At 53.6% G+C, this 70102-nt stretch overlaps 1 protein-coding gene and 1 long non-coding RNA gene across 4 annotated transcripts; one reads left to right on the top strand and one right to left on the bottom strand.

Moving 5' to 3' along the window:
- The first annotated feature begins 25711 nt into the window (after positions 1-25711).
- On the top strand, positions 25712-27192 carry LOC132081024 (uncharacterized). 2 transcript variants are annotated; one of them, XR_009419632.1, is made up of 4 exons: positions 25712-25892; positions 25979-26121; positions 26251-26533; positions 27020-27192. It is a non-coding gene; the product is annotated as an uncharacterized LOC132081024 (long non-coding RNA). The 2 variants fall into 2 exon arrangements; XR_009419631.1 differs by having other exon boundaries at positions 27000-27184.
- Positions 27193-36911: 9719 nt separating this feature from the next.
- Positions 36912-67401, bottom strand: MAP2K3 (mitogen-activated protein kinase kinase 3). 2 transcript variants are annotated; one of them, XM_059484553.1, is made up of 13 exons: positions 67354-67401; positions 50159-50191; positions 49709-49778; positions 47929-47977; positions 45544-45657; positions 44761-44880; positions 44486-44602; positions 44301-44352; positions 43355-43482; positions 42734-42811; positions 40691-40830; positions 39977-40022; positions 36912-39558 (listed from the first exon to the last, which is right to left on the bottom strand). In XM_059484553.1, exons 1-13 carry the CDS (start codon positions 67367-67369, stop codon positions 39475-39477), a joined length of 1047 nt encoding a protein of 348 aa, XP_059340536.1. In that variant the 5' UTR covers positions 67370-67401; the 3' UTR covers positions 36912-39474. The 2 variants fall into 2 exon arrangements, with proteins under 2 accessions (XP_059340536.1, XP_059340535.1); XM_059484552.1 differs by lacking the exon at positions 67354-67401 and adding an exon at positions 54621-54834.
- Positions 67402-70102: the final 2701 nt, after the last annotated feature.

Raw genomic sequence — 70102 nt, 5'->3', positions numbered from 1 at the left:
ACATCCACTCGGCTTTCTCCCGGGACCGACGTTCGGCTGCTGCTTCTTAGGCACAGACCCAACCCCTCCATTCCAACCACAGGGGGAAAAAAATATCTTCTTCCAAAAGAAAAAAAAAAAAAAATTAAAAAAAAAAAAAAAGGAGGGAGATTAAAAAAAAAAAAAAAAAAAAAAAAAAGAGCAAACTCGCTTTTTTTCTTGGTTCGGTTTCCCCGTGGAGAAAAAAAGAAAAACAGATAAATCCCAGCGACCAAGAGATCCAGACTCAGGTGAATTTAGCTTCAAACTCCCTCTGCGCTTTCGGAGCCTTCACCCTCAAATGGGCTCTGGAAGATGCTGGGGGACCCATCGTAGCCAAAGTGTCATCAAATATCCTTCGGGCTCAACTCCGCTCCTGCCCGGGGAGGGTGGATTTCTTCCCTTCTTCCCTGCTTGCTGCGTGCTGTGGAGTTGGCAGGGACCTGCCTGTTCCAGCCTCAGCGTGGAGGGTGGGTGGGTTGGTTGGTTGATGTGGGTTGGTTTTCTCTTTTTTTTTTTTTTTTTTTTTTTCTCGCCGCTATTGGTTTCCCTGCTATCTGATCCTGAGCGAGCGCTGCAGCTCGCCGCTGCTTCCCTGCTTTTTTCCCCCCACCAGCTCCCAGGCTTTTTGACAGGGAATGAAACACAGACACCCAGTGAGACAGGCTCCGGCTTCTACAAAGCTCCACTCCCTCCTGCTGCCTTTGTCCGCGAACAGCAACTCCTCCAACTCTGCCCGTAGACACGAGGGAACCTCTGCATCAGCACTTTCCTAATGGCTGCTTCGCCCCAGCCCTTCGGCCCTTCTGCTGCTGCTTCTTCTTCCTCTTCTTCTTCTTCTTCTTCTTCCTCTCCTCTACCTTGATGGCTTCCGCTGGCTTTTCCTAGCCCGGCAGGCACAGAGCCGGGAAGCAACAGCCCCTTCCCGATGGATGCATCTCAGCTCCCCCGCGCTGCTCGGGGGGCAGCAGCCCTGCAGCCCATCATCATCCTCGCTGGGCACCTTCCATGGAAAATCGATGGTGGGGCAGCGTCCCTGAAGGCTTCACTTTGGGCTGGTTTAGGGGCAGGGGGTTGTGTGTGTGTGGGGAGGGGAGATGGGGGGAGAGAGGGGGCTGAGAAGTGGAGCCACTTATTGCAGGCGGGGATTATTTTTATTTTCTTTTCGAAAGGTTGAGTGGAGTCCAAGTTTGTTTTGTTGGGGGTGAGCATTATTTTAAACCGTTTGGGAGGCTTTGGGTGCCTCCAGGTCACACTATCCTTATAACAGCGAGGCCTTTTTGGAGGGGGTCACAGTGAAACCTTCCCCTGTGGAGGGGAGCAGAGGCTCAGGGATGCTGCAGTGGGCTCACAACCCCGGCTGGCTCCTGGCCAGAGGGAGATGCAAACCAGCCACCGTCTGTAATTTTTGCTACACTTCCTCCACACTCGGTCACCCGCGAGATCCCAGGGCTGCTGCCTGCTCCTTTTTTGGGGATTCACAGGCTTTGTTCACAAAAAAAAAAAAAAAGAAAAAGAAATCACAGCCAGGAGACCTCCAGCCTCGCCAGCGATGCTCGGCGCTGCTCAGCGTGGCTGTCACGAGCTGGCAGGTCACAGAGAAAACATGAAACCCCACAGAACACGGCACATGAAGAGGCTGCCTCCTCCCCTGCTCTTTGGCAGCCTCTCCCTCACTTTTCCGTGGCTCCCACCACAAGTTTGGGACGAGCAATTCCTCCCTCTCTCCTTTGACAGCATCCTGGAGCAGTGACTCTCCTGGTGCTCAACTCCCATCCTCTCCTGAGATGGAGATTGTTCCTTCACTGCTCCCAAATACCCCAGAGCACCTCAGGGCAATGCTTCCAGTGCTGCCTCCACTCCCCTCTCCACCTTGGCTTGTCCCATCTCACTCCATTCCACAAACCTCAGAAACACTGAATTTTAACCAACACCAAAATCCCAGGATGAAAAGTACTGCAGGGCCTTGCCCCAGCCCTGATGGATACTCAGTTAACATCAGGGATTTGGGATTTGCAGGTCAGAGGGGACACCAGCTCACACACTGGGCATGGTGGTCCTGTAAAGACCACTCAGGGACATCCTGACCCCAAAACACTGCTCCTTTCTGTCTGTCAGGCAGCCCCTCACACGCCAGCTCTCCTGCCACCCCAGCATGGCCATGGAAAGATTCCCAAATACCTCCCTGCCCCAGTGCCCAGCCAGAGGTGCCAGACCAAAGTTCCTGACACTCCTTCAAAAATAGATTAAAAGATTGGCTGCAGAGCTGGGGTGGGAGACCGGCCATGGGCCAGGGGCACGCACTGGGGTGAGGGGAGCAGCTTCAGGGTCCCCAGTCCAAGAGTGGGGCTGGGTGAAGCTGGGCAGCCACAACTGGCCAGGCTGGTGTTCCCATCACCTGCCCATGCTGGTGGCTTATCCCTCCCTCCCAAGTTTGCTACAGGAAATGCAAATGAATAGCCTGGGACTTCCATCCCTGTAACCCCAGTTTCCCTCTGCTTTTGGGGAGAAGTTCCCCACGTTTTCCCACCAGGGCTGGGGAGAAGCTCATTGTCCCCTTCTGTCGGCGCAGGACCGCAGCCCTGGGGACCCCCATGTTCCGGGCTCCCATCCGGGGAACAGCTCCAGCCAGGATCCAACCTCCCCTGCCCCAAACCACTCTTTTGGGAATTGTCCAAGTGAGGGGAGGAAGATGAGGGGCTGGAATGGGGGTGCTCCAATCGAGCCCTGGCGAGCGAGCGCGGCTGCGCGGGGCCGTGAGCTCGCGAGTCAGCGCTGAGCCATTAGGGCTAATTTAATCAGGATGGATGGCCCGATTGGAGGGCTGCCGTCCATAAATCCCCCCCTCCCGCTGCATTAATGTCAGGGCTCCCACAGGAGGAGGAGGCCGAGGGGGAGGCGGGGATGGGGAAACGTGCTAAGTCACCCATCCTCCTGGTGGCTGCTCGGATTGGTGCCACCAGCCCGTCCTGCACACCCTGGGGACACAGCCCACTGTCCTCCAGCCCTTCTGAAAACCTAGCAGCTGGATTGCAAGCAAACTGGGTTTGCTGAGCCCCAAAAGGTGAAGGGTAGTTCACAAATCCCACAGGGCAGGGGTGTGCTCCCATGGGCATCTCGCCCATCTGCTCCAATGGGGTTTGCAGCAGGAGGAAGGTGGGGTGCTGGGGGAAATAGGCTTGGAGCCCCATCGAAGGCTCCTGTGTGATAACTGGGACTTGGAAATACAAGCTGAGAAAGCCCCAAGGCTGATGGATGCAGCGCCCAGCCCAGAGCCCAGAAAAATGTTCAGAATTCAAGCCACACCAGACCACGACACCACTGCAGGACATCCCTACGGGATACCAGCTCCTCTCTCCCAGCACGCCACTCCCTTCCCACTTCTGCTCCAAAAAAGGCCATTTGCAGGCTTTTGATGACCAAAAACATGTCCCTCCATCCACTGGGCGGTGAGAGCCACACGTGCCAGCTCAGGAAACAAACCCTCATCCATCCAGGTCAAAAATATCCATGAGCTTTGCCACGGCCACGCCTCGCCCTGGCACTGCTGCCCCATCTGAGCTGGCTCCATCCCTCCCGCCCAGGCAGACCCCCAGCTCCCAGCCTGGGCCATCTGCTCACGGGCACGGGGTGCCCACCCTGCCAGGCCACAGTCTTGGCCAGCAAAGGGAGGCAGAGGGCCAAGTCCTGGTGGGATTTGGGAAGAGAGCGGGCCAGGGGATGCGGCAGACGGAGGGGAGGAGGGATAGCACGGGTCTGTGGGCACTGCTCTCGCCCCTGGAGCCCTCACAGCAGAGGAGAAAGCAAGGGGTGATGGCCCAGGGGAGAAGAGATGTTTGTGTTACCAGGGGATCTCAGCTTGGGAGAGCAGCAAGGATGTCCAGGAGCAGTTGGGTGATGGAGAGAGGGATGCTCAGCCATGGTATCCACGTCCAGAGCATCTCAAGGGCTGTGTCAGCACAGAGGAGACACAAAAGAGCTCAGGGAGGCTGACCCCAGGGCGTGAGGAGCAGTGAGCTGTGGCACTGCCGTGGATTTCTCTGGAAATAGAGGAATGCACATCCCTGTGCTTCAGTGAGACCAGGAGGGAGAGAGGGCAGGGAAGGAGCCCAGCTGCAGCAGGAGGAGCACAGCAGCTGAGGGCTTTTGATTGTGGTGCTTTTTTGGCACTATGAGTGAGGTCTTGGGGACCAGAAACTGCTGATGGGGGCAAGAATTGGCCATTGCCATGCAGGGATGTGGAGCAGCTCTCCATAGGTTGGTCACACCATGCCCAGCAGGTCTTGCTCTCTTGGCTCAGCACCTTTGTCTCCACTCACCCAGGAAAGAGCAGCAAAAGCAGGATTGGGCCTGAGGAACCATCAGCCAGGAGCAATAATCTGCTCCATGAAAAGCTATGGAGCAGGTGAGCCATTTCTCCCCGGAATGGCTAGCACAGGGGGGAAAAAAAAGACATTTGTATTTCTGCCAGTTGACAAAATGAAATGCCACTTGTAGCCAGTGAAACTCTGCAGATTTTGCTAATGAAGGACTGCTCCATCCAGCTTCCAGCTGGATCCCAGCCCCAGCCACAACACGGACCCTGGCAGCATCCCCGTCGCATCCCAGCACTGGTGCCACAGCTCAGGCTCCTGCACACCCAGGCTCTGCCCCACAGCAGGGACACAGATCCCACTGCCAGCTTTGCTCCCCTGTGTTTGCCCTGGGGACTGTGCTGCTGGGGCAGCACCGTGTCCCTCGGGAGGCTCTAACACATCTTAGGAAATTTTCCCATTCTACTCAGTTTAATTTCACCCATTAGAGCTTGTTTCAGCAGGGTCCCCAGGGAATGGCACTCCCCAGCATCCTCCTCTGGCTCTTCCTCTGCTTCTCTTCTCCCTGTGCACACAGCTCAGCTCAGCATGGCTCAGCCTTGCTCATCCATGAGCAGTGCTGGTCCAAACAAGCACATCCTCCATAAAATTTGCACCTCCCTGCACAGTCCCAGAGGATTTCCCAGCTGGTCATGATGTTTTTTGGGAGTTGAAAGGTGCTGACCCTGCCCTGCTGCACACAGAGAGGACAAACACTTGAGGAGACCTTGGCCACTGCATTTCATCATGGCCAGAGGTGGGAGCCTCCTTATCCACAACTGAGAGCAAAAATTGAGCCAGTTTGGGAAAATCATGCACCCTCAGCATGCCACCACTCCAAGACCAGGCCAGAATCTCCATCACTTTGGGATCCTGGCTGGAAAAACATGAAAAAGCGGGTGGAAAGAAGCTTATCTGCTGCTGTCATGGCCTGCAGTGTTTGGGGTGAGGATTTGGGGCAGCAGATGGGAATTCCTAGACTTTGTGCACAATCCCAGTGCCAGCTCCATGGGCCAGTTGTGATGAGCACAGCTTTAGCATTTTACCATGTCATGCTCAAGCAAAGAGCAGCTCCCCTGGGGGCTCACAGCACCCAGGAGAAACCATGGAGCCCTTTCAGCTTTCCTCACTCCACAACCAATGCTCAGCTCCCCTTCCCCTCATCCAAAGGGTGAATTATTTCAGGAAAGGAGGAAGAAAAAGCAGTAGTGATGAGCTGCTCACACTGTGGGTGGACACACTGTGGGTCAGACAGGCACGTCACACAACCCAGAGGTTTGGCTGCAGCCACAGAGCCCAACTGGCTGCTTACATAAAGGAGCAGAGGGCAGGGCCTGCAGGACCACCAGCACAGGCAGCAGATGCTCCCAGGGCAAATCCACCCACCCGGGCAGACGTCACCTAATCAGCACGCTGGCTTCCTCCCAAGGCACTCCTGGGCACTCTGTAAATATCTTATGTAAGCACCCCTGGCCTGGCTGGAGCCCCTGCAGCCATGTCACAGCCATTCCCTCCTGGACACAGGCACAGAGGAGGTCTGGGGGGTCTCAAGGGGCTTTCCCCATCATGGACCTGTCAGGTCCCCTTGGTGACACAGAGGAGGCTCCAGGGAAATTCTGGTGTGTGGAGAAGAATTGTCCATCCCCAGAGGCAAAAAAAAAACCAGAAGAAGGGGTCAAAATGACAAATCACTTCTGCCCCCAAGCTATTTGTCCTCCAGGATTTGGCAGCTGGGTGCAGGGCTGGGGAAGAGCCCAACAGGCCTTCCTACAAGGGCAGCACCTCCAGCCCAGCCACAGCTGAAGTCCCCTCAGTAATGGAGACACCACACCAAGCCAGGAGACTCTGCCAGTGCTCAGCTCCCACCACGTGGGGAATTTCTCATCTCATCTCCCCAAATTTCTCAGCACTGCCAGAAATATGAGAGACACAGAGAGATTCCTCTTTGTCCTGAGCAGCCTTCTGGAGATAGCTGGAGTTGTGAGGCTGGAGAGAGCCCATGGATGGACACAGCAGGGTAGAACCAGCTACCAGGGCTGGGGCATGAGCAGGGTGCAGAGGATGGATAACCTGGGAGCATCTTCAGCACTTCAGGCTGCTCAGTGAGATGAAAGCTCAGGTGAGGGCTGTGCTGTCAGACACTATTTCCTCCCTCCCTCCCTCCAGGCTCGCATCTACAAATGATTTACCCACAGTGGTTTTGGCCAAAGGAAACACCAAATGAGTGGGATTTTGCCTTTACCTGTCAGCACCAGCCTTGGGGGACCTGCCCATGCATGGGGCATCCCCTCCTGTGCCAAACCAGGTCACAGCGAGCTCGGTGGGCTCAGACATCAGCTGAGGATGCTCGGGGGCACAGACAGCAGCAGGCCGAGGGATCAGACAGGACACGACCCGCCCCAGCCTCCTGCTCTATTTGACTGTCATTTAAACACTACAAACCCGCCCTGTCTTTTACAAGAGGCATTTCACACCCGCCCCCGCTGCTAAATAAAGCATCCCCAGCCCTGCTGCACCTCCCGGGGCAGCGCTGGGCACGGAGCAAGGTTAAATTATCCCTGCACAATCAGCACCAGCGGCTCCTCCGTCAGCCCTGCAGCTCCAGGCTGAGCTGGCCGTGCCACCAGGAGGGGACAAGAGAGGCAGACAGAGAATTTGGGTCTGTAGCTGGCAGGGGGGAATATACACACAAATTTCTGTGCTGTCCTGCTCTTGGCAAGGCCTCTGTGCCCGCTGCTGGCAGCTCTCAGGGGTTGGGAGAGGGAAAAGGGGTGCAGGCAGCAGCTGGATCTGGGTATGGCAATAAAGGTAAAACTTCAGGGATTGCTCAAGTCCTGTCCTCAATCACACAGCACCAAGTGGCACTGGGCAGCTGCAGGCACCAGAGCCAAGCGGAATTGGAATTTGTAGAGTGGAGAAACATCAAAACTGGCACAAACCCCCCAGTTTTCACCCTCTGCTCAAAGCCTCGAGCAGGACTCACAGCACACACCAGCGCTGTGGCAGGGAAGCCAAGAGGCCAGGCTGAAACTGAGCTGCATTTTGGGATCACCTGCCTGTGATGGTTTCTGGAGGGTGGAGTCCTACAAAACAGAAGTTCAGTAGTGCCCAGGGCCAGGGAGATGAAAGGCTGAGGTATTCTTTGGGTTGTGGAGCAAAATAAAACTGTACATTCATATGGAAACAAATTATTTTTAAGTGAAAGACTAAATTATAAAGGTTTTGTTCCATGAGCCTCAAAGCAGTTTGTTCAATCCAAAAGGCACCAGCTCCCCACCAGGTTGTTGCACTCATTTGTAAATCACAGTTCTCTTCTAGATAATTTAAAAGACATTTTCCAAAGCAGAAGAGGCAATTAAAAAAAAAAAAAATTAACTCTAAACAGAGCATTCTGACTCTCCCTGAAAACTTCACGTTTCCAAAAAGCAAAGGTAAAGCACCGTGGTGTTCCCAGTTGTTTCTCTCCCCCATTTTGAGCAGTCACATGTAATTCCTGAGCTCTGCATGAGTTTGGGATGGGTGCCAGGCTCTGCAGTGCCAGTGCTGAACACACACAGTTGCCAGCACACCCCAGCAAAGCCCAGGGCAGGGAGCTCCTAAAGGGGTGAGGATTCCCCTTTCCCTTTTTTGGGGTGTTTATCCCTGTGGGGTGAGCCAGGGAATTCCATTTGGGATGCAGGGGTGGCACAGCAGATCCCATCAGGTGATACCTGCTGCTCTGGGGTGCTCCAATGCTCACAGAGATGACACAGAAGGGCTGATTCCCTCATGGAGCTGCTGTGGAACATCCTAAAGGTCTCATTTTCAGCGGGGAGCTGACCCCTCTGCAATGCCCAGGTGGCACACGCACCTCACGTGGGGAGGCCAAAGCAAGGTGAGGTGGAACACCCAGGCAAGGTGTGATCCAGCTCTCTGGGAGCCCAGGAAACTCCTCCTGGCAGCCCCTGCCTCAAATCCAGCACCACTGGGATGGGAATTTGGCTGTCACCAGCTGTAAATGCCCATGGCAGGGCAGAAATTATTGATGTTCTTCTCTGAGGCCTGCAGCCAGCAGGAGGGCACGGCCTACCAGGCCTGCACTTTGTGCTTCCCAACAAAGATGCTTCTTAAGAATTCCTTTTATTCTTCCTCTCTCCCTCTCCTTTCTGGATGGTGGATGATAAAAAACAAAGCAGCAAAACCTTCCCAGAGCCCAGTCCTGAGTGACCCCCAAGCCCCCACACCTCCCTGCATGTCAGCAAGGCTCCAGTGTGAATTTTTGGCTTGGTTTATCAGGGATCAAACTGTGCCTCTCCCCAGGGGACCTTCCACTTCTTCTCCATTAAGATAAAAAGGAGAAAAGTTTTAAAAGCCCACTGTTTAACAAGGCAGCTGCAGGGAGGCTGCTCCACTGATTGAGTTTTTACCTGGTCCTTACAGGCAAGCTCAAGTACTTAACATAGAAATGAGGTTTAGTCACAGCGAGGCATTTGGGATTAGAGCTGGCTGGAGGAACTCTGATGAAACTACGTTCCTTCAGAATATGCACTCTTGTCAAAATTGAAATGTTTTGTGAGATTGAATAGGTTTAGCCAGAAGTTCATTTCCCAAAGAAAATCAGGGAGAGGTTGCAGGAAAATTTGTTGAATGAAAAAAGATGTTCTTTTTCTTTTGAGCCATGCTGAGGTGCAGGTTGTTGAAGAGGTTGAATTTTTCTTTTTTTTTTTTCTTTTTTTTTTTTGTTGTTGTTGTTTTGAGGGTTTATTTTAAGTCGTGTATTGCTCAGGGAGGAACCTGAAGAACTATTTTCTCTCTAATGACAAGTTTACCCAAACTCAGCAATTCCCTGCTCCCTGCTGGCTCACATACTGGTGGCCCTGAAGACATTTCTGCCTCTGCAAGAAATCCTTGCTACCAGACTCCAAGGACAGCACGACTCAGTAAAGATAAGCTATCAAATCCCACCTGGAGTGATCCTGGGGAGGCAGGGGAAGCCAGGCAGGACCAGGGCGGGCAGCACAACTGCAAACAGCATCAGTGACCTTCACTAAGGTGAGTCCCTAGCAGCAATTGGGAATTTCTCACCCCAGCTCCACTGAAAACAAAAGAAAGGATGGGGGACCCCTCAGCATGGAAAGAATGGGTGAGTGACTTCCATATGGAATGACAGACCATGGGGGTTTCTGCAAACCTGTTGGTTTCAGTTTCTAACTGTTCTTCTGCCAAAATCTGGCATTGCTGCTGTTGGATAAACCTGTTACTGGAGTCTCTTGGTAAAGGTTCACACTCTTGGGTCCAACAGGTAAAACCTCAGGGTCAGGTTTCATTGGGAAATGAGGATCCACTCAGGTTTTGGGCTCTGTTTTGAGCATGAGCTGGGCTCAGCAATGGCCTGGGCTCCTCCTGCTCTGAGGCAGCCTCCTGGAGCACCTGCTCAGCAGGAAGGGGAAGGAGCATTGGGATTTCCCAGTGTTAGAGGCAGCAGCAACTCCCAGAGCAGCCACACGGATTTTGCACAACCCTTCCCTGTGATCACACCCAAGGGGCTGCAATCTCCTCCAGGTTTATTTAGCATATGCCAACAGCCTCCTCTGCTCAGCCTCAGGAGGCAGGAACTCCAATTCCCTTAGACTGGCAGCGGGTTGGTGTCTCAGCAGCCCTGCCTGGAGCAGGCAGGCTCAGAGCAGACACTTTCCCAAGGGCAGGAGTAACAGGCAGAGCTGTTGGACCCAGTCACAACAAGGGATCCCTGTTACAACTCAAACCACAGCACAAAACATCCTCCCCAGCTTGTTGGGGGGGGGATGCCAGCTATACAAGTGGATTTTGGAGAAACAATCAACAGCCCACAGTCCCAAGCAGCAAATTCCCAGTTTTCCTCCAGCCCTGTCACTGCCACTCATCACCACCCAAACCCAAGGGGGGTTTGTGCCTGACCTCAGCCTGGGGGTGTCCAGGAACCCTCTGACTACTGTCCCTGTAGCCCCAGCTGTGAGCAAAGCATCCAAAGCCAGCAGTACTGGGGGGGCTTTGTTTTTGGGGTGAGAGGAGCTTTATAAAAGACTTCCTCTCCCTCTCCCTGCCAAGCGGACATCGCTGGTCCTGCCGTCACATCGTGCTCTGCACACACACAGAGATTTCTGCCCTGGCTTAAAAAGAGCATTGTTTGCAGAACAGAGAGAACAACACGTGAAAAGGAGAAGAGGAAAAAATTATTAAGGAAAAAAAAAAAAAAGAAATCTGTGATGTTTGCTGGAAGAAAAACCCACTCATTTGTTTGGACAAGGATTCTCAGCACGTACAATCTCAGGAACAAAAGGAGATGCTTGCTCTCTGCTGTGTTTGTGGGAAGACTCCTGTAAATATTATGGGGTGTTTGTGCTGTGGAGATGATCTCCAACCCGCCCTCAGAATCTCCCAGCACCCCCAAAATCCCTGCTGGGGGGTCCAGCCCTCACACAGCCCCACAGATCCAGACCCTGAGCCCTTCCCTTTATATTCAGTAGCAGCCTGTTCCAACAGAAGTAACAGCAGCACTGAAATTCCTTCGGGAAGAAGTTTTGGGAAGAAGCACAGCTCCATCTGACCTTGCTGGTACTCAACAAGATGTAGGTCAAATATTTTAATTGCCAAGTCACTAATCCCCCACGCACAGCTCTCCAATATTTGCACATTGCTGCGGACTTACAGCCTTTGGAAGCCTCGTGGGGGGAAAGAAACAGCAGCTGGATTGATGGGGAAGCAATTCCTGCTGAAGCACAGGGCTGGATACAACTGCTTGGGATGAATGGCTGTGACTGCAGGGAGAAGGGAGAGGAGCAGGGGGGAGTTGCTGCTCCACCAGCTGCATTTCCAGTTGGATTCAAAGCTAAGGCAGCATCCCTCAGCATCGGAGCACAGCTGTCCCAGCTGCACAGGCAGCACATGAATGCACCCCTGGAGCCTCCCCCCTCCCAGTGCTGCTGGGGAACTCGGAGGAAGGCAGGAATTTCTTTTGGATAAGGAATCAGAGAGTGAAGCAGCGCAGCGCTGCAATGCAGCCACCTCCAGGCTGCAGCTCCTGACACCTGAGACTCCTCGGACAGGCACAGCACCAGCAAATGCCTCCCTGCTCCCCAAGGAATTTGAAGAGACTGAGGGTAATTGCCTGTGATGGAATTTAATTCACACACACACACACACAAAATACTCTAGCAGGAATCACAGCCCCTGGGTCGTGCAGGGACAAGAAGAGGACCCTGAAGTGCCAAGTTCAGACCCTGCCATGCTGCATAATCAAGTTCAGGAATCTATCATGGGAACCTTTAAATTAGCTCAATTTTTTACCCCTCTCTGCTGCTGGCATCCTGTTCTGGATTTCCTTCCTGAGGATGCTCCACTCCAGGTGTGCTCACCTCAGGGTGGGCTCCCCACATGCTGGGACACACAAAGCCTCACCTTGGGGCTGGTTTCCAGTTAGGGTCCACCAGCATCAGCTCAGTGACAGCATCTCCAGAGAGGAAAGGGAGTGGGGACGGGGGTTTGGGATATGTGGCGTGGAAAACCTCCCATTTTCAGGTCAGAATTAAAAAGGCCAATTACATTATCATCTCTCAGGTACAGGAATAGTCTCACTCACTCAAACAGCAAGACACTGCCCTGGCCCAGAGCAGTGACATTGCTGCAGCCCTGAGCACAAATGGGAAATTCTGATGAGGACATGAAGCGAGGTGGATTCTGCCTGTATATCTACCCCTGCAAATCTCAGAGAAAAGATTTTCCAGATGACGTATTCACATTCCTTTCCCTGCTGTCCCATTAGAGAACACACAGTGCCCCTTTCCCAGAGCATCACCCCAGGCATGCAAGAGGCAGGTTTAAAGCTTTGGGGCCCAGGGCTATCCAGGGAAGGAGATTCCCTGCAGAAGGAAAAGACTGTGGGGCTTTTTCCCCCATTTTTCCCCATTTTTCAGAGACAAAACCTTTGTTTTTATGTGGCAGAGGGAGAGCTCAGGGTGGGACAGCAGCAGCCCATTGGATTTGATGCACAGCAAAAGGAGTTGGGTGTTTTTACTTGGCTGCTCCAGGTACTTGAGACATGACCCTGTCTGCTGGGGCATCACATGGACACATTTCATATTCAGTCTCACTTTCACAAATAAGAAAAAAACCTTGATTTTCACTATTCATCTTCCTTAGAATGTGTCACACAGGAGAGTTATTCCCAGTTTTGGGATCCAGGAGTATGGAAGAAGCTGTGGATGCTGGGGCACAAGGCTCATCCCCCTGCTTTGCTCCATTCCCCCCACATCTGGCCACTGCAAGGGAATTGTTTGTGCAACTACTGCCCAAAGCACATCCCATGGAAAGCAGGGAACAGGTTACAGGAGATCCTGGCCTCTGGAGCAGTGCATAAAACTTCAGTGTGTCCCACAGGGACAATTATCAAGTGGGAGAGTCAGTCTTCCCAACCCACAGCCATTAATTACAAAACAGGGAAGAGGGCTTAAAGCTCTTATGTTTGAAGTTGTTAGCTCAGCCCTTTAGGGAACTCCTGATGTGCTAGAGCATCTAATCTCTGCAAATCACTTTTATTCAGTCTTGCTCTGGGTTTTCCTTTTTTAATCAACTTAATCTTTATTCATGAGGTGTGTTACTGCATCACGGAAACGCCCAGATTCTGAGCATCAGGCTCGGGGAACGGAAATTGAGGAAACTTGGTGTTTGCTCCAGTCAGGGCTTAAGGTCTGGAGCAATTTATCTGGACTCGTGGCAGGCCCTAGAACTCCTCCATGTCCCAGCAGGGAGGAGGAGGAGGAGGAGGAGGGAAACAGCCCAAGTTCTGGGAGGACAAGCACTACACCCCAGGGCTGGCACGCAGTGAGCAGCACGTCTCGTTGCTATATTTAATCAGAGAGGTCCCCTCTCACCCAGCCTCAATGACAGAGCCTTTTTCTTATATATATATATATATATATAAATTATAATAAAAGATTCTGTGAAATAAAAGTAATAAATTAAAGGGATCAAAGAACCGAGTGAGCGGAGAGTGACAGCAAAGCGAGGCGAAGAATAAAGGGAGCGTTAATGGGATTTCAAGGGGAGAAGGAGGGCAGGAGGGATGATTTGCTCCAGAGAAAGCAGAGAGCTGTGGTGCCAGGACCCCATGACCTGTCCCACATGGGGGTCAGATACTTATCCTGATCCATCCCTCCTCAGGCAGAGTCTCATGAGCCATCTCTAAATGGGGATGTGGGCAGAGCACGGCCAGACAGAGCAGAGTTTGACAGCCAGGACAAGATCCTGGGAGCAGACTGGGATTTTGGGAAGGCAGGAGCAATTTCAATGTCTGCTTCCCTGGAAGCACAGGGCCATCATTTGGGGGTGGTCTGAGCAGGACCCCATCCCCACAAACCAGAGCACCCCCAGTTTCCCCAGTGCAGCTCTCAGCAGCCTGGAGTGCCCTCAGTCTCATCCTCTGAGGATCAGCTCCCCCCCATCATGATCCAAAGGAGCTAATGGGATTGTAATTCTTCTAATGAGCTGTAATTAATTAATTGCCCTGTTAGCACAAGAGCTTTACATTTTTTGGCAAGCACGGTGCAGTTTTGTAGCTAGAGGGAGGCTCTTCCCCAGCACCATCACGCTCCCATCGTGGCTGCAGACGAGCTCGTTCCCCTCCACTTCAATCTGACACACTTCCCTTTGGGAAAGAGCCTTGGAAGCAGGCACACAGCTCACAGTTCTCTCCCAAATTACAGACAACCAAGGCACAGACATTCATTCAGAGGGATCACAAACATCTCCTCTGTCAGTCCTTCGAGAACATCCATCCCCTCTGGCAAACTTAACCAGACAAACACACCACGGGCAGAGAGCAGGAGATACTGAGACCCTCCGTGGTCCCTGCAGAGCAGGAATATAATGTGGGGAATTCCAAAAAGCACTCAGAACGAAGCCAGAGCAGTGTCTGATCTGTGTTGCTCAGCACAGCAGCCCTGGGATGCTCAGATCCACGCTGCAGCCTCCTGCATGCCCGGATGCAGGATTGGATCCCTGCACAGCAGCCACCTCTTCCAGCTTGGCTTCTCCATTACCTCCACGTTTAATAATTAAAGCATCAGTGTAAAAGCATTAAAGTTTCAGGCACTGACACGTTCAGAGCAAGATGAAGGGCTCAGGGATAAGGCAAGTGCTGCTGTTATTACCCCTGAACAGCTCAGACCATGAGGAGCAGCTCCCTGCCCCTCTGCCCCCACAACGTGTCCTTTTCCCCTCACAAACCCTTTCCTCCCAGATCTGCTTTCCAAGAGCCTGCACTCCAGTCTGTAGGGGAGATTTGCTCATCATCGGGTGTCTCTATAAAAATCCTAATAGAGGGGGGCTCTTCCCAGGGAGCCTGGCTTTTTATAGAGCACAGAGCTTTGTGCGGAGCCAGCTCCGAGCAAGGGTTACCAGGTACCTTTGGCTGGCTGTGGGGGCGGAACAGGAGGGAACAGGAGGGCTTTCTGCAGGAGCAGATGGAGCTGCCATGCCTGGGAGCCAGCCCAGCCCTGCTGCGGTGACAGACTGTCCCACGCCACCTCCCCCAGAGATGCTGCACCAGGACCCCCTTGAGGGAATTGGGGGAGGCACCGAGGGGCTGAGCACAGCACAGCTCATCCCACCACCACCACCAGAGCCCACACCAGGCAAGCCTTGCCCAGCATCCAACCCACCCCTCTTGTTTGCTCCTATTTATAACCAGCAGGCTGGGGAGGAGGATGGCTCTCCTCTCATTAGGTTGAGCTGGGCAAGAGTACACCATCTACCCTCTAATTCTCACACCAGTTAAGCTAATTGCATCCCCCTGAGTAGCTGCTGCTGGTTCAAAGGGTTCTGGGTCCCTCTGCATCTTGGGGGATATGAGCCCCTTCTGTGTAGGATGGAATCCCCCAGACAAAACTCTTTAGACACATTATTTGCTCCTAAAAAAAACACTGAATCCAACCAGACCCTTAAGATGGGGAATAGAGTTCATGCCCCCATGGAGCAGCAGAGATTTGGGGTTGGTGGAGCCCTGCCCATGGGATATCAGGGCCAGGAAAGGTTTGGAACTGAGAATGCAGGCAGGAGTGCTCAGCCAGCCCTTCCCTTCCTGCCTCTCCTGCAGAAATGAAATGCAGTTTGCATTTGGAAGCAAGGATGAGCGGGGCCATCTGAGCCCGGGCTGCCACTGGGGCTGGGTGTGCCAGGCCATCAATCCTCGGTGACAGCGCCCGGGCCTGGACACAACTGAGCATTTCCTTGATTAAAAGAGATGGGGGAATGCAGCACTGGGTCCCAGCAGAGCCAGGCAGGACTGTGCCCCACCATCAGCTCCCCCAGTCACAGGTGACAGCAGGAACCAGCCAGGTCCCACCTGCCATCCCACACCCGCAGGGATGGTCCCTCCTTGCCAGGCAGACAGAGGCTGTTCCTCTCATTAATCCAGCATCTGCTCCTCTGAGGATGCTTTCACAGCTTCTCCTGGTTTGTCCCCTGCCTTTTCAGGCACTGCAGACACAAAAGACCCTGTTCTTTGTGCAGTGCCACCAACCAGGTGCACCAGCAGCCCTGGGTGCAGCCCTCGACTGGATCTAACAATGCCACAGGTCACCCTCTTCTTTACCCCCAGGTTGTTGTCCCAGTTTCCAGCCTTGCTTCACCACTTTTGTATTTCAAAGAGATTTTTGGAGAAGTTTCTTTCATGGCAATATTTTCATAGTATCCCAGAATGGTTTGGGTTGGAAGGGACCTTAAAGCTCACCTCATTCCCACCCCTGCCATGGGCAGGGACACCTTCCACTATCCCAGGTTGCTCCAAACCCCATCCAGCCTGGCCTTGGACACTTCCAGGGGTATAAATGTGATGCACAGGGATGTCCTGCTGCAAGGTCACCTTTCTCCCACACTGGCCCCATTTGTGCTGGTCCCTCTCCTTCACATCTCTGCAAGCTGCAGCCAACTCCCACAGGGACCCTTCCCAGGTCCCTTCTCCCACTTGTGCTGTTCTTGCACCTGCTTTAGCTTGCTGAACACTAAATATTTTATTTATTACCTCTCTGGAAAGTTACTGGGGAGATTTCCCAGAATAGGAAATCATCAGAGCTGCGAGCTGCTCCTGGGGGGTGCACCAAGCCCGGGGATGGTTCCAACCAGCGCTTTAGTTGTGCTTTGAATGCGCTTCTTTATATCATCATCATCTCTTTTGATTTGGTTCTTTGACCAAGCCATGACTTCAGTGGCACTGCCAAGATCTTCCCAGCCATAGGGAAGGTGGTGATGCCTCCCTATGGGGCTGTTTGTCCATCCTCTGCTCTTTGGGGAATGTGGTGCTCCAAGCAGAGCAGGGGTGGCAGGACCCTCTGGAAGGCTGAGGACAAGGATGGCTGCAGGGAGGAGAAGCAGGGCTCATGTCCCTGAGTGTGGTGGCCCCAGAGGTTGCCCCAGTTCCCTGTTCCAGGTGTCAGGATGATAAAGCCCAGCCCAGCTCCCCGGAGCAGGCGCAGCTCCCATAATTAATGGCACCGCCAGCACTTCCCTGCCGGGCCATGAATAAAACATCGCTGCTGAGCACCCAAATTTTGAAAAATCTCTCCTTTTCTTCCTGTTAATTATATTTGTCGGGACACTGTGATTTTTTTTATTGTCCCCTACTGCTTAATCTGGGGGGTGGAAGTGAGTTTGGGGCCCATTCTTTCACCCTGTATCCTAAAGGGATGGCAGAACTGCCAGGGAGATTTCCCACCCCCAAATTCCCTTCCCTCCCTTTGGAAGGGTTCACCTCTGCATCTTCAGACCTGCTGGATCTCTAGGTTTGCTACAGCCTTTGGATATTTTTTGCTTTTCTGGGTTTTTCAGCATCCAAGAGCCCCTCCTGGAAACCAGAATCTGCAGATCCTTTCCATCTTGCAAATGTTTTTGCTGCATATCCAGTCTATGGACAGGGAGCTCTCCATTTTCCTCATGAAGATGGGACTGCACTTTTTCCCTGACCCTTTTAGTCCAGAGAAGGAGGGACAAAAGAGAGGGACATGTAAGCCAAGGGAGCCCAAGCACTTCAGATGAATTCTTGGCATGAGTTTCAGCACATCTCCCTGTCTCAGTTTCCCCGTTTCTCTATAAAATCCTCAAAAGGCAGTGCAGGTAGAGAAAAACCTCACAGGGCTGGGATCAGCTCAGGGGGAGAAAGGAGGTTCCAAAGCTTACAGCTCTCAAACCAGACCCTGAACATTTTCCTCTGCCTGCCCACCCTGCCATGGCTCAGATATTTCCTCCATCCCCACTAAAACTTCATGATACCCATCCATGCTGTGCCTGCAGCAGGCAGAGATTTGCACTCCTGAGTGGTTTTGGGAGGCTGAGCCCAAGTTTGTGCCACAAGGCAATCCCACCCCAGAGAGCAGCTCCATCACTGCCTGGCTGGGAATGGGAGCAGTGTCTGAGCAGGAGAGAGATGTTGCCTGCACATATCCAAGTCTGAGCATCTCCCTGTGTGGAGAAAGGTGAAATTCCACCCTGGCTCTGCTGGCCCTGATCCAGGAGCTGCATTAGCAGGGTTCTGTCGGGTCAGAATCAGACTCAAAGCCAGTTACTGCTGTTGCAGAAGTGTCTCAGCCACTCAAAGTGCTGCAAGTGAGGATGATTCCCTGCCCTGGAGCCTGGGCAGGGGCAGCAGCAGCTGAGCTCAGGACTGTGCCATGCTGGGACACTGCAGCACTGTCCCCTTGCAGGTGACAACAGCCTGGCCTTGCATTTCCACCATTCCCAGCTGGATTTTACCTGTGGGCCTGCAGGTCCTGCCAGGCTGGGTGCCACAGCTCTGCCCATACCAGCCCCAGACAAGGGCTATGGGGAAGATGAAACAGGAAAGCCTTATAAATACGACTGTCTGGCAAAATATTTTGAGAATATGGAAACTATAAATGAGATTGAAATGAAAGCAAGCTTTGAGATTAGTTACTGAACAACTGGAAAACAATGGTGTGGCCAGACTGAAGATAATCTCAACACCCTCTGCTTGCAGACAGGCCCAAGGGTCAGAGCAGACCCTGCCAGCTTGGCAGAAGGGGCCCAAAGAGGAGTTTTTAGGGTTTAAAATGTAACACAGTATGATAATGTAATGATTCTTACAGGCTGTATGTAAATGCTATAGGATTTGTATATTGTACTAGATTGGTTAGTGAGAATTAAAATATTCAACACAGAAGAAGATTTATTGTATTGGAACGGGAAACTCTCTCTCTCTCTTACCCTTTTACTCTCTTACCTTTTTTACTCCCATACCCTCTCACCCTCTCATCCTCTCTCCCCCTCTCTTCTTTCAGTCCTGCTCTGAGCTGTGGCTGCAGATCCCAGCAGGGCCCTGCACCCAGGCCCTTTGCAATAAACCCCAAATTCCTGACCTGGCTGCAGAGATCTCTGCTCTCCATCCATCCCCACCATCCTCCTACAAAGGGGCAGCAAAGGCTCTGGGACCCAGCAATTCCTGCCTGAGCAACAAGCTCTGTGCTGCTCACTGCATCTTCTGCCAGCCCATTTTCTCTCCCTGAGCTCCTTCCAGCTGGGCCCAGGGATGCAGCCAGCACATCCAACCTGCCTGGGATGGATGCAGCCCTGCCTTCTCCTCCCTTTGCATGTCCCAGGGGGTCTCCTCTGCCTGTCCTGCTGTGTTTCTGTCCTCCTGAAGGTCCTGGGAATGTTCAGCTCGCAGTGAGATGTGTGCTGTACCTTTACAAGCTGGAGTGGAAGTGCTTGAAGTGCTCTCAAAGGGAAGAGCTGGCACCTCCGGCACTGGGAACACAGAGCTACAGCCACTCCTGAGTGCTAAGGAGGCTTCCTAGGTTATTTAAGAGGGGTCCTGCAGAAGAAAAGGATCTTCTCACAGCTTTGTTGCCACAGTGAAAGCCTAAAGCAAGTGAAGGAAATCGATTCTGCCAAGGTGGAGTGGAAGTAAGAGAGAGAAATGACAGTAATCTCAATGGGACCACTAAAAATCCCCTGGAGCTCTTCAGCAAAGCAGAGATTAGCAGGAGGATTTGCAGCCATGCTGGAGGCTGGGGCTCAGATCTGCTGCTGAGGTTTTGCATGGGCTTGGGTGAACAGCTTCATCTCATCCCACCCTGTTTCCCTGTCTGGGAAGGAGGGACAGTCTTGATTGCTCAGAAAAAAAAATAAAAATCTGCATTTAGTGGTGGTTGTGAGGCCCTTGGAGACCTCCCAAAGCAGGGAGAGGCCATGGGGAGGCAGAGTGGGGCACAATGGGGTGGTGGGGAACCATGAATGTGATCCGTGCTGCTTCCTGCATCAAACTCTTCCCTCAGATCCTTTCATCAGCCTCAGTTAATTGCTCATTTGATGGCTCTGGGATCTGCAGGAGCTTCTGGCCACCCCAGCCCCCTGAGACACCAATCCCCACCAAAACCAGCCTCATGCCATGCACCAAAACCAACAGATTCCCTCTGAGCCAGGGATTTTTATAAGGCAGCGAGAGCAGGACCACACAGGGCACATGAGATGAGGCTTTGTGAAACTGCACTGTGGAGAGATGGCCAAGGGGTGCCAAGGTGAATCCTTCCCTGCCTCGGGGCCCCAGGGCACCTCCCTTCACTCCACAGAGATGGAAATGAGCCTTCCCCATCCTGGAGCCCTGGCAGGGACTGGGCTGTGCTGGGCACTGGCACCAAGAGGCACTGAGCTTTCCCAAGCCCTCCTAACACAAATCAAACACAGGGATTTGAACTGGCCAGCAAAGATGGACCCAAAGCAATCCCACAGGGAGGATATTTTTATAAGCCAGGGCTATAAGAGAAAGGGCAGGAAACCTGACCCACCACAAATCACTCTGCTGTCACTTGCTGTAATCTAGAAATGCTCTATTAAAAACAGGAGCAGCCCCAGCTGCAGGCAGGGACACAGAAAGAGAGGAGGGCAGCTCAGGCTGGGATCTGCTGCCAGGGAGGTGAAATCTCTGGGGCTGGAAGGGCTGCTCTGCTCTCCTGTGGTTCATGGAGCTGCCCATGGCATCTGTCACCTGCAGCCAGCACATGAAGGTGACACATGGAGGGACACATCTCCCTAATGGCTGGCAGGGCTCTGTCACTAAAGGGCTCAGACACAGCTCCATGTTCCCAGTTTCTCCCCAAAAATGCCCTCCTTGCGCAGGGCAGGGCTCTGAGTGCTCAACGGATTTTTCCTGGTGCCAATGGGATTGGGAATTTTCCTCCTCTGCCCTCAGCCGTGCCCATGGAGCTGTGAGCCCCTGTGGCCACCACTGCAGCAAAAAACATCACCTGAAAAATGAGCTTCTGGGGCAACAGCAGCACTTTGCCAATTCAGCACAAACTGAGGCAATAATTACCAGGGCAGCAAAAATAATCCAGGGGTATTGAAGCACTTGAGGGCTTCCAAAAGTTGTTTTTTTTCCTTGGGAGATGCAGATTCCCATTCACTTTGAGGTTTTCCAGGTGAGATCTTTGAGAGCATTGTAACATTTTCCATTTGAGCATTTTCCATTTCAATGTTTTCCATGTCCAAGCCCAGCTGCTCTGATCACAGGGCATGGAGCAGCTCCAGAAGCCCCTGAGAGAGGAGTGGGAGTCTCCTCCCTCCCTCGCTCCCTCCTTCCCTGGCTCCATCAGGGTTTCACAACCACAAAACCTATTTTCTCACGTCTCTCTCCATTGACAAAACCAAATGTCCTGGACCACCTTCAGCTCCAAGCACTGGACAAAGGATCTGGTGATGCCAGGGCTGCCCTGGACATGGGAGAGCCTGGAGCAGGGTGTGTGAGGTGCCCCCACCCCAGGGCCCTGCTGCTCCCTCCTCTGAGGCCAGTGCACACCAGCTTGTTCAAACAAAGCCCATCTGTGCAGATTAATTACCAGATGATGTTTGCTCTGCTGCAGGAGCTGATTGGCTGGGGGAAGTTTAAACAGGATGGAGAAGGGAGAAGGGAGCACGGTGTCCTAGAGATGGAACACAGCCCTGGGTCCCACCCAACGGCAGCACCCATGAACCCTGCACACTGTGAGCACCTCTCTGGCACAGACACAGAGGGTGGCACCCCCAGAGAGCCACCAGCCCCAGGACAGCCTGCCCTGCAAGGTACAGGGACACAGAATGACCTGTCCATACACCGAGAACAAAATCCCTGTCAGTGTCCAAATGCCCAGGGAATCCTGTTAGAGACATCCCAGAAACAGCCCCAGGAACACCCATGGAAAAGGCTGTGGTGAGATGGGGGAGGACACAGCAAGGAAATCCCTTTGCAGAAACAATTCCTACAAAAACAGACTCCTGCTCTGGCCTGGCTGCCCAGCTGGGGAGAAAAGCCCAGCTTGGGGCTGGAGCACATTGCTGCACCCCAGCTACATCAGGAAACCACCCTGAGTCCCTTCAAGCACTGAGGTGACCCCCAGGCCACCCCATCCACTCTTCCCTTCACTGCTGGGGCAGATGAGGAGCCCAGGCCTGGAGAAAAACCCCAGATTTCCTCCTAATGCTTCCCAGTTCCACAGGAGATGGCTGATTCATCCCCTGAGCCTCTAGAACACTTCCAGCAGAGGTGGACTGCTGTAGATCACTGCTTTGAACCTCCCAATGACCCTTCCTGGCAATCAAGGAGCCTTCTGGACCTCAGTGGGAGGTGAAACAAGGCTGGAGCAGCTGCATAGGGCCACCCATCCCATCCCATCCCATCCCATCCCATCCCATCCCAGACTCACACTCAGCTCCTGAGATGGCTCCTGGAGCTCTCCTCTTGCTCCTACCACCCCAGCACTGGTGTAGGAAGGTCTCACCTCTTTGGAGCCAGCCCTCACTGCCCTGTTCTGCTGCTGGAGCCCAGAGGAGACCTCCACACCTCCATTCCTGCCATGGGGAGGCTGAGGAGCCTCAGCAGCTCAGAGAGGACGCTGCCCACGGATGGAGCCAGAGCAGGGAAAGGGCTGGGGAAGGAGGAGAACCTCCCTTCAAGCTTGCTCAACCACTGGTTAGTGGCTCCACAGGAAACACCTTGCCATGCTCACCTGGACAGACATGTTCCCAGTGAGGCAGGGCAGGGAGGGACAGGAGGCTGCAGATCCACCCCTTGGCACATGCAACCTCCTCTTGGCCACAGCTGTGAGGAGGGAGAGGAGAGGAGGCTGCCAGCAAGGCCTTTGTGCAGGATGGGGTCTGCTGGGGCCATTCCTGAAGGCAAAATGGCTTTGTCATCCAGGACTACCCCAGCCTGGGCTTGCCCCAGTGTAGCTCTGGTGTTCTAATACACCTTTGTGCTCCTCAGTTTGATTTTAGACTGAAGCTCTGAGGTCACACGTGAGGTTTTTTTGGAGAAATGCTTCTCCCTACCCATTCCTGAGCTGCTCCAGGACCAGGATCTGCAGGTTCACAGCATGCTCCAAGTCCAGGCTATGGCTGGTTAAAACCAACAGCGCTGAAAATGGGTGGACTGTGAATGTGTCCAAGGCCAGGTTGGACAGGGTTTGGAGCAACCTGGGACACTGGAAGGTGGCCCTGCCCATGGCAGGGATGGGAATGAGATTATCTTTGGGATCCCCTCCAGCCCAAACCATTCTGTGGTTAATTCATTCATTCCTCTAAAGTTTGCTTGGCCTTTAGGGTGTGGACAAATCCTGGAGGTCTTGGGAAGCAGAGAGAAGTGTTGGGAAGGACCCCAGGCTTCACCATAAGCCCATCTGGACACCTCAGCACTAGAGAACCTCCCAGGAGAGCTGGCTGAAGGCATCACAAAGGACTGGGGACAGCAGAAACCTGCAGCAGGAGGTTGGGACAGCATTGTACCCAAACAGGTCCTGCCTACTTTGTGGAGAACAACCCAAACCTGCCTGTTAGAGTCATGGCAGAGCTGCTGGATGACGAGGAGCAGCCACCCAGGCCTGTCCCAGCATGGAGCTCCTCCATGGCCACCTTCTGCTGCCAGAGGTGGCCATGGACACTCTCATGGACAGGGGCTGGGTGTGCCTGCCCTGCTCCAGGGCTCTGCCATGGACCCCCAGGAGCACAGAGCATGGCAGAAGGCTCCATTCTCTGCCAGGAGAAGGTTACTCAGAGTAAAAGCATGAGCTCATGTGTCATCCAAACAATCCCTGTGTCCTCCTCCCACCACAGAGCCGGGCGGGATCCCCAGTGCTCACCACAGCCACGCCAGCCTTTCCCATCACACCCTCCAAGGATGCTCCACCACGTCCCTCAGAGCCTGCTGCAGGAGAGGAGCCCCACATGGACGTGCCAGGGGCCACCACAGCCCCCAGGGATGGCTCTGCCAGCTGGCACCACCCTCACCTGGTGACATGGCACTCGCCACCCCTTCCCTGCTGTGCCCTGCTGGTGACAGAGGCTCAGAGCAGAGCAGCGCAGCTCCACTGGCACCAGGGACACAGAGTCTCTGCCCATGACGAGGGGGTGGGACTAGATGATCTCAAGGTCCTTCCAACCCAAACCATTCCATGATTCTGTGACTCAAAGCCATTTTCCAAAGGCTGGTCTCGCCCTGCCAGGTAATCTCCATGCTCAGACCCCTCTTCAGATGCTGTTTCCAAAGGGCCACATCATCAGCCTTCCCACACCTCCATGAGGCCCCATGCCTGCTCTGGTGCAGAGCCCTGGCTGCTCCAGGCTCAGGAAGGCTGAGACATTAAATGGGAAAACACTGATTTTTCAAGGGACTGCACCAACACAGGTGAAGCAAAGCCCAGCTTGGGAAAGCTGAAGTGTCCAAAGACAGGCTGGATGCAGTTTGGAGCAATGTGGCCCAGTGGAAGTTGTCTCAAGGTTGGATCTGAATGATCTTGAAGGTCCCTTCCAACCCAAACCATTCTGGGATTCTCTGACCCAAGGAGATTGGGTGCATTAAACCACAGGGCTGTACCCTGCAGACAGCAAGGAGGTAAATTTGAGAGGAAAGCAAGCCAGGAAGAATTTCTTTCCAGCCACACACGAGAAGAACCAGGTGAAGCTCAGGATGAAGCATCACCTGCTGAGTGGCTCTGCAGGATGTCACCAGTTTTCACAGCCCTGATCAAATGGAGATCTCTGGTTTGTAAACACACAAGGGTGTCTGGTGAAATCAAAGGGCTGTGGGCCCAGGGTGAAACACTCCCATAGCCATGAGTCAATCCATAGCGTTGCTGTGGACAGGAAGCTGGTGAGTCACGGGTCACAGCCAGGCTGGAGGTGACCACCCAGAGCATCCCTGTTATTTACAGCTACCAACCACACTGATGTGGGCAGAGAGACCCCCACCACTGCCCCAGGCAGGGACAATGGGATGCATTCCTAGCATGTCACCTCCTGGCCCCATCTCCTGCATCCCCAGCCTGGATTCCCAACCCAGGGCTGGTTCTGGTGTGCTGGGTGTTCCTCCTTCACCCAGCTAACATCTCCATCCAACAGCCAGCCTCTGCTAAAGCCATCACTGCTTATTGATGGTGAATAAATACAGAACTTCCCAAGCCTCTCCCTCCATGGGCACCACTCTTGGAAAGAAACACATGGAAGAATGTCGCAGACATCTTTTATGAAAAATTCTTTCTTTAGGATTTTTTCCTCCTGAGAAGCTGAGAAGCTTCCAGAACAAAATGTAAACATTGATTATCTGCTGCTGTAGAATGCAACAGGCAGAACTTTGATTGGCCCGTGTTAAATGTTTGTAATTAATGGCCAATCACATCCCAGCTAGCTCGGACAGAAAGCTGAGCCACAAACCTTTGTTATCATTCTTTGTTATTCTATTCTTAGCTAGCCTTCTGATGGAACCTTTTCTTCTATTCCTTTAACATAGTTTTAATGTAATACATATAATAAAATAATAAGTCAAGCCTTCTGGAACATAAAGTCAGATCTTTGTCTCTTCCTTCATCCTAAGACCCCTGTGAACACGGTCACAGAAGAACAAATAGAGTTTGCAGGGGGATTTCTTACAGAAGATTTGCAGATAATTTATCTGCAAATCAAGTGGCACCAAGGAGATGCCGGAACTCTTGGATGAAGCCTTTCTTCCACCTTGAAGGTTTGGCTTTGCCAGCCAGACCCCACCTGGATGGCTCAGGACTTTCCTCCCGTCTCCAGAGCCAGCCTTCATCCTCAGCCTCATCCTCCAGCCCCATCTGCAGCCTCCTTGGAGACATTTGGGCCGTGCCTCAGCAGCGGGGCCGGAGCAGCTGCGAGCACAGCATGCAGGGCTGGGGCCAGCAGCAGAGCTTGCCAAGAGATCCGAGGCAGGGCTGCTGCTGGGGAGCTGCCCTTTGCTTCGTGCCTCCCTTCCGACTGCCTGGCGAGCTCAGCCAAACACCATTAAAGGTTTATCCACACGCTGATCGACTTATCTGCCTCCAGAGCCGGAGCCAGAGCGGTCTCCAAGGGGAGAGGTGGTGGATGTGGCACCATCTTCCAAAGCAACAGAGGATGAGCAGGTGCTCCGAGAGATCAGCCAGGACACTCTGGGAAGAAGTGGTGATGCCTTCAAAGTGGAGAACGGGTTGATAAGGGGGGAATGGGGAGAGACATTTCAGCTCCTACTGAGTAATTATCACCCGTGGAAAGCTGAGGAGTTAGCTGGTGGGAGGGAAATTACAACCTATCATAAAACCAATCTCTCCCAAATCCAGTCCCTTCAGCGCTCAGGAGTGTTTGGTCTGGTTCCAAGGCTTCTGGAGGAGTTTGAGAGGTCCCTCGACAGAGCTGCAGCCCTCTGCAAGGCAGACACCACATCCCTTTTGTTCAGAGGAGCGCGGAAACGGGAATGCGTCAGGTGAGGGGCTGCAGGAAAACAAACGGCTCCATTCAGGAGAACCAGTGCTGGGGAGAGGAGAAAGGGACTTAATTACAGTGAGTCCCTTTACAGCAAAACTGCCAGGTGCTAAAAGACTTTTTAATTTAGCAGAGAAAGGCAGATCAACGCCAAGCATCTGGAAGCCGAAGACTGAGAAAACTCAATTAAAAATCAGGCAATGCTGCGAGTGGAGCAAGCCATGAAGTGATGGATTATTCATTCCACGATGTCTTCAACACAAGAGAGGGCCAGAATGATAGATCCTTCCAGCACTTCCACACTGTTGGTTGATGATGAACACTCCATCCCAACTTTTGGGAGAGCCAGGCCCTGACTTGGCAAACTGCAAAGTTCCCATGGATGATGGAGGACAATCCACCAGCCCTACTAGGTGAGTTGTTTTATGCTTGGAGGCATTAATAACCCAGAACTAACAGCCAACTCCATGGAAACCAACTGGTAGTCAGTGACAAGTTCTCCTGTTGCTATAGGAACAGGGCCCAAACAAATAAAAATTACCTATAATTTCTCCTCCCCAAAGTTCTCCCACATTACATCTCCATAGCAACTAATTAGCTCATTATTGATCAGAACCAAACCAGTGGAGGTGAGAACCAAGCCAGTGGACCAGTGGAAGTGCCTGGCTGCCATGGGCAGCTCCATCCTCTCTCGTGGTGAGATGAGATGGTTTATGCTGGGTTTGAGAGGAAAAGCTTGAGCAGAGGAGCTGGGGCTCTCAGGGCTGGATTCCTTCATGCCTTCCCCAGGATACCTCTGATACAAATATCACTTGCTCCCTTCTATTTCTAGCTGTCACCTTACACCTCAGGGTTTTATTCCTCGTTGCTCCTTTCCAGTCTCCCTCCGTCTCCTCCAGGCCCAGAGCTGCTCTGTTGGACACCTGCTTGTCTTGGCAATGTTCTCTCATCCTTCTGGCCAGGATAGCTGAGTCTCTTGGCTTGCTGCTACCTCTCCTGGACCAAGCCAGCACACTGCAGGCTCCTTGCAGGAGTCTCTCTTTCCTGATGTACACCCACAAATACAGCCCTGCATCCTCCTCTGGCAGTTCTGTCTTAGATCTCTTCTCTCTCCACCCTGGAAGTGTCCAAAGACAGACTGGATGCAGTTTGGAGCAATGTGGTCCTGTGGAAATTGTCCCAGGGTTGGAACTGAATGATCTGGAAGGTTCCCTCCAACCCAAACCATTCTGGGATTCTCTGGCCCAAGGAGATTGGGTGCATTAAACCCCAGACAGCAAGGAGGTAAATTAGCCACAGCTCGATGGGAAAAACTGCTGTAACACCCAAACCAAGGGGAACAGAGCTGTGCCAGGCCAGGGAGAGCCCAGGCAGAGCAGGAGTACCGAGCCTCTGCCCTGAGCCTGCAAACACAGAGCAAGGTGGTCTCATGCAGTGGCAGCCACACATCACAGCACTACAGGGGTGGGGTTGGGTTGTGGACCAAGGACTGATCTCCTCCTCCCCTGGGCCCTGGGGTCAGCAGGAATGGGGCACTGGAATGGGGCACAGGAATGGGGCACTGGAATGGGGCACAGGAATGGGGCACAGGAATGGGGCACACATGTCCCTCCAGCATCTCAGGAGAGAGGTTGAGTCACGGTGGAGGATTTTGTTTCCGTCCCAGTTTGGGGGGAAATTCCTGCTGTCTCAGATTATCCAAGGCATTCCCTGCCATGCCCAAGCCCCTGGCAAGGACCAAGGGATGGAGGAGAGGCTGCTGCTTGCTCTGCCCCTCCTGTTTGGTACCCCCAAAATCACACACACCACGAACACCCCATGGAGCACTGGCTGGCAAAAGGGCACCTGGAGCAGGGGGCTCTGTAAGGAACATTCCCCCATCCCAGGGGCTGCACTTCCAGCTGAATTCATGCAAATCACACATGAATCTCTGCAATTAATTGCTGTCACCTGCCACCACACACGTGGCAGATGTGCAGAGAGCTGAGCACATCCCTGCACAGTCCAGGCAGGGCAGGGTGAGGCCAGGCTGGGTACCAGGAGTGCTGGGGGATGCTGCATTTGCTCCAACCTGCAGCAAGGTGGAAGGTTTTGCCAAGAAATTGCCTTTTTTTTAACCAAAATAAACACAACCTGCAGGGTTCAGCCCCCACTGGGACATTCAGTTAATTCATCCATCCCCAAAATGTGACTGACCCCAGAGTGGGCAGAGCCTGGCTGCTGTGTCACCTCCCTGGTGGCACATGAGGACCAAGTGACATCACACCAGCCCCTGTCTCCCCTCCCTCCTCCACCAGCCCCATTTCCACCTCTCCATGGGAATCTGATTATCAGCAAGATCTCTGCCACCGTCAGATGTGATCAAAACCACAATTCAATTAAATGAGATTGGATTGAAAGCAGAGGGTTGGGAGGAGACAGGCACAAGCACCCAGAGTGGGATGGGATGCCCCAGGAAAGGAGGCTGGGATCTGTGGGATCTGCAGGATGGTCACCCCAGGTGAAGGAAAAGCCAGGATGCAGCTCTGACCCCGGGATGAACCCCATCCTTTGGGGGCAGGAGCCTTTGCCAAGTCACTCATCCTCCTCCTGAAGGATCCTGGAGAGAGTAAGGTGAGCCCAACCTCCTGAAGACGCTTTTAATTCTTTCTCATCTCCTGAAATCAAATAAAATACCAAATGAGAAACTTTGTCATCTGAGCAAGAGAAGAGGGGGGAAAAAAAAAACCACCCAGCCTGGAGATGAAAGGGAATTGTAGATGGGTATTTCATCTCTTGCTCTTGTAGGGAACGTGAACATTAAAAAAAAGGGAGAAACAAACAAAAAATCCCAGACACGGTTAATGAGCTTTGCATTTAAATGTGCCACCAATGTCACTGCACAGACAGCTCCTCCAAGGCCCCACGTTCCTGCTCACCCCAGACAACGGGTCAGAGCAAACACTGGGTGAGATTAAATTCCACTGGTGTTTGGTAAATAAAACATGCATTTGGAGAAATCAGGGAAAAGTTTGTTAAATATTTTAGTACATCTGGTCTCCCCCCCCCCGTACGCGGCCTTACAAAATGTTTTGCATATTTATTTTAGCATGCACTAGATTTATTTAAAAATAGCATCACCAGCACTGGAAACAGCCCACTTGCTTTTCATCTAGATCTTTGCATTGAATCAATGAATCCAAAATTAAACAAGGTTGGGTGAACTAAATCTATAAAAGGACTTATTTGCTGATCAATACAGGAATGGATGCCTGGGATCTCTTTGCTGGGTGAAATATGAGGACTTACGAGAGAGAAATTGCTTTTGTTATTATATTTTTTAAAAAATTCAGATTTAATCTCCCCACATAAAAAATTATTTATCGGAGAGATGCTTGGTCCTAAATAATTCATGCTGGTTGTATAGTACCCAGAAGACAGAAGACTCCTGTCTTCCATTCCTAATGAGAGGGGAAAAACACCTCAAATACTTTTCTTGGATTCACTTTCATCACTGCAGGGAGATTAAATTCTACTTGGCTTCCAGAGGGTGTCCTGCCCCAGGGGAGCAGAGCCCCCCAGATCACAGAGAAACCACTACGTGCTCTGTATGGAAGGAGAAGAGCTTCAGACTCATCTGGAGGCCAAATTTTAGCTACCAGTAAGAGACACCTGGCTCAGGTGTTTAAGGTATGACTTTGGTGACCAAGGAGCCAGGACAAAGAAGGGTCTCCTGAGGAAGCCATCTCAATATAAATAATACAATTTTTAATATTATAAATATATATATAATAGTTATATATATATATATATACATATACAGTCCATAATATAAATTCATATATATATATAATATATATTTTTATATATATATATATATATATACAGTCCATAATATAAATTTATCCTCTCCAAAAGAGGGTGAAGCCACCCTGGGGCACGGAGCCCCCAATAAAGCAGAACTGGAAGAAGAACAAAGTCAACCCAGGCCACCCCAGCTGAAGTATGTGGAAAACACAAGCTGTAACTGCAGTGGAAGTTTCCCCTGGCCAAAAACAGGAACAGAATTTGGGCTGAAGTGCGTGGATTTGCAGGAAAAAAAAAAAAAAAAAAAAAATCTTATTGGCCTTTTAGCCCATCTTGGGCACAAAATTTGGGGCTGGCTTTGGGAAGTGCCTTGCATGGCTGTCTGCTCAGCCAAGTCCTTTTCTCCTAAGCCTGCTGCAGGAGTTGATCCACAAAGGGTTGTACCTGCTCTGCTCTGAATAAATCTGCATATCAGCCTCTTCCATGAATGAAAAATGCATGCACCAGTAAATCTGAGGTGAAATAGAAATAACACATCTCTTGTCAGCAGCCTTTTCCCTTTTTCCCCCTGCTTTTCTCTTCCACAAGTTTCATCAAGGAGAGACACATGAGCCGAGATAAAGCTGACACCACCAGCTCACCAATTGTTCCCGACGCTTTCCCGTTGCTGTGACGATGGAGAGCTGCAGGAACGCCCGGGTAAAATCCCCTCCCTGGGCTAATCCTGGGAGAAAACAGAGCGGGAAGGGAGGGTGAAGTCACCTCCCCGGGTGATCCTGGGAGAAAACACGAGGAGGCTGCGAGGCCATGGCAGGGAATGTCCCCAGGCTGTGGTGACACAGAGGTGTCCCACCTGAGAGGTGCCAGCCATGGATTCGGGTTCAATGGGCTTCCTCTGAATGAGAAATGAGAAACAGCTGCCCCTGGCCAGGCACATTGTGAATCCCAGGGACAAAACTCAATGAACAGCCCCAGTTTCACCTTCACCTTCATCCACCTGCACCATCCAGCCCTTCCCCAGATCAGGAGCTGGCAACCCCCAAATGGGTTTGGGCTCGTTGCACTCAGGACATTTTCACCCTCACTGGAAGAGCTCCATGGTGGGAAGGTGCAGAGGGACCCAATGTTTGATCCCCACTCAGCTCAGATGATTTCAGCCCTCACTTCAGCAGGGCAAGGCTCCCAGCAGCCTTGAGCAGGTGGGACAGTGACAATGGCAGTGCCAATGTCCCCGTGCTGTCCCCTCCCTGTCCCTGCCTGGCCCACACTCGGGCTGGCAGCTTGCAGCACGCTGCAAAGAGGCAACAGCTGCTTCCCGCTGGCCCAGATCGAAGATTTTAATTAAGGAGAAGATTTGGGGGAATAAAGGGGAAGATCTCTCTCAGAGCTGTAATTAAAGCAGCTCAGGGTGGGGCAGGGTGATGACAAAGGACACGTCCTGCTGCTGCTGGGGCTCAGGAAGGGCAGAGCCCCCATCATTGCCCCCCTCCCCGAGGGGAAGCATCCCCCAAATGCAGCTCACAGAGGCTGCTCTGCACCCCAAAAACAACCTTCCAGTCTTGGCTGAGGTGCCCACCGGGCAATCTCCAGCCTGCAGCAAACCCGAATTCCTGTGGATCCCACTCTGAGTTATGGCAAAGGAGAGGGAGAGGCCGGAGGGTCCTCACAGCTGAAGGCCCTGACCCCTTGAGCTAAAAGGGGCCAGGTCAGAGCCCAGGAAAGATTTGGGAAGTGGGATGCAGTCAGAAGAACCCCCAGGTCACTTTTGGGCTGTTTGGAGAGGTTCTGAAAAGAGGCACGGCGTAAGTTTAAAAAAAACCCACAACCCCTATGGAAAACAGCGGGGTGAGAAGATTTCTCACTGCCTGAGGAATCCCGGTGCCACCCCTGCCCCTCGCACCAGCTCCTCCCCATCCCTCCTGCCTTACCCCAGGCTCCCAAAATTCCACCAACAATGCTGCCCACCCACTCCTATGGGTCCATGCCGTGCCCAGAGTGAGCCGAGCCAGCCCGGATCGATCCCCGGCAGCTGCTGGGTGTTTACAGAGCCACTGCGAGCCCTGAGCATCATCCTTGGGGCAGCACAGGAGCCGAGCACCTCCTGCCGCAGCCAGGGCTTCCCAATCCGTAGGCACATCCTGGAGGATGCTCAGGATCATCCACCCATCGGCTCCGGCTCGGAACGGGACCTGTTGCAGGAGTGATGCTCTGCAGAGCCCGAGCAGAGGGTCGGCATGACCTGGGAAACGCTAATTAATCGCTAATTAATTAACTGAGCGGAGCACTGGTGCTCAGAGCAGCCGCACACCACTCGTGGCAGCTTCGGACCCGAGCCGGAGCTTTTGTCGGAAACCTCGGGGTTTATTTATGAAATCCCAGCTTCAATCAGGAGTGTGTCCCTCCAGGAGAAACAAGCAGCCCTGAGCGGGGAATGACACTGAGGAAAACACAGCTGATATCAAGGTGGCAGCTTTTCTCATCGAGGTTTGTGCCTCCTGCTCCACCCGAGCTGCAAATCAGGTGCAAAATCCACCGAGGCTCCTCTCAGGCCCCTGCCTGTGTGCCTGCAGCTCTGGAGACGCACAGCCTGTTCCAGCTCCGCTTGGCATTTCCACAAAGGTTAACTCAGCGTGAGAGGGGCACAGCGGCCGCTCCGGGGCTGGAAAAGCTCCGGGAAACCCGCCGGGAACCGGGGCTCCCTGCGGGGCCGGTGACCCCCCCGGTCACCCCGGAGCGCTGCCGTCGAGCTTTGATATTTCCAGGCTTTGGCTGCTGAGGCTTCTCCTCCCACCCCCGCGCTCCCCCAGCAGCGCTCCCGCCTCGGAAAAATCAATAGAGATTCAAGCTGAGAGGGAAGGGTGGATGGAGGTTGGTGTTGCTGGGTGAGAGAGGAGTTTTCACCGTGGTTTGGGGCTCCAGCAGAAATCTCCCCGGCTTTCCAACACCCTGTTGGTGTTGGTCATGAGAAATCTCCTCATCTTTCCAGCACTCCATTGGTGTTGGTCATGAGAAATCTCCCCGGCTTTCCTGCACCCTGTTGGTGTTGGTCATGAGAAATCTCCCCGGCTTTCCTGCACCCTGTTGGTGTTGGTCATGTAGAATTCCCAGGGGATGGAGCAGCTGTGCATGGATGGGTGGCACAAGTCACTCCATAAATACACACGTCTGGAGCTGGATGGGTGGCACAACTTACTTCATAAACACACACACACTGGGCTGAATGGGCAAACCAGGCAGAAAGGGCTTGGAGATGCTTTGTCCAAGCCAGCAGTAAAAACAAAACGTAAAAACAAAACGTAAAAACAAAACGTAAAAACAAAACATAAAAACAAACTTAGATCAACCAGAGATGATCAGTTATGAGGGGGGGAAAGGCAGGGCACCAACACACCTGGATGCCAGTGGTTCAACCAGAGTTTGAGCTCTCCTCACCTCAACACAAGCCACCTACACTTCTGTTTGGAGAGGAGAGTTGGGAGACATCCTCAGCAGCTCCTCATGGGCAGCAAAGGCTTCTGTACCCAAGGCACCTCATTTAAACCCTTCCCTCCCAGCTGGGCTACACTGGTCCCTCTGGGTGCTGGCTGAAATAATTTTAGAGCCTCTGGCTGGGCCAGCAAAGGCTGATCCATATTCCTGAGGCCTCATTACTATTCTGCAGCTTCAGCTCATTAGTGCTTAGGTGCTACAAGAGCTTTGGAAGTTTCTGGGTGAGGCAGCTATTAGGGGAGGATTGAACACGTCTGGTACAAACCCCTGGCCTGGGTGAACTCGCTAATTTACACTATCGAGCGACAAGGTGCCCACAGGCCACCCGCACCAAAAAAAGCCACCCCTGTCCTAGATATGGGCTCAGCCACCACCTGAAAAAAAAAAAAAAGAGAAAAAAAAAAAGAAAGAAAAATTAAGCAAAATAAATAACCCTCAGCCCCAGAAAACTGGCTGCATCATCACACCCCCTGCTAATCCATTAGCCAGCCCTCCTCCGCACACGGCTCTTAGGAACAGCGTGAGCTCCAGCTCAGGAGCTCCTGGGGAGAACCACCACAGAATGGAAGCACAGAAGGGCTTGGGTTGGAAGGGACCTTAAAGATCACCCAGTTCCAACCCCCTGCCGTGAGCAGGGACACCCTGCACTACCCCAGGTTGCTCCAAGCCCCATGCCACCTGGCCTTGGACACTTCCAGGGATGCAGCAGCCACAGCTTCTCTGGGTAACCTGTGCCAGAGCCTCACCACCCTCAAAGCCAAGAATTTCTTGTGTTTAAAGCCTTTATTTTCCCCTATTCAGTTTGAACCCATTACTCCTTGTGCTACAGTTCCTGATGAACCACCCCTGCAAGGGGCCGGTATGACCAGTACAAACACCTGCACTGTGCTGGGGGAGCACTTTGGGGTCTGCCCTTTTAGAGGGACTGCTTGTAAGGTTTTAGAAGGAAAGGCCTCGTAAGATGGCTCCAGCCTGGTCTTAGGCTAAGGAGGAGGGAGCTATGGGGAAGTGACTCAGCTGGAATAGGGGTACAGAGATGAGAGAGATGTGACAGATGTGCTGTGTGACTGTCACAAGTCCACATTACATCCACTTCATGGTGTCTGGTGGTTGGTTGACTTGGGCTTGTTGTGCCTTAAAACCACGTACCCATGTAAGCATGTTGTGCCTTAAAAACCCTGATAACTGTCTTAAGTGCTTAAAAAGGCTCGGTTTTTGGCATTGAAAAGCCCTCCTTCACACCTGCCTGGGATTTTTGGCAATGGAGAGCCCTCCTTCACACCTGCCTGGGGTTTCTGGCAATGGAGAGCTCCCCTTCACACCTGCCTGGGGTCCCTGCTTTGCTCATTATCACACCATGCTCCCAACACATGTTCTCAGCACAGGGCAGGGAGAGCTGTTGGCTCTTCATCTGAGGAGGACTGAGCTGCTAACACCCATGGTCCCCATGCCCCCTGCCTATGCTGGAGGTGCTGAGTTTTCCCTTCTCAGCAGCAGAAGCTGTGTCCTTGTCACCCAGGTTTGGGCACTGCCTGTTCGCACCTCGTGACAGTCCCATGGGGGAGTCACCAGGCAGGAATAACCTCTTTTTGCCTCTCTTTGAGAAAAATGGGGGGGAAAAAAACACCTTTTCTCCTAATAAGGGAGCTCAAAGTGATGAATTTTCCACTTCTCCTGAAGTTCTTTCCTCGGAGGCACTGATGCATTTTTAATGGTCTCCATGTAGCTATTAAGCTGGTAATTGGAACAGAGCAGACTCCAGCTCCCAGCAGGTCGGGTGTGTCCCCACACCACACAGATGGGTGTTCCTGGGGTCTCTGCTCTCCCCAGCACCGCTGATCCCCTCCTCGGCCCCATTTCCAGGCAAAGCATCGCCACCAAATCCCGGTGCTTGAGGGACGCAGTGACTCCGGCCTGATCCTGCCTGGCTGACAGGGAGAACACTTGGGAAGGGAAGGGAGCTGTTCCTTACTCGCAGTCCCCTCCAAACCTGCAGCTCCATCCCCTATGGGCACCACCGCCCGGACACCCCCTGCCGTAATCCCGGCCGAGGGAGGGATGGGAAGGGCTGAGAGGGGAGCTTGGGATGGAAACGGGGGCTACGCCGGGTCCTGCCGCCGGTGGGGGCTCATCCCTGCGGATCCAGGCTCGTCCCGCGGGGTCCCGGTGGATGCTCATCCTCGTGGATCCAGGCTCATCCCACTGTGTCCCGGTGAATGATCATTCCCGTGGCTCCAGGCTCATCCCGCGGGGTCCCGGTGGATGCTCATCCTCGTGGGTGGAGGCTCATCCCTGCGGATCCAGGCTCATCCCACTGTGTCCCGGTGAATGTTCATTCCCGTGGCTCCAGGCTCATCCCATGGGGTCCCGGTGGATGTTCATTCCCCTGGGTCCCGGCTCATCCCGCTCGGTCCCGCCGTGTCCCGGTGGATGTTCATTCCCGTGGCTCCAGGCTCATCCCACGGGGTCCCGGTGGATGTTCATTCCCGTGGCTCCAGGCTCATCCCACGGGGTCCCGGTGGATGTTCATTCCCGTGGATCCAGGCTCATCCCACGGGGTCCCGGTGAATGTTCATTCCCGTGGCTCCAGGCTCATCCCATGGGGTCCCGGTGGATGTTCATTCCCCTGGGTCCCGGCTCATCCCGCTCGGTCCCGCCGTGTCCCGGTGGATGTTCATTCCCGTGGCTCCAGGCTCATCCCACGGGGTCCCGGTGGATGTTCATTCCCGTGGATCCAGGCTCATCCCACGGGGTCCCGGTGGATGTTCATTCCCGTGGATCCAGGCTTATCCCACGGGGTCCCGGTGGATGTTCATTCCCCTGGGTCCCGGCTCATCCCGCTCGGTCCCGCCGTGTCCCGGTGGATGTTCATTCCCGTGGCTCCAGGCTCATCCCACGGGGTCCCGGTGGATGTTCATTCCCGTGGCTCCAGGCTCATCCCGCGGGGTCCCGGTGGATGTTCATTCCCGTGGATCCAGGCTCATCCCACGGGGTCCCGGTGGATGTTCATCCCCTGGGTCCCGGCTCATCCCGCTCGGTCCCGCCGGGTCCCGGCGCCGGGCGCTGCCTCCCCCTCGCGGCCGCGAGCAGCGCCGGCTGCCCCGGGACCCTCGACTCGAGGGGATCCCCGATCCATGGTGAGCATCCCCCTCCCCCAGAACCCCACAGCATCCCCCTGCCCCAGAACCCCACAGCATCCCCCTGCCCCAGAACCCCACACCATCCCCCCGCCCCAGAACCCCACAGCATCCCCCTGCCCCAGAACCCCACAGCCTCCCCCTCCTGCCCGGCCCCAGGGATGCTGAGTTGGGGTTCCCGTGTTCTGCAAGCCCTCCCCAGCCTCCTGCACCCCCAGGCCCAGGGAGCTGCTCCAGGGATCCCATCCCAAGGGTCACAGCTTGTACGATCCCCAAATTAGCAGCCGCATCACTCCACACTATAGGGAGAAAGCAGAATTCCCCTCCAAGCTGCTGCCCCAAACGCCCCCAGCCCTCAAACAGCAAGAGGAGACAAGAATCAGGTTTGAGGGTGAATTTTATTGGAAATAAGGATGGGGGTTGAGGGGTACAGACCATTCCCAAAAATACAAGGGGAGAGGGGCTTTCCATGTGAGTCAAAATCCTCGCCCACCTTAAAGCCAAGCTGGTTCTCCCCAGGAACTGCCACTGCAGAGGGAATGAGGTGGGACAGGGGAGCAGGGAGGTGGAAAGGACACGGGATTTGGACAGGTAAACCTGTGTAGAATGAAGCAGAGGAGATGGCACAGGGAGGTGTGGTGTGTTGGCCTCCTCAGCAAAGCCTCAGCTCATCCACATGGGCCCAAGCCCACCCCAGAGCCATCTCCCCTGTTTGAATGGGCAGATGCTCCCTTATCCCAAAATACAGAAATCAGGACTCTCTCCGGGAGGAGAAATGCAGAAAAAAAAATAAAAAGCATGCAAAAAAAATTTTTACAAGAATGAACACCATTCCCCAAAGCACCAAAAAAGGGTGAGCTAAAGGAAGGGGAAAGGAATTTAAACAGAGAAGGGAGAAATCCCAAAAGCTCAACTCAAAACAAAAATAATCCAAAGTAACCAACTATGAAAAAAAATTACAGTTGTACATCTCGGCAGCAAAGCTGTCAAACCAAGCAGGTACAGGTGAGTGTCGGGTGGTTTGCAGAGCAGGATGAGGAGGAGGGAGACATGGAGAACATCAATCACGTCCTTATTTTCCGTCCAGAGGTGGGCTGGGGGGTCAGGGTTGAACCAAAGCCGAACAGGGTTTGTGCAGCTCCACCTGGGCTGGGTTCCTCAGGGTTTGTGGACTCAGGGAGGGAGATCAGAGGGATGGCACAGGAAAAGCCTTGGCTGTGTGATGCATCAAGGGCTGAAAACCATTTTCCCCAGAGCAGCTTTCCCAGGTGGGGACAGATGGTGTGGAGCACCCCAGCTCCCAGCCCAGCACTGCATCAAACCCTGGACTGCAGGAGGGGGGATAATGAATTTAAGGGAACATCATTCTTCATTGAGGGGCACCCTGAACACTGGGAATTCACCCTGAAATCCAGACCTCCAGGGCATGAATTTCAGGAATAAGATTTTTAAAAGATTCAGTTAAAAAATAGATGCATTTCTTTAAAAAAGAAAGAAGAAAAGTAATCTTAGGCCAGAGTGTTTTCTAGTGACCCCTTCCCCACCTGCCCAAATTTAGCCAGAAAAATTGTTATGATGCCAGATCTGCTGGCCACATAGACATCCACACATTCATCATTGATTTAAAAATATATAATATATATAGAGCACACATACACACACACAAATATATATTAGAAAAGAAAAAAAATCCTTCAGAAAAACTCAATTATTAAAAAAAAAAAAAAAGAAAAAATAAACAAAACCAAATTCCACAGCCGGTGCGTTTATCCGTGATCATGTACAGTAGAAGCCAGAAACCCCTCCTGCTCCCCTGGCTCCCCTGGCTGGGAGCTGGGGGAAACACATCAGGTTTTCACAGTGGATTTGTCAGCAGAGAGAGAACTGCTCCTCCCTCCTCCCACACAGAAAGGGCTTTAATTTATAGCGAGTTAATCAAACCTAGGAAACACAAAGTTACAAAGTCCATCATATATAGACATCAAATGTACAACAGCCGCGGGCCAGTCCCCGGGCTTTGGCTCTCGCTGGCACCCGCAGGGGTTGGGGACACTTTGGGACACCAGGGGTGTGAGTTCAGCCTCTGGAACGGTGTCACAGTGCGAGGTCTGACAGCAGCTCCAGGCTGGACAGCAGATAGAGCAGAGACTTCTCAGGAGCCAGGCAGGGTGGGATGGAGGCAGCCAGGGCTGAGGAAGGCGATGCCCAGGGCAGGGATGTGACCTCTCCCAGCCCACAGGGAGGACAGGCAGCTGCTGTGTCTGCATCCCCTTGTGCCCACCAGGGAAGGGATGGATGCTGGGTGAAGCCCCATGCAGCTCATGGAAAAATGCCTTTTTCTCCCTCTCCTCAAGAGAGCAGCATTGACTGAGGGAGAGGGATGCCCGAGCCGGTGCTGCCTCAAAGGGTCCTTAAGGTGTTGAGCCAGACATTAAAACATTCAAACATTCCTCTGGTGTGAGCAGCAGCCCAGGGAGCTCCACGAGCCCCTAAAGCTGTATGAGCTCCTGGGGGCACAGAGAGAAGGCAAGTGAGACCAGACTCCAGGGAAGGGGCTTGGGCAGGCAGGAGAGGAGTGGGAGAAGCACAGCAGCTCTGGTTCTCTCTGTCCTCCCCTGACAGCAAAGAAACACAATCCCCTGTGCTGTGCTGTGGGTACTGGGGAGGGGAGGTGGCCCCTGGCACCCTCTGCTCCTCTCAGGGACCTCCTGAGCCTTCGGAGTCCTTGGCTTGGCTGGGAAGGTGCTGGCTTCAAAAGGCTCCTCCTGGGGGATTTATTTTCCTCAGGGCAAAGAGAAAAAGAGATTTTGATGGGGCCAGAGATGCCCCCAGGGCGGGGAGGTGGATCTGTGATTTGTGCAAAGCACCCTGAACTGGAGTCCTCGCTCGCTCTCCTGCGGGAAGCCGGGATGGAGGGACTGCAGGGAGCTGGGGGCTGGCAGTTAGGAGTCTTCCCCGAGGATCTCTGTCACAAAGGAGGCCATGTCAGTCTCTTTGGTGTCGTGCAAGGTGAAGAAAGGGTGTTCCTGCCAAGGAGATCAAAGAAAACGTCAGCTGACACCACAGACCCCAGGGGATGTCACACAGCTTCAGGCGGATTCCACTCTCCTCCCCAGACTCCCCCAGACACCATTCTTCAGCTAAGACATGAATTCTGGCATTTCTCAGTTCAGCCCCAGCAGGACACCCCACCTTGGCAGCTGTAGTGCCATCCTTCCAGGTCTAAACTCTCCCAGAGCAGACAGGACAGATGGAGAAAACACCTGGAAACCCTGACCTTAACACCCGTGAAATCAACACACCCTTCCACACCCCTGACACACTACACACATCCTGCTCCATGCCTGAGAAATCACCCATGTGTTTGTCCCATTTCCCTGCTGGACCACTGAGTTGAGTTTCAAAACTGGGAATAAAGACCAGCAGAAGCAGCTCTGCACTCACCATAAGTTCTAAATAGTTCATTCGCTCAGCTGGGTTCTTCCTTAGGCTGGAAGGAAAAAACAAAGGCACAGAAAGGCTGTAGGATCTTTTGCTGAACATGGTTTGTCATAGGGGATCTCCCTTTCCCATGGGCTGCACCCATCCCTCTCCCTCCTTGCCTGAGCAGGTTTGAACCACCAGCAAAGCAGCCAGGCAGGTAACTGGGGAACGACAACTCAGTGTTTTGCCACAAAAAGCACAAGCCAAGCTGCTCTGCAGTCTGCCCCACACATAGAACAACTGGGAAGGGGAGGATATGGTTTCCCAGCACCTGCAGGGGGAGCTTGCCCTTGCCCGGCAGCTCCAGGGAGCAGGGGACACCCTGAGGGAGCAGCATCCCACAGAACCACAAAGCAGCTTTCACCCAGAGGCTGCCAGGGGGTGCTTCTGGTTTCGCTGCCACTTTGCCAGAAAACACCAACACTTCAGCAGCAGCGACAGGAAAAGGGGAAGAGAAACCTCTGCACCTTCCAGCCAGGCTGCGTGAGTCAGGCTGAGAGCAAAACCAGTTTGGGCAGCGCTTCCTGCCATGCTGAGCACCAGGTACAGTGAGGAGGGCAGAAATGGGCTAATAAAGGACAGCCAAGCCAGCCCCACACTCCACTGCAACCCCCACAAATCAGGGCTGCCCCTCAGGCAGCCTGGGAGAGCCAGCAGTCCCTGCTGGAGCCTCACCACTGTGCTGTGAAGTCCACGAACTCCTTGGAGAAGCGTTCAGGGGGCAGCTGGGGCGAGGGCTCCTCCACCACCTGCTTGAGCTGCTGGAAGGGCGTCCCCCAGGACTCGTACGGGAAGCGGAGAATGGCCAGCTCGATCTGGGGGCGAGGCAGGGACACGTGAGAAACACACCAGGAACAACCCCAGGATGCCCAGACAGCTCAAATCCAAAGGAAAACCCTCTTTCCTCAATGTGAGACACACACCAGGCACAACCCCATGATGCTCAGATTCAAAGGAAAACCCTCTTTCCTCAATGTGAGACACACACCAGGTACAGCCCCACCATGCACAGATTCAAAGGAAAACTCTCTTTCCTTACAAACCATTTTCAATTTGAGTCATACCACCTTTTTTTTTTCTTATCTTTTTTTTTTAAATACAAAGACCCAGAGGCCAAAAGTACTTCCTTTTGAGGTTGGTTCAGCATATTAATACATTTACAGGAAGTCACAAAAGATATGTAAAATGGGATTATTTAAAAAGATAATAATAAGAGCACACAGCTTCTGCACTGGTTTCCAAAGTGCTCTGCTGGCCCTAAGGCAGCCCAAGGCTGGCACTGCATGAGCTAAACACACAAAAAATCCACAAACCCAAGAAAAATTAAGTGCTAGAACATAATTTTACCAAAACCACCTCAATTACTGGGTTCTTCCTGCAAGTCACCTCTGCTCTATCCCTCATTTAAGCAGGAAAAAGTCTGTCACAGCTCTTGGGTAGTGTCCTCATGCCAAGGATCAGGTCCTGTCTCAGAATGGGCAACAGAACCTTGAGACCTGCCTGGCAGGCTGTGATGGGATGGGAGGAATAACAAACCTGAAAGGACAGAGCCCAGTGTCCCTCCCTGCCTCTGGGTCGGGTCAGGGGAACTCAGTTCCTGCTGCTCCAAAACTGAATGAAGCCACCAGCCCAGGAAGGCCTGGAACAGCCCTGCAACTCAATGGCCCACAAACTGTCTGGTCTGAAATCAATCCAAGTCCTTCATAAAGAAAATAAACCTAAAAAACCCCAGGAAGCCAGCCCAGGAGGAAGACACAAGGAGGAACCAAACGCTCAGGGGCTCCATTCAGCTGCAGGCTGGCCAGCTTCCAGCAAGGTGTCCTCTCCCTTCCAGCTTTGGAAAGGTTTGGATATTCCATCACTCAGAGGCTCCCATCCCACAGCTTCCTGCAGCTCAGATGACATTCCTGATGACATTTCCAGCCAGCCAGACCAGCTCTGCACTGGCATGGGGACACCAGGGAGAGCAGCTTGAGTTTGGCTTGAGTTTGGATGAGACCACGCTGGAATATTTGCCAAGACACAGCATGCACAAACACAGGGATGCAGCCCCCAAAACAAAAGCCTAAGAGGGCACAGGAAAAGTTCCTGAAAATAATCTGCCCTCAGAGAGAGTCTCCTGGAAAGCAGGAGCTGTTTCCCAGGCAGCATCCCCTGGAGCCAGCAGCTGGGATTTCCTCTGTCCACTGGCGCCAGAGGATCTCAGCTGCTTTCTGCAAGGTCTGCTTCTTGCAGGAGGCAGATAAACCATCCCAAGCAGCTGCAGTTTTGGAACTGAAAGCATTTCCCCTTCCTGTTGGCTGCTGTGAGCTACCCCGCAGGCAGGATTTGCTGCAAACCACACACAGCAGCTCTCAGTGCAGCAGGACTGGGATCCCCTGACAGGCTCTGCTGACTTGGAGGGTGAAGCAGGAAGGCTGAGCCCCAACTGCAGCAAACCCTGCTCCACTGACCACCCCTCAGCCAGCAGGCAGGGAGCTGCTGGGCAATTAAAATCCAGACTCTTGGATACTCAGCATGGATAGTCATTGTCATCCTGGTATTGTCTGCTGGGAGCCTGAATTCCCTGGGTAATTAACCTCATTGTCCATGCTCAAATTGAGCCCTGCTTGATGGCACCCACCCAGCTGCCAGTGCTCCCAGCAGGGCACAGCCCCACCTGCCCAAACCCATCCCAACCCCAGGGCTGCAGGTCCAGATCCCAGCCCTTGGTGTTACCATTGTGATGCCAAGGCTCCAGACATCTGACTTCACGTTGTAGCCCTTCTGGTTCAGCTCAGGGTTTATTCTTTCTGGCTGTAACAGCAAAATGGGACATGTTACCACTCCTGATTTCCCAGTGCAAGCTCCACAGAGCACATCTCAGTCTCCAAAAGCCAGGCTGGGTGGATTTCCCTGGCTCATGCCCCCAGAGAGGCAGGGTCTGAGGTTGAATCCAGCTCTGATGAAAGCCACATCTTGCTCCACACAACTCTGCCTCTTTGCAGGGAAGTGGGACTTGCATGATCCCTCCCTCAGGAGCACACACTTCCCACATGAATGCCACAGATGGCAAAGGGAAATTCAGACTGACTTGAGGATGAAACTAAACAATCCTGCCAAGAAAAGCCTCAGCACTTTCTATCCAACAAGGAGCAGCGCCACAACCAGTTCTGTGTCCTTCTGCAGGTGGAAGGGGCAGAGGGAGAGTCACTGTGGGATTAACACAGAGCTGGGCTTACAGGGAGGCTCTGCTGAGTCCGGGAGAGCAGAGCACTCCTGAGTGGCTTTTATCTCAGGCTGGAGGTGGAACAGACTCATTCCTGAGCAGGGCTGAGGCTGCACAGGGGTTGCACTTACAGCCATGTAGGGTTTGCAGCCAGCATCCATGGTCTTGGCTACAGAGTCCACCAAGTAACCACTGATCCCAAAGTCACACATCTTCACGTGCCCCTCCTTGTTGATCAGCACGTTGGAAGGTTTCACGTCTAAGAGGAAATGCAAGAGGGAAAATTTGGGTGTTTGCAACGGTATTGAAGAGTCTGAGACAAAAATGGCAATTCCCTGAAGGCCTGGGAGGGACCAGGCAGGTCCCAACACAGGGGAAGGGGGACAAAGCCCCACCAGTCTTATTGCAATAAAAGTTATTCACAGGACAACCATGTCCTTAGGGAAAACAAGTCCCCTCTCCAACCAGGCCGGTCAAAAAGTTGAAATAAAATGTTGAGGAGTTTTTCCCCAGCTCTTTAGGAGAGATTTATGTGCCCAGCACAGCCTTAAAAGCACAGCTCTGCCAAATCTTCAGGAGAGTTTGTCTCATGCACATCCTGATCTGTCCACAGCTACACAAGGGACCTCACCAGGGTGGAGAGCAAGACCTGGGTGTTACAATTCCCATCTGGGATTTTGTAAGGTCTCCTCCAGCCCTCACTTTGCTAAAACTACCCAGCCAGGAGGATTTGGGGATTTTATCTCCAAGAGCTGCCTTCAAGGCACTTCTGTACTCCAAGAGGGACAGAGATGCTCATAAAAAATACAGGTGGTGAGGAATTCTGTTGTTACATCCAACCCTTCATCTGGAAAGGAGGAAGATAATCACACCCTGCAGAAAGGGAAGCATCTCAGGAACAAGCATCTAGATCTGCTCACCACGGTCAAGGAACAAGCATCTAGATCTGTCCACCACAGTCCTGAGCACCAGCAGATTCCACTTTAGGCATCCCACAGGGACATAGCACACCTGGAAAGGTGCCCTCCCCTAGCCTGGATCTCCAGCCACACTCCACTAACCCCATCCAGCACTTACCTCTGTGGATTACAGACAGTTTACTGTGCAGGTGCTCCAGAGCTCGTACAATCTGGGGATAAAAGAGTGGAAAAAGAGTGACCCATCAGTCACAGGCAGCAGCAGCCTCTCACTGCAAACACACCACAGCCCCCAGCAGGCTCAGGGGATGCACAAACCCATCTAAGGACCCAAGAGCCACTCACAGACACAGCCATTTTCCCCAAAATGTCTTCAGGGATGGTTTTCTTCTTCTCCAGTACTTTCTTGTAGAATTTATCTAGGGAAGTGTCCATGAGTTCCATGCAGATCCACACGTCGCCCTGTGGATGGAGAGAAAGCAGCTGAGAGGGAATTCCCTGGAAACTCAGGGGAGATAAAGGGCTGGAGATAAACACAGAGGGGTGTTTTGGGGACAGTTTGGTGCCTCCAGTGCAATCCCAGAGCCCCACCCAGCCCCAGGCACTCAGCAGGTCAGTACCTCACGGAACAGGGCTCCGTAGAAGGTGACTGTGTAGAAGCAGTCCACTGTCCTCATGGAGATGTCCAGGTCCATCAGCAACCTCTTCTGCTCCTGAGTGTTCACAGTGGCTCGAATCCTCTGAGACAAACATGAAACAACAAGAGTTTGGTGTAGGTGGGGTAACCAGATATCAGATATTCAAACAGTAGAAGATATTAGTAGATATTCAAACATTTGTTTTGGGTTGGCTAACTGGCCAACCTGCATGGTTAAAAGCAAGCAAAGCAAAAAGGCATGACTATAACTTTTGATTGAGCTCCTTGAATCCCCCAGCCTGACTCAGGACCTGCAGTCCTGGGGCCAGGGTGTTTTATCCTTCTTTTGCAGCCAGCAGCAGCCAGGAGGAGACGCCCAAATTGCCTCTGCCAGACAGAACCTCAACGAATGCCAAACCCTGGCACGCTCTGCAGAGGGTGCAGGGCCAGGCCAGCAGCCTGGACAGGCACTCTGCCATGCCAGCCTTGCACTGCAGGCACCAATCCTGGATTCCCAGGCCTGTTATCAACCCCAGTGTGCCCAGCCAGTATCAGCACAGACCCTGCACGGGCCAAACCACACCAGGAACACCAGAGCCTGCCAAAGCCAGATAAACCCACCCTCGTTTTGCCACAACCAGTGGAGCTCGGCAGTTCCTCTGCTCCCTGGGGGCTGTATCTCATGATCCTCACTCCACCCAGGTGCCCCAGCCCAGCCAGGTGCCCCAGCCCAGCCAGGTGTCCCAGCCCAGCCAGGTGTGCTCACCTTCACGGCCATGATGGTGCCGCTCTGCGCGTGCCGCACTTTCTCCACCACGCCGTAGGCCCCACGGCCCAGCTCTGAAATGCTCACCAGGTCATCAGCTTCCACCTCGAAGTTCTTTGGGGAGAGAGGACAGAATGGCATCAGGGACAAGCAGGTTTATCAGCAAGGAGATCAGCAACACTGTCAGCTTGCTGGTGCAGAGCGTTTCGAACAATGGACGACTCCAGAGGCACCATGATGGGGGTATTTTTGGCTCTGTTGAATCACAGCCCAAACCCTCTCACTCCACACTCACTAGGGTTCATTTAATTCCCCCTCTGCAGCTGGAGATCAGGACTTTCATCCTTTAAGCCCAGGGAATGTTGCCACTAAAAGGGCACCAAAGGTTGGTGCCTCTCTGCCTGTGGGGATTACCCACCAAGGGTATTTCTGCAGTTGCTGAACTATCTGCAGGATTTTAACAGTTCCTGTGCCAACATGGGCAGCAGTCAGGAGCCTCCACCAAGCTCCAAACCCCTGTGGGCAGGCAGGGATCCCTCACATCTCCCCACATCCCTAAAATCATCAGTCACAAAAACCTCTCTGTATGTCCAACAACACCTCTCTTAGATGGGGTGCACACAGCAACTGCATTTCTAAGTGAGTTCAACGGGTTTTACCCACTTTCAGTACCTTCTCCTACCACCAAAAAGCTGCCAGCAAGCTAAAACCTGAGTTAACACCAAGAAAACAACTACCTAAGCTGTGAAAAAACCATGGCCAGTGCTCACCCTGACACTGCAGGGAGCCAGCGAGCTCCTGCACCAGCCACAAACAAGTTTCCCTAAAGCCACGTTCCCCTGTAATTGCTGCCTCTGCTGGGCAGGGCACCAGCCCAGTGACACACAGGCTATTTTTGGATGCTGCATTCATGGCTCCTAATAAGTCACAGCCTCCTTCCAGCCAGCCTTTATCCAGCCTCCAGCTCTCCTCCGGTCTCAGGGAACGAAAATAATACCAGGATGCCAAAGTGCCCCAGTGGCCACAAAGGCAGCGAGGGTGGGAAAGGAGCTCGGCACAGCTCCGGATACGGAGCTACGCCCTGAGCAGGGAGAGAGGAAACGGCCTCTGGCTGGGACATGTGGCTGCCAGACCCTGGCCAGCCCCGTCCCCTCAGCACTGTCCCCTCAGCACAGGCAGCAGCCAGCGGGTCTGCCCGACCTTCCTGCCAGCCCCGGCTGCAGCCAGATGTGGCTGTGGATGGCAGCCAGATGTGGCGGGCAGGGAGGGCTGAGCTCAGCCTGAGCTGTGCCCTGCCCAGCACAGGAAGGTTCTGGCCCTTTCCTGGGCAGGACGTGGATCCTGAACTGAGGAGAGCAGGGGCAGCAGGCAGAGGAGCAGTGCAGGGGCCTCCAGGAAGGATCTGGTGGTGCTTTTTGCACACGTGTTGTGCAGTTGTTCCTGCTTATTGTGTTTTTCCTTTCCTGGCATTTGCCCCGAGGCTCCCAGCACGCTCCAGGAACCAGCGCTGCCCTGCCCAGCAACAAGAGGTGATGGATGCAGCCAAGGAGCCCTCCCAGGACAATGGGATGCATGGCATGGCCTGTCCATATCCCAGGGACCCGAGGTCACCACGCACCTCCGCTCCTGAAGCTGCACTCCTGCCCAAGTCCTCTTCTCCACCATGTCACTCCAAAATACCCTTCCTGCAAACACTGGAGCAGGCAGGGAAGTGACTCTGGAGAGTTTTCCCTAGGCTGCAGCACTGTCCCCTTGCACACACAGTGCCCAGGCTGTCACAGAGAGCATCTCTCCCAGAGCTCCAGATACACACAACACCAGAAAACAGCACAGGCAGCAGGACTGCTACCTGGACCCAGCCAAAGCTTCCTCTCCTCAACCCTAATCCTTGCACTGAGGCCAAGGGACCCAGATCCCATCAGCCAAGCCACCTCCCAGCCTGGAAGGGTCTGGATATAGGGCTGATCCAATGCAGGGTATTTTTAGCTCGTTTGCAAACAGCTTCTGCAGCCCCAAGAGAGTCCATAACAAGAGAATGAAATAAAAGAGGGACAGTGGCTATTTCCAGCAGTGCTTTTCATCAGGTCACCAGGAAAGACTTTGGAGAACCAGAGAGAAAACTTTGTGCCCAGCTTCTCCTGGGCCTCAAGCAGCAACACAAGCAGGATAAAGGGACTTTGTTTGGGGCACTCTGAGAGCTTGGTGAGGCCACCCTCATTTTGGACAGAGGGGCTGGATCATCCTAGAATGGTTTAGATTGAGAATTGTACCCCATGAGGCTGCAATCCTGATCTGACAGGTTGCAATGCACAATCCACAGAGCTCCCCATGCCCAGGGAAAATCAAACTGGAAGGAAGCAAAAAAAGAAACCCATTGACACGTACTTTATCTCCAATGGTAATGAAGGCCCTGGAGTCCAAGTTCCTCGGGGGCCTGCAAGAAACGAGACAGAGTCAGGAGAAAGCCCAGCTTCATTCACCCTCTTGGCCAGGTTTCACATTCCTTTGAGCACTTTCAGCTGCTGCTTTCCCCCCTGTGCCTCACTGTAGGTTCCAACCAGCCCCCTCCAAACACCCACAAATGCTTTAAATGGTGCCAGTAACGCCTCAGCCCACACCCACGGGGCACAGTGAGAACCCCAGGGAATCAGCCAGGTGAGACATGCACCAAACCACCAGGCTGTGAAACCATTCCTGCTCGGGAGAGGAGCCCGAGGAGCTGAGATGAGACGTTTCTGTGGCAGAGCAGCTCGGCTGTCGTGTTTTGACAGGCAGGTGTTGTAGCAGCACAGCCACGTAGCCCGAAACGCACGCGAGGGAACAACAGGTAATTCCTCCCCTGTGAGTCATTTGTGTACACTCTGCTGCCTGTTCCAGGCAGCCAGAGCAGGCAGCACTTTGGTGTCACCCTTTGCACAACACCAGGCAGGTGAAAGTTGTGCTTTATGGCTTTTTTTTCCTTATTGCTGCCCACTTCCCATTCTGGGCAGCACGGTGCTTTTAGAGCCACCACGAGAGTGCTCTGCCCCTTGTGCCTCACTGCTGGGCTCTCCCCATCCCCTGGGAGCTCCTAAAGAGCACAGATTGCCCAACTGGTTTAGTCTCAATTCCCATCAGAGCAGCCTCCAGCCTCAAGGAAGTACTTTGGGCTCTGAGCAAAAGCCTTGCACTGTGCAAATATTTGCACTGCAGCTTGAAAAGCAGGGAGAGAAGGAGCAGGGGGCAGCTTGCACCGGCCTCTGGGCATGCAAAGCCCTGCAGACTCCAGCATGAGGCCTTCTCCAGGGGAAACTCAAACCCTGGCAGGAGCAGAGGCAGATGTGCCCGTGGGCAAAGGAGGTGGCTGTCACAGGCAGGGCAGGGCAGGGCTGTGTGAGCTCCCCTGCCTCCCCCTTTCTACCTGGGGTTTTCAGCAGTGATATTTCCCTTTTGGGGCCTTCACTGCTCTCCTGGAGTTCTCTAGAAGAGGTTTCTGGGGCAAACAAGGCTCGGCAGTGGTGATGCAGCCCAAAGTGTTTTGGAAGAGCACCATGGAAGAGGAATTTTAGCAGTCTGCTCTTTGTCAAACCAAGCACTGCTACCCTAGGCTCTCCCCCACGGCATAACAAGCATCAGCAGCTCAAAGCAAACAGGGCAGGGAGAAATTCCAGCGCCCTGAGATACTGCTGGGCACTGGCCCCAAACAGCACAACAGTGCAAGATGTCTGTGTCCTCCTTTTAGCAGGGTAAGGAGCTGCAAACAACTCAAACTAAACCTGATACTCAGGTCGTGTAAAACACACCCCAACTTTGTGCCTCTGGTTTCTGTTGCGGTCCAGCTACCACCACTTCTCTTCCCCTGCATTAAAATTCTTCCCTCAGGCAGATTCCCTCTCTCTACCACATCTTTGCCCTTTGGCATTGGCACAGCCAAGGCAGAAAGACTGGGAAGAGCTCCCCAGAGGATCCTGAGTCTTTGCCTTTGGGACATTTCCTATCAAACAGGCACCTCCCAGAGCCACACACGCTGTGCACATGTCTGCACACACGTGTGCGATTCCTCCTCATCATCCAGCTTCACAGAAAATAACAACTGTGCTGATTTTGGGAACCCTTCACAGGCCATTCCCTGTGGGGAAGTGCCAAATGCAGCTCTGGAGAAGCTCCAAGCAGCAGAGATCCTTACGTGGTGTTGGCCACGGGTGGTTTGATGGGGACACATGTTATCCTCAGGTCCCGTTTCTTCTTGCCTTTCACTGCAAGAAAAGATGCACAAGTGAGGTGAGCAAATGGATTTTTGTTTCTTTTCCTTCGAGCACCCTTTTCCCAGCAGCTACTAGGCAGGAATGCACGGCTTGGACCCCTCACCATGGTCAGCAAAATGCCAAGAAGGTCACAGTGACCACCTGCCCAAAATTTCAGGCAAAAGCCAGAGCACAGGAGGGTCTCGATGACACTGTTGAGCATTGCTCTGTAGAAATAGCCAAGATTGCACTAAGAGACCATTTTCCAGGTCTTGCAGCCAAGCACTGTACCCCAGAAGTGCTCTTTATCCTCCATGGCCATTAACAGTCCCCTCTCTTTGGGATTTAAACCCTTTCTGGGGTGAAAGCTGCAATTTCTGCTGGGCACTTACCTGGTTTGTGTGGCTCCAAGGATCCTTTGGAATCTGAAAGAGAAAAACGAGACAGCAGCTCAGCCTCCATGCTGCAGCCAAAGCAGAGAGCAGCCCTGTGCCCCTCATGGCTCATGGACCAGCAGAGCTCCAGGAGAGGGAGGCAGCTGGGCTTTGGGAGCACAGCCAGGCCTGGCCCCATCCCCGTTTCTCCAGCCACAAGAGGTCCCCACGCCATTAGTGATGTGCAGGGCTCCCAAAAAACATTCCCAGCCAGAGGGCCCCAGCCCCAGCCTGGCCCTCCTGGGAAGAGCCAGAGCTGGATCTGCCATGGACAGCAATGACCACGAGACATCCAGCAAAAATCCAACAAAAGCACTCCAAAATCCAGCAAAAGGAAGGAGTTGGTCCCAGCAGGAGAGGGGACACCCCATCCATAACAAATGGAAAATAGGGAAAAACCAGACATGAGCTCACTTCAGCCAGCAGTGAACCCCTCACAAATCTGGGGCTGAGGCACCAGGAGTGACTGGCAAGAGGATGCTCTTGTCCCCCTCCTTTAAACAGCCCTGAGATAACAACACCCACTGCCGCAGAGGGAAACGGGGCTCAGGCAGGGCCAGAAACCTGCAGGTGAAAATTCCATCCCTGGGAAAACAAACTGACCCCAAGGGGCTGAAAGTGCAGCAGCTGAGAGCATGGAGGGCCTGATCCCCCCAGGAGAGACAAGGGGGCAGCTGCACTGTGCAGCCAAAGCTGCTGTGGCTGCACACAGTTGGAGGATCCATTGCAAAGCAGGAATACCAAGGTGTGCTCCAGGCTCAGCGTGGCCTTGGACAGCCTTCCAGAGCAGCTCCCACCTGCCTGGCTGCTGGGAGCCGGCGTGTGGACAAAGTCCAGCACTCCAAAGGCTGCCAGGGAAGGGAGGGGAGAGCGAGGAGCTGCAATTTCAGCAGGAGACAGCACCGTGCAGCAGCTCCTGCAGCTGCAGCAGGACACAAGGGAGACACATGGCCAGCATGTCCCCAGCTCTGACAGCCCCCAGCCCTGTGCCCTGCCAGCTCCAGGACAAAACAGGTGCCTGGAACTCATTTCTCCTGCCCTGACCTTCCCCAAATGCAAACCTCACTGAGGTTGTGGGTCTGCAGCACACTGCAAATGTCCCACCTGCAGGACCAGCAGCATCCCTCCCTGCTGAGGGAATCAGCAGATCAGCCCACACCCCCACCTTATCTGCCACTTTTCCTGCATCAGAGCTGAGCCAAAGTCTCCAAGACCAGCACAGTTTCCATGATGTGAACTTCCAGCTCAGTGAAAGCAGCACAGGAGCCACTCCACCCCAAACCCGTCCCGCTGGGATGGAAACCACCTGACCGTGTCAGAGCAGTCACAAGTTCTAATTTGTGAGCCTGCAGAGTTTCCCTTCCCCACTGCCCACCCAGCAGGGCTGGAAGGGGCACTATGAATAGCCCCACACACCCACGGATGGCACTTGGCAAAACACCCAGTGGAGCAATGACGGGAGCAAACACAGAACGGAGCCAGAGGAACGATCCTGTCCGTGGGTTCAGCAGTGCCTCCCTTCCCACTCCCAGCCTCCTGCTACTCAGTGTGGGAGAGCAAGAACAGAATCTAGAAACTGGGGTCCCCTGAGTCCTTCTGCAAGCTGGGGAGTTGCTGTGGGCACTCAGGGGATGGATTTTGCCCCGTGCTGAGCGTTTCACCCCCAGGACCTGCTCCAAAACTCAGTTTGGTCTCTGCTCCACACACAGCCCCCCCTCCTCAAGCAGTTACCAGCCAGACCTGTACACGAAGCCCTGAAATCCCCCCATGCTGGCTGGGATCCTGCTCCATCTGTTTGCTCTCCCTCTCCCCAATTGCCATAGTAACCCCGCGGAGCAGGCACAAAGCGCCTTCTGTGCCACCAGCAGCTCCCCTGGCACCATGGCCGTGACTCACAGGGTCCACAGGCACCCAAGCCAGCCTCTGCAGGGTGGCCTGAGCCCTTCCTCAGCCCTTCTGGGGTTGGAGGGAGCTGGGAGCACCCAGGGTGGGGTTGGGAATCACAGGGTGCCTTGTCCAGCAGAGCCCAAGCTTGCAGGCAGGATTTGCAGCATGGGATACCAGGGCAGCAAGGGACACAGAGATTGCCTGTTCCAAACCCCCAGCTCTGTACAGGAGAGTCTTTTGATGTGCCCTGGCCATGAACTCTCCTGTCACAGGCACCCTGTACTCCCAAACTTCCACCCTTGACTTCCCAGAGGTGGAACCAGCAATCATCCCTTTCCCAGCCTGTCCTGCTTAGCCCCAAAAGGCATTTCCTAGCTCCAATGTGAAAAAGCACTGATTAAAGCAGAGGTATTACACCACCACTCCCAGACTTTGCCACCTGTGAAGGGCAGAAAACCCAGCTCGGCCCATGGAATAAAATCCCCCAGGATGCTGCCCTGCAGCCAGGAAGCTGAGGCAGAGGTTGGATTTGTTTGTTACAGCTCTCCTAAAATTTGACATGAGATTTCCAGCTCCCAAAGGCTGGCCTGAGCTACTCCTTGCTGCAAGCTTCTCCCACTGCTTGTGCCACTCCCCGGGGAGAGCCCATGCCCCGTTCAGGGTGAATGAGAATGCAGGAAAAACCAGGGAAGGGAATAAAAAAAGGCCAAAAAGAGAGAAGCAGCAAGGCAGTGGGATGGGCATGACATGACCCTGCAACTCAAGCCCTTCAGCCCCCGCAGGCAGCTGCTGTCAGCTCCTTCCCACTGGAGAGTCCCTGGCACTGCCTCTCCTACCCCTGACACTCAGCACAATCCCTCCCGAGAGGGTCCCTGCAGGAGGAATTGCCAGAATGTGCACAACTGCTTCTGTCACCTGAAAATCCTGGAAATGCTCCAGTTTCCCAGGGCACTGGGCTCTTGCAAGAGGGGTCTGCAAGCATAAATTCCCCTCAAGAGATCCCTCTGCAAAGGCCAAAAGGCAGCAGCAGGACAAGGCGATTTGGGGACATGTCCTGGTTATCCCTGCCAGCCCCGAGCCCACCTTGTGGCAGGGCACCGTTCTGGGCACAGGAAGGGGCTGCCAGCCACAGACACACACACAGCACCGTGCCCTGCACCCAGGCAGGGGAAAATTAGCTGACAGAAGTTCCTGGTGCGGATGAAATTGCAACCCACGTGATGCTGCAGGCACGTAACTGCATCCTTTATGCTAAGAAAGGAACCATTTCCTCCTAAAGAGAAAAAAAAAAAAAAAAAAAAAAAGCCCAAAGAGATTCTTTCTCATGCTATAACCACCACCAGTTAAGAACCACCAGACATTTCCTGGAACTGCCTAATTCAACACCGGAATCCTCATTTTTGCCACCACCAACTTCAGCCCTACTGAGCTGCACCTCTCCACGGGAGGTTTTTCCTTCCCACTCTGCTGGCGTGGGCGGAGAGAAATGAACAGGACAATCTAAAGAACTGCAAATAAAACTATTTGCCTGAGTCGACCTTTGAAATTAAACCTCACCACTGCCTCTCCAGGGCTCTGGTTGTAGCCCCAGGTGAAGTCCTGGGCACGGGAGGCTGCTCTGAGAGCTGTGCTGCTTTGTTAGTGCTGGGGGAAATGTTTTGGATGCATCTCAGTTCTCCTCGATCCAAGGAGGAGAGTCAGATGCCATGGATAGGGCAGAAGGCTGGAGGGTGGATTCCAGCCTTGCTGCAAATAAAGAGCTGGAACAAAAAAGCATGAAGGAAAAAAAAAAAAAAAAAAGAAGAAAAGAAAGGAAATAAATTGGAGGCAGGGTACAGAGCAGAGAGGGGAATTTGGGTGCTTGGTCATGAGAGCCAGCTCCTCACAGGCACGCTTTGTGCTGTTTTCCACTGTTGGGAGTGGAACAAGCTATCCATGGAAGTGGAAAAAGGGCTCTCAACCTGCTGAGAGCCATCACTCATCAGCCGCCGAGGTCCCGCTGCAGAGGGGCTCCTGCGGGTCAGCGCGCTCCGCACTTCTGCAAAACCGCCGGCGAGCAGCAGGAAAGAACCACGCTGCACAAAAAGCCCCTTGCAGCCCCAAACCAGCCTCTCAGCCTGTGCTGAATCACAGCTGCTGACTGCTGGGGCCGTGGGCACCCACCTTGCCCGTGCAACAGGCAGGGGACAGCCACCAAGAGCTGCTGGAAAACCCTGCGTCCCAGGAATGCAATTCAACCCCAGAGCCAGAAGCCAGATTCACCCTCTGCATATTTTCCTTCAGACATGCTGGATTTGATTTTTTTTTTTTCTTTTTTTAAACAATTAAAACGCCAGAGTTTTAACCCCACAAAACATGCAACTTTTCCAGCACTTTAAAAATAGATCCCCAGCTGCAAAGAGAGACCCCCTGCCCAAGCCAGGAGAAACAAAACCGCGTGGATTGACCCCAGAAAAGTTACACAGCCCCTTTTAGCAGCAAAACCAGCCCTTTGCTCTCCCCCACCACGTGTTTTGGAAATTGCAACATCTACCTTGCTTCTTGTCCATGGTTTCCCAGAAATGAAGAGCAGCGCCTGCACGCCTGGCACAAGAGAGGGATGGGGGCGGACTGGAGGAGGGAGGGGAAAAAATTCCCGCAGGATCCAGCGCACGGCACTTCTTGCAAGCACCGCTGATTCCTTTCAGTGGGAATGCATGGCCCCAAGCACCCGCTGGCTTCACAGAGCCCTGTGTCCCCAAATCCCGGGGGTCCCCAAGGCTGGGAGCAGCAGCCAAGGCAAGCTGGGGGGATTGGGGAAGGTAGAGCCGCGTTCGCTCATCGGCAGCTGCCGAGGTTGGCCGGACTCGGCTCCGATTACCCTTGAAAGCTCAACAGTTGTAAAAACTGCAGCAGAGAAATAGCAGGTGACGTCAACAGGAAACTGGTGGGGAGCCAAACTCCAGCTCCGGGAGCTGCCGAAGCGCTGGATTGCTAAAGTGCATCCCGGTGGGACGCGCTCTCTTCCCACAAACTCAACCATTCCGAGCCAGCCTGCAGGCCCAGGCGTCCCACCGGAGTGACCCTTGCTCCAGGACAGCCCTGGCACCAAGCAGCAGAGCCCAGGCTCGATGGTTTGGGCACCAAAGGGGTGCTGGGATGGAAAGAGGTCACGTTTCGTTGTGCTGCAGGTGACGCGGTAATTGCTCTGCCACTAACAACTATTACCACAACAAATAGTAGAAATATTGTTCCATGACAATGCCAGCTCGGAGCTCAGCAGCTATTCCAGGGTGACAGCCGAGACGGCATCTCTGGTAGCAAAATATAAATTGCTGCATGCACTTGGCTGGGAAATAGCAAGGGAGAGTGGGAAAATAAAAGCATTCATTTCTCTGCAAGCACGTGCAAGAGAAGCGACGGCCAAGAATTGCTGCTCTTCCCCTTTCCCTCAAAGCCACTCCAGCAGAAGCCAAAGCTGATGTTCCTGATCAAAGCCAGGCTCAGCTCTGACAGGCTGCAGTTTTGTTTTCAATTTCCCTGTCAGCCTGGAGGGGAGATACTGTACCAGATTCTTTACCTTAAACTAATTATAGAAAATCTACCAGTGCTTTGCTGCTGAGCTCTCTCCCAACTCCAGGCTGTGCCTGGACCAGGCACATTTGCAGGCTGAAAAGTCAGAGGTCAAGGTAAACGCACATACCAACATAATGAGTGGCTCTAATTTTAAATAGTGTTTATGTAAGCCCCAGAAGGACTGCGGAAGGTATTTTCTCAGGCTCATTTCCACTCCCAGGGTATAGTTTCAGGCACAGATCATCAGCACATAAAGGATGCTGACGCAGGAGCTGCTCTTGCAGATGGCACTGAGAGCCACCAGCACCCGTCCCCAGCGCTCCTGGGGAGAGCAGTGCTCTCAGATGCTGCCCTCCCATCACTCACTCCATAAACAGCTAATTCCCTCTCACCCAGACACACAGACACTCCAAGGATCTTCACAGACACCCACAGAGTCAGAGCTGCTCTGGAGCAGAAAGTCCCTAACCCAGCAGGTGGGATGGGAAAGAAGATTTCCTTTGAATTTGTCCCGTTGGGTTTCAGCGCCCGAGGACCAGGGGTGGTGTAAAGCTGAGCTTCCTGACATCTCAAAAGCATCTTAAAAAGTAAACAAACAAGGGGGGGGGAAAAAGGGAAGAAATAAAAACAAACCCAACCATCCTTTCAAGTCTCACTGCTGGGAACTCTTTCAAAGGTTTGCTGGTGCAGTTGGAATAACCAGGCATGCACCATTTGCCAGAAATTATCCAGTTCTTTATAGGGCACAGGTAATCCCAGGGGAACAAAAAGCATCAAGTGGTGTTAACAAAGCCTGCCCATGAGGGATGTCACCCCAAAACAGGTGAGGGATGCTGGGAGAGCAAACCCTGGGAAGAATTCAGGTACTTGCACAGGGCAGAGCCAGGGACAAGGATGGCTCCCATCCCTCCCAGCAGCCTCCTGCCAGGGGGCTGGCTTGAATGAGGGGAAGAGCACACCCACAAAAACAGCAATGAGCTCAAACAGTGCCCTGCCAACGCTGGGCCCCTCTCCCCACCCTTCCCCTGTGGACACACAGCCCCTCCCGAGGCCACTGCAGTTAAGGCTGGGTCACCATCACAGCCAGGGAGTGGAGAAGGGGACGAGCTGCTTTACCATGAGCAGCAGAAGTGTCCCATTTGGGGCTGGAAAGGAGCTTTTTATAGGTGTGTATGGGATAGACCACAAAATTAATTCACCTGTCCCCTAAGTAGAGCTGCTGTCCAACCATGGGCACAGTCTGATTTTCATGGAATACTTCATTCCCTCTGCTCAGAGACAAGGCCATGCACCAGCTGGCTGTCCCATCCCAGCACACACTGCCTGATGAGCCCACATCTCCCAGGAATGGCAGCAGCTTCCCTGGTCAAGGCTGCAGGGCAGGCACTGCCCCAGTCTGGGATGTGCTCACTGTTCCACACATCCCATGGGAACGCCTCACATGCCCCAGCCATGCACGGGACACACAGGCTGGAAACTCCGCTTGAAAACGGAGCCTTTGAACCGAATCCAGGTGGAAAGGGAATGGTGCTATCCTTCCCATCCCCTTGGATGGGAAAGGAGATAGCCCATGGCTGGGGACAATCAGAGCACGGCAGGATGTCACAGCCACGGTGCCACCAGCTCTAGATGAGACTGAGCAAGGGAGCAGGATGTGACATCCCGGTGTCCAGCGAGGAATTTGGGGATGGGCACCTCAGCCAGAGCGTCTGACAAGCAGAGGCGCTGGCACAGGCACCTCCGGGGCTCAGAGCCACGCCCGGGCTCCGTGCAGCAGCCAGATAACGCTGGGGCAGCCCCGGGACGATGTCACCGCCCAGCCACATTCCTGAGGTATTTTTAGGTTACCTGCACAACCTCGAGGGCTGGAAAAAACCTTTGATTTTGTCCCCATGTGTCAGCCTGCCCCGTGACAATGGAGCACAAGGGCTCCACTCCCACATGTGACCAGAGGCCAGACTCCCCTCAGGAAGCTGAGAAGCCCCGTCTGGCTGACACTGACATGGTGACATTACAGGACACAACAGGTACGTGGCCAGAGTTGTGGCGCTTTGCACCAGAGCTTGTGCAAAACCCCTGTGCAAAGGTGGGGACAGTCACAGGGGCAGCTATTCAGAGCAGGAACTGAGCTGGGGTGCAGGCAGAGCATCCTTTGGGATGGACACTGGCCCCTTTGCATCCTTCATTTCAATTGGATTTCCCTCAAAAAAATGGACACTGCCTCCTTTGCATCCTTCATTTCAACTGGATTTCCCCCAAAAAAAATCAGTGGCTGAGGCTGCACCTCTTCAATGCTCAGCTTTGTCCTGAGACAAAGATCTGGAAGGAATCCCAGCCCTGATGCCCTGGGATTGTCAGGGGAAGGCAAAGGACACAATGCTTAGAGAAAAGCAAAGAACACACTTAAAAAAAAACCAAATGCATCATCCATCACCTGCGCCCCTCTCCTTGCCAGCAGGTACCAGCATCACCCCTTCCTTTGATTTCTCACTCCATAGGGTAAACCATGAAAAAATAAAATCTGTTTGGAATTGATGAGAGTGGCTAGTGACAGTTTCCTGATGGGAGAGAAAACTCAAACTGTCCTTGGAATAGATCAGCCTGACAGGAGGCACAGTGGGAAAGGGAATAGTTTGACTTTGTAATTGGCAGCAGTAACTCAACTCCAGCATCAATAGACACTTTTTCTACCCAAACTGGCATCGTTCAAGTACTTCCAGGTGTCCTTGTAAACTTATCAAGAGAGCAAAATATTCCCCTCTCTGCTTTTTAAAAAAGGAAAAATTAGGAAAAAAAAAAAGATTTCTACCATCCTCCCTCCCATTTGCTTTGGGCAGGGATAGAGTGATGTCATCTCTGCAAATGATGTAAGAGAGCAGACACCTGCTATGAAAATGGAATTTATGGAGGTGAAAAAAAACCCCTTCACGTTCCCAGCTGCCTGCTCTGGGAGAGAGGCAGAAACAAGAGACTGACCCAGGTGCTTTCCTGGCCCTCACATTTCAGGCAGGACTTTCAAGAGCAGCATCTGCACCGGGGAGCAGCCAAGCAGCTGCTCAGAGGGTTCATAGTGACATTATTCCCCAGCCTGAGCTCCCTCAGAGGAAAACTCCTGACCTCCAGCACTGAGCCAGCACCACATCTCTGAGGTGCAGGAGCAGAGAAAATCTTGGATTATTCCCTTTGGAGCAGGGTGCTGTTCCAGCAGCTCACAGAAAGCAGCAGGAGAGTGCTGCAGTACAATTCCCTGCATTTCCTGCTGTCCCACACCAAATTTTTGCTCTTTTTGATACATATTCAGTGCCAATCCTCTCTCCTGCCTCTCTCACCCATCCCTCCTTATGGCCCACACCATGTACCTCCTGCCCTTCCTCCCATCCCTGTTCCTCTGCCCCACAGGACAGACTGCATCCACACTCCCAGAACCAACCCCACATCCAGCTGGTCCATGAGAAATCACCTGTGAACATTTCTCTCCTTTGTTCCATCACACTCCTTGCTGCAAAACTTAAAAATTCCCCCCAGTTAAAGGCTGGAGCACCAGCACACTGCAACCCCACTGCCCAGCATCACCCTGGCTCTTATCAAAGGCTGGACCAGGTCTGTGTGGGGAAAACACTTATTTTCTGCTGGATTTGCCCAGTACCCACAGGGCAGCTTTGATTCACTACAAGGAAAAGCTCCCCAGGAAACGTGCCCACAGCTCAGCGATGCTTTGCCACCACAGCTGCTCCTCTGGGTGGGTTTGACCTTCTTTCCCCTCCTTCCGTCACTCTCTCACATCCACCCTATCACACTGCACTTTTTCCAGGGTTCAGGGAAGTGAGAGCTGCAGGTTTTTCCTGGTAAAGGCAGATTAGAGAGCTGCCTCTCCATCCCAGGAAGGCAGAGGTCTCCACAGCCGGGCTGGTCCCGGCGCATCCGGCTCACATCCCAGCCCAAGAGCTCGCAGTGACTCAGCCCAGCCCAGCCTGCAGCTGTCTCGGGGCACACTCAGGGCTTCCAAGAACCATTTCCATTTGAGTAAGAGCAAATCAATTTTTAAGAATCCCCTTTCCTCTCAGAAGAGCGAGCCTCACATCCGTGCTCTGGGGAAAGGAGCGGCGCTCTCTCTGCAGGGTGATGTGTGGAGAGGTGTCGCAGACATCTTTTGTGAAAAATCTTTTCTTTAAGATTTTTCCTGCTGAAGCTGAGAAGTTTCAGCAACAAATGTAAACAATTATTATCTGCTGCTGTGGAATGCAACAGGTCCACCTGTGATGGGCCCCTCTTAGATGTTTATCATTAATGGCCAATCAAAACGGAGCTATCTCGGACAGAGTCTGAGAGAGCTGCCTTTTGTTATCATTCTTTTCTATTTTATTCTTAGCTTAGCCTTCTGAGGAAACCTTTCTTTTCTAATTCTTTTTAGTATAGTTGTAATGTAATATATATATATATATATCATAAAATAATAAATCAAGCCTTCTGAACATGGAGTCAACATTCTCGTCTCTCCTCTCATCCAAAAAACCCCTGTGAACACGGTCACAGAGAGGAGCTGGAAAGAGCTGTGTGAAACATCAAACCTGTCTGAGATCAAGGGAAACACACCCTGCCCTCCTGTCCCTGGGATGCTTACACATGGTTTCCCTCACTGAGCTGAGGCTGTAAAACCCCCTGGGGAAACCCACAGTTACCAAACACAAAACCCTTTGTGGATCCAAAATTAAGGGGAAAACTCTCGCAGGTACCTGGAATGTACACAAAAACATCACACCTACAGGGGAGCTGCTGGAGGAAAAGCTGAGTGGTTTTCAAGCACCTTGGCACGGCACAGCACACACAAGGCTGATAAGAATTAGAAATTCACCCACAAAAATTTCTGCTTGGTTATTTCTGGAGGCAGCTCCTCCAACCCTTCAAGAAACCAGGCAGGGACAGGTGTAATTAATACCTGCAAAAAGCTGCTCTTGGGTAAGAAAGCAGCATCAGCAAAGCACAAGAGGCAGCTCTGCAGATATCCTGGGCTCTGAGGACACCCCCAGCCCTGGCTGGCACCAGCCATCCTCGGGCACCTGATGCCCAAAGCCAAACAATTGCAGGGATCAACCAAAAACCTGAGGGAAACGGGCTGCAGATGCTAACAGGGAGTGAACACAGGGAGCTGTACAAGCAGATCATCACAACACCCACCACATCCCTCTTTTTAGCAGCCTTAAAGCAGTGTGGAGCTGCTTCCAGACTTAAGGAAAACGGGTGCTGCCAAAGAGAGGCAGACAGAGCTTGGCACAGGGGCTGGTCAGGTCCAGGCTGGTCCTCCAGCACATACCCACCCACCAGCACCTTCATCCTTCTTTCTGTACAATTATATCTTATTTTTTTCTTTTCCTGACCACACAGGGGAGGCAGTCAGCACCAGGATTTGGCACAGGGTGGAGGATTTTAGTTCTGGGACACCAGGGAAGCCTCAGCAGTCAGCTGAGCACACGTGCACGCACACACAGGTGTCTCACACTGCCCTGCCCCGTGCCAGCAGGGATTTTCTGGGGGTTTTACAAACAGGCACGTGGGGCTGGGCCTGTCACCTACCCCCAAGCACCTTTCAGAGGTGTTTGGAAGATGACAAAGAGCAGCCAAAGCCACGAATGAGCACGAGATCATCTCAGCTTTGGCCGGGGTGCAACTTGGCAGCAGGTCAGGAGAGAAGCCAAGCGGTGCAGAGCAGCAGGGGATTGTGAACTATGCAGAGCAGCTTTCCTCAAAAGCCCTGAGCATGAGCACATCTGGCCCTAAGCACAGGAGCCACGTCACCTCGAGTGACGAGCTGCAAAGACATCGTGGTGTGTGCAGCACAGCACAGCCCTGCAGCCATGCCCCCAACGCTCAGGGCTGAGTCACAGGGGCCACCCCAAGGGCTGCACACTTTGCTGCTGCATCATCTCCCCCCTCAAGCCTCAGCTTTCCCACTCCCACACCGAGTAAAGCAAGATCTTGGTGCCACAGTGTGATGGTGTTCACAGGGGTTCTTGGATTGGGGAAGAGATGAGGATCTGACTCCGTGTTTCAGAAGGCTTGATTTATTATTTTATGATATATATTACATTAAAACTATACTAAAAGAATAGAATAAAAGGTTTCATCAGAAGGCTAGCTAAGAATGGAATAGCAAAGAACGATAACAAAAGCTTCTGTCTTGGACAAAGAGTCCAAGCCAGCTCACTGTGATTGGCCGTTAATTAGAAACAACTCTATGAGACAGAGAGACAGATCCACCTGTTGCATTCCACAGCAGCAGATAACCATTGTTTACATTTTGTTCCTGAGGCCTCTCAGCTTCTCAGGAGGAAAAAATCCTAAGGAAAGGATTTTTTATAAAAGATGCCTGTGACACTACAGCAGAAAACTCCTCCGTCCTGCAGCGTGTTTGTCCTTCACCAGCTTGGACAGGGAACACTCTCTGTTGTGCTGCAAGAGGGAACATCTGCTCCAGCTGTGCCAAACGCCCTCCAGCCAGCAGGGTCAGGCTGCTGCCATCTCCAAGCCGCTGTTAACACATCCACAGCAGCCAGCCCAGTGCTGTGCCAGCCATCCCCACGGGACCCCAGCTGGGAGGGAATTCACACACACACCCCACAAGGCAGTTTCTAACTGGCCTGCAAGCCCAGACAAGCTGACACACCCCAGATAACCCCGTCATCCTCCCCTCAGCCACCCCCAGCCCGTGCACATTACCAGCCCTGCGTGTTTATGATCTGTCACACACATGACTGTCACCTGCCAGGCCCTGCAGGACAGCTGCTTCCCCTCCTGTCCCTCTGTCCTGCACTGCTGGTCCCATCCACAGCCATCACCCGTGGATGCTGAGGGAGGATGTGGTTCTAGCAGGGCCCCATCCCAGCTGCAGGGATTTGTGCATTCCTCATGAGAAACCTCCAAGATGTTTAGAAATTAAATACAAGAATTAAAAGCTGCTTTTTACACTTCCCAAAAGGCGCTACCACAGCAGGAGAGGAGCAGCAGGGATGAACACTGGTGACAAGGATCCCAGGGAGAAAAGGGTCCAAGCCATTCTCAGAGAGCTCCATCAGCAGCTTGGCTAATGCCAGAGCCAAACCACAGCTAAGGTTAGCAGCCTCTGATGGGAAATTACTTGTATTGAGCACTCTGGAGGTTTCTTCCTTTCCAAACCCAGATTTGTCTTTGGTGGTGGTGAGGGGGGAGGAAGGGTGAACGCTCCACAAACAACTTCTGGTAAGTGTTGTCTCCTCCTCATCCTGCCTTCTCTTACAATCTATGCTTTTAGTAGAAATTTATCTTTTTAATTTTTTTTCAAAATAATTTAAATTGAAATGATGAAATTAAGGGTTAGAGCACAGATCAACTCAGCAGTGCCCCTCCCTGGGCACAGAGCAGGCAAGAGGAGGGAGGTTATGGCAGCTCAGTGGGTGCTGGAGGGGCTCCAGCTCATCCTCACTTCACCCCACTGCAGGTCCCCAGCACAAGGCAATGATTTCCTTCCTCCCCTACCCAAATCCTGCCCTTGCCCTTCCCAAATCCTATAACCCACCACATCCCACACAAGCAGCACCTGTGCTCCAGCCTTTTGCTGGGCAGGGAAATGGCTGCAAGAGAAAGGAGCACACAGGGAGCCCTGTCCCAGCTCCAAAAATGGAGCAGACTCAGATCCAGGGCAAACTGAGGCCCACTGGGGCCACAAGGCAGCACTGTGACACCTGAGATCGCTGCAGTTGTGCCCAGTGATTCCAGAGCTCCTCAGGACAACAAACACTGGGACTGCCACAGCACCACTGCAGCATTGCCCCCACACAGATAAGAGGCTGTGAGGAAATGAAAAATCTCCCAGGTGGAAAAAACCAACAGAAAATTCCAGTTTCCATCATTAAAAAAAAATCCTCCCTGCCCTTTCCCCCACTCCAAATCCCTGACTAACACTTGACCTGTGCTACAGAGGTTTGTCAGCAAGAGGCAGCAGGCAGATCCAGCTCCACATGAACCCACAAGCCGTCCTGAGTCACGCCAGCAAAACCCCAAACTTTTTGTTGATCGAGTAAAATCACCTCCCCGGCCAACACAAGTTCCTCTCCCAGCTCTTTGCCCAGCAAACAGCCAGCCCAGGCCGTGCCTTATTAACCAACACAAGGAAAAAACATCTTCTGCCCAAAAACCCACAGAGCCAGCCCCACATCTGCAGAGGTGTCATTCTGGGGCACAAAATCACCAGTACCAGAAAGCTGCTCCCAATGGGAGCCTCTACAAAGCACAGATGAGTTTCCTCCAGCAACAACAACCTCTGCAAACAAACTCCAGCTCAGCCCTGGACCACGGCTCAGAGCTGGAAAACAAAGGGATCAGCCTGCAGTGAGACTCATTATCCACTAAAAGAAAAGCAGGGAAGCATCCCTCCAGGGAGGGAAATGGATTTCTGAGGCACAGCTAAATATTTATCACATCCAGCATGATATTTTCCAGGCACCCACCGTTGTGGCAGCAGAGGAGGAAGGCAGGAGCAAAGTGCTGTGCTTGCTCCAGGATCGTTACCATTAATTGGATTTGAGCTCCAGGATGCTTCAACTCCAATTAAATAATGGCTCCATGGGATCAGAGCTCCCACATCCCCCAGCACTCACACCAGGCTGGTGGCTGCTCTGCCTGGCCAGGACAGGACAGAGCCAAGGTCCTGCTTCAGCAGGCCACGACCCACACGTGCATTTTTGGCAGAGCTGCCTTTTTTTGGGGATGGCAGCTGGAAGAGTGTGAATGGCAGATGAGACAGTGCTGGATTCACAGACTGAGTTGCATAACAGCGGTGTGCTCCCACGGAGGGCACGGCCAGGGCACGGCAGGGACAAGGCACCACCGCTTATTTACCCACCCAGAATAGATGTGCCACGAGAACAAGCACCAGTTCATCCCCAGGCCCTGGCATTTCTCACTGCTGGCTTTTCCAAGCCTCTGTGGTAAAGCAGAGCTGCCTCCCCAGAGGCACAGCCTGGCTCCAGACAGATCCTGATCCCTCTGCCCAACAGCACCTCTATTCCCAAAGGACAATCTCTTGCTAAGGAAAAACACTTGAATTACTCAGCCATCAGTGCTGGGTGAGCCAGGACAGGACAAGCAGGTCTTCTCCCTCCAGATCCCACCCATGCACTCACCCTCCCTCCATCCCTGCAGCTGTTTTTCCCAGCAAACTCCAAAATTTTGGGAAACATCTGTTCCCCCATCAGCACATTCCTGCCTGTCCCTTCAGGAGGTGCTTCCCAGGCATCAGGGGCCACTCAGGACACAGCCAAAGCCCCGGGGATGGGCACAGGGATTTCCACATGCAGAAAATACACCTTGAGGCCCAGGGAAAAGGCAACAGCCTGGTTTTGTATCCCCAGAGTCTCAAACCTTGCATCCTCCACCGTGTTCCTGCACCCACACAAAAGGTGAAAATTCCCTGAGGCTTCAATCCCCTCCTGCTTTAACCTCTGGGATACAACACCCTCCCTGCACAGCATCCATTCCCTGAAAAAGGAGGAACCTTTTGGAAAATCACACCCAGCCACACGCTGCAAGCTGCAGACAGAGGCTGTGTCCCTTGCAAAGCTCTGCAAGGAGGACACAGGGACAGCTCCAGAGCTTTGTTCCCAATTTCCTCCTACAGTGCCACCCAGGCCATGAGACACAGCTCAAGGGAACTCGGGTGACCTGAGGAAACAGGGAGATTTTGCATACGTGAGTAAACATCAGCCTCAACAGCACGAGATAACACAGGAGATGTTCTCCCACATACAAGATCCTGAGAGATAACTTGGATCGAGCAGACAGGAGCAATGGGAAGAGGAAGAAAGAAAGCCAAAGTCCTCCCTAAGCTCCACAAAATCCCCAGAAGGTGTTTATCTCCCAAGCTATGTTTAGTGCAGAGCAAAGCCCCGGCACAGCACCATTCCTATCACCAGTGTCACGGCCAGCCACGTGTCCCAAAAACCTCCCGAGGCAGGAGACAGCCCTGTGACTAAGCCAAAGTGACGGCAGGTGAGTTTTGGAAGGCATCTGTCACAAAAAGAGCCAACCAAAGAGAGACCCAGCGGCCTCTGTTTACAACCCTGAGCAACACAAACCCAAGGAGAACCAGCAAGGGAAACCTGAGACTGTTCACTGAAATTCCCTGAGGAAAACCAGGGAAATTCAGCTTAAATTCAGGCTGCCTGAAAGAGAGGGAAGCAGCTGCCACGAGCAGCAGGTGCACACAGCCAGACCTGCGAGCATCCCTGGAAAAACCCCCTGGGAGGCAGGTGCAAGGCAAGGAGAGGCAGGCTGAGAGGAGGCAGATGTGTGCCACACGCTCAGGATCCAGCCTCGTGCTGCTGCTGCCCTGATGGAAGCAAAGGAGCTCAGGTCACTCAGGGACTCAGAGCTCTCGGCACACGTGTGATACCTCCATCACAGGACATGAGCTTAACTGCATGAATGAACCAGTTTATCACAACCAACAGAAACCTGCACACACAGAGCAGCTCCAAACCTCCTCTGAGGACAGCACCGCGCTCCCAGGTGCCCCTCCAGGCATCACCTCTTGCTGCTTCCCCCAAAATCCTCCAGGTTCAGCTTGAGCATCATCTCCCATGGAGAACAAGTGGTCCCTGGGCCAGGCTCACCTCGTCCCTCCATGCACACATCTGCCGGTCCGGCACAGCAGCCCAGGAAAGGTGTGGGCTCAGGTGTCCCAGCCTTTTAAGAAGCCTGGGTGATCCCTTCCAAGGCTGGATGGCTGGAGGCATGTGCTCCTACCTGTGAGTCAGCAGCTCCACTCAGCAGCTCCGAAAATCGCTGCTGATTCACCCCCTGCTTACACAGCAAACAGGAAACTCAGGTCCACATTCCCTCCGGATAAGACACGGAGCGTTTAAAATCGGGGGGGGGGGGGGGTGGAAAAGAAAAAAAAGTCACGGGAGGTGCGTTCATCTGCTCACATGGCTCCTGACTTCGAGTTTCCACAGCATCAGGGAAAAACCCTCGGATTTTATTCCGCTGATTGGAGAGGCGGCAGCCACACTCCGGGCGCTCCCTGCTCTGCCCGGTGTGCGGATGGGGCTCCGGGGAGCACCGGGACACCGGCAGAGCCACTGTCCCCATCCATCCATCCATCCATCCATCCATCCATCCATCCATCCCAGGCCGATACCTGCCGGCCGGTGCTCACCTGCCGATGGGGACACCTGAGTCACGGCCGTGCTCCTCAATAGCCCCGGTGACACACGGTCACGTTCTGCGGCCGGGACCGCGGGAAAGCAGCGAGGCAACCCCGGCACACGCCGGCATCGGCTCCCGGCCGTGCCCCAACACCGACACGCGGCGACACGCGGCGACACGCGGCGACACGGCCCACGCCCGGAACCCCAGCCCGGTCCTTCCCACCCGCCTGAGCCACGGCGAGGGCTCCCAGCCCGGGATTCCCGAGGAGTGGAAGCTCAAGGCAGGGAAAACAAAACCCGCCTGTTTTTGTCGCTGTCCCCACGCCAAACGCAGCCTCGCCCCGTCCCCCGCGGCTCCTCCGCGCATCCCCGCTCGCAGCCCCGCGCATCGCGGCTCCGGCCCCAGCGGCGCGGCCGGGCTGCGGAACCAGCGGGGCCCGCGCTGAGGAAGCGGCGGGGAGCCCACGCCCGGCGGGTTGGCACCATCCCCGGCCCCGCGGTTCCCCCCCGGCCCTCCCAGCCCGCTCGTACCTCTGGGCAGGGACATGGCGCTGTGCGAGCCCGGCGGGCCCGGCCCGAGCGGAGCCCGCGAGTCCCGCCCGCCGCGGCCCCGCCGGCAGCCGCCCCGCCGGGCCCGCCCCCGCGCCGCCATTGGCCAACGCCGCGTGGGGGCGGGGCTAAGGCCCCCGCGCGGAAACGGCTTTGCGGTTCTTGGGCGCGGCTGTGAGGGCGAAGTGAGGCGGGCGGGCGCTGGTGCCCCTCAGGAGAGGCGGCCTCGGTGTCCCCTCGCTGGTGTGGCCCCGCCGCGGAACCCGAGGGGTTGGGGCGCGGAGTATCCCCGTCCTGTGCTGCTCCTCGACCCAGCACCCCAGCTGTCAGCTAAGGATGGCCAGCTCGCCGCATCTCCCGTGGGTCCCGCACGGGTGGCAGCGGTGTGTCCGGCTGGGAAATGGACGGGGAGTCAGAGGAGCGGCTGGAGCTGGGCCAGGGAGGGTCGGGTTGGGTATGAGGGAAAAGTTCTTCCCCCAGAGGGTATTCGGGCACTGCCCAGGCTCCCCAGGGGATGGGCACAGTTCCAAGGCTGCCACAGCTCCAACAGGGTTTGGAAAACGCTCCCGGGCAGGCACAGTGTGGGTTTGGGGCCTGGAGTGGGGCTGGGTGACCCCTGTGTGTCCCTCACAGCTCAGGGCACTCCGTGACTCTGTGGTTAATTCTCCTCTGAGTCACTGAGGAATCAATTCCTCCTAAACGTGGCACATCCCGGGATAAGGATGCTCCCACAGCCACCCGAGCTGCGAAGGATGTGAGAGATGCAGTCAAAAAAGCAAAAAAAAAAAAGAAGACTCCAAGTGCCACTTTCTGGCTGGAATTCTTAGCGTGGTCCGTAAAGACGCAAAGGAGGGGTTGGAGGGGTGGCAACTGCTGACAGCACCGGTGAGATCACAGCTGCTCTGCCACAGCCAGCCCTCAGCTTTGCAGAGCATTTGGGATAAATTTGAGGGCTGGAAAAACCTCCTGAAAGCCAGGAGGTGGAAGGGAATCACTGCCAGAGGGAAGGAGCTGGAGGGTTGGGATCTGTGGCTGCACGGGTGCCTCAGGCAGAGCTGTGATCCAGCACCAAAGGCACCAGGTCCAGCTGCACACTGAAGGTGGAAGAGTTCAAATGGAAAATAAATTACAGGTTTTTAATGGGGAGAGCAATTACCTTCCCCAGAGACGTCGCAGATTCACCACCTTTCAAGTCTTTCAACACAGACGAGGAGGAGTCTTTCCAAAAAAAAGCCACGGCTCTGCAGCCCAGCCACAGGTCATCAGCTGATGCAAGAGCTGTGGGTGTCACTGCAGGGCTGGGCAGGCTGAGGGGCCCTTTCTGACATTTATCCACATCTTGGATAAAAGATCTTGCTGATCTTGGAATCAGCAGCGGGGTTTGAGCTGATCCACGCAGCTCTGGGCTGAGCCCGTGCTCAGGTGTTGGATAATATTTTTTTCCTGACCCAGACATGGGGCAACTGAGAGGTGTTTGAAAAAATTTTATTCTGTTTTCAGTCTTGATGAGTAGAGACACAAGAGATGTAAAACTCAACACCGTCCTATCAGAAACTAACTGATTTATTGGTTACAATACTTTATAAATGTTTTTCAGCCTGCTAGCTTTTGCCACACAATGCTGCTATTACTTTTACCACAAATCACTTGTATTTTTCCCCCCACTATGGTCTTCTATTCTATGGCCTTGAATTCTTTACAAATCCCTTTCCCACAGGGCAGCAGGAGCAGAAGGGATGAGTGAACAAAGGCCAAGCTACATGAGATGGTGCTCAGGTGCAGAGAAGCTGCTGGTGAACTGTTCTTTATTGTGAATTTAGGTGTTGCTGCTTTTCCTGTTGCAGCTGCCAGCACAGCCACCTCGGGCACACTCAGCTCCTGTCACTGAGAGCTCTGGGGACACAGATGTGATATGTGATGTGTGATGTGTGTGTGATATGTGATGGAGCACCTCTGCTCTGGGAGAGGCAGATGTGCTCAGCTTGGACAAGGAAAGGCTCCAGAGAGAGCTCAGAGCCCCTTCCAGGGCCTGAAGGGGCTCCAGGAGAGCTGGAGAGGGACTGGGGACAAGGGATGGAGGGACAGGACACAGGGAATGGCTTTCCACTGCCAGAGGGCACGGATGGATGTGATATTGGGAAGGAATTCTCCCCTGTGAGGGTGGGGAGGACCTGGCACAGGTCCTGGAAGTGTCCAAGGCCAGGTTGGACGGACTTGGAGTAACCTGGGACAGCATCACGCAGCAGCGATGGCCTGGGGCTTCCACCCGCAGCCCAGCAGAATCGGGCACAGGCAGGGCAGGGCACAGGACACAGGCAGGGCACAGGCAGGGCCGGGCAGAGCACAGGGCACAGGCAGGGCAGGGCAGGGCACAGGCAGGGCACCAGCCCGGGACCCGCCGCAGAGCAGCCGGCACCGCCGGCAGCCCCAGCACAGCCCCGGCCACCCAGAGCAGAAAACCAGTACAGGGCCAGTGCAGGGCCAGTAAAGGACCAGTAAAAACCAGTGCGGGGCCAGTACAGAAGCAGTGCAGAACCACTACCGAACCCGTGTGGGACCAGTGCAGGACTGGTACAGAACCCGAGCAAGACCAGTACAGAACCCGTGCGGAACTAGCACAGAACTAGTGCGGGACCAGTATAGATCCCGAGCAAGACCAGTGCAGAACCAGTACAGAACCCGTGCAGGACCAGTACAGAAGTAGCACAGCACCAGTGCCGGACCAGTACAG

Source organism: Ammospiza nelsoni, chromosome 17 (genome assembly GCF_027579445.1).
Source record: "Ammospiza nelsoni isolate bAmmNel1 chromosome 17, bAmmNel1.pri, whole genome shotgun sequence".
NCBI lineage: Eukaryota > Metazoa > Chordata > Aves > Passeriformes > Passerellidae > Ammospiza > Ammospiza nelsoni.
Note: the sequence above shows the minus strand (reverse complement) of the source record. Positions and strands in the feature narration are given on the sequence as shown.

Bases quoted from the DNA above. Each gene is read 5' to 3' on its own strand.
- MAP2K3 (XM_059484553.1), bottom strand. The intron at 43,483-44,300 runs GTAAGTGCTGGA...ATTTCCTCTTAG, and splicing joins ACTGTCTGTAATCCACAGAG to ACGTGAAACCTTCCAACGTG. The intron at 39,559-39,976 runs GTGAGTGCAGAG...TCTCCTTGGCAG, and splicing joins TGAACTATTTAGAACTTATG to GAACACCCTTTCTTCACCTT.